We start from the raw sequence: 71,691 nt of genomic DNA, 5'->3' as shown, positions 1-71,691 counted from the left end.
ATGTAGCGTGTGTGTGTGTGTGTGTGTGTGTGTGTGTGTGTGTGTGTGATGTGGCTGACTAGGTCATAGGCCTTAAGTGAGAACCTAGTACTATTATCCTAATAAATGGACACATAGTAATAAACTGTCCCCTGCATTCTTATCCATGTACTCATAAGTTATACCCTCATCAGGGAAGCTTCTTTTTGTAGTAGATGGTAATTATCCCAAAGACCCACAACTATTGAACATTCAGAGTAAGAGACTATGGAATTCCTAACTGTAAAGGAGACATCTATATCATACTCCCTTCCCATAAGGTCCAGGGATTATCTCAGAAGAAGGGGAAAAAAAAAAAAATGTAAGACTCAGAGGAAGTGGGCATCTTCAGAGACAGTCTGTTTGGTGCGTGATGAGGTCATTGCACACATCAATCATAGCAGCTGTGATGAGTTCACAGACCCACACAAGATCAAGACAGCCAGAATCCCAGCATGAGTGGATGGAGGAGCTTATCAAGTCTCATCTCTATCTGAGGAGCTGCTGGAAATTGATGGTTGCTAGGAGAGGCCCAGGTTACTTCAAGGACATGTTCCCTGAAAGACTACCCTGCTCAGCCAGGCGTTGGTGGCATACCCCTTTAATCTCAGTACTGGCAAAGCAGAGGCAGGTGGATCTCTGTGAGTTGGAGGACAACTTGGTCTATAGAGCCAGTTCCAGGACAGGCTCCAAAGCTACAGAGAAGCCCTGTCTCGAAGAAACACAAAACCAAAGACTACCCTTGCTCTGATAGACAGCCCTTTCGGCATATACCTACAGGCAGCATTAAGGGGACTCGGGATTTAAAAACAGAGACCATGAAGTCAGGTGGGGAAAGTGGCAGGGGGGTTAGGGGGAATAGTGAAGGAGAGAGACTAGGGAATGGATTTTATCAAAACCTATTTGCAGATATGAAATTCTCAAACAAAAAAGAATCACAAAAAGGTACCTGCTACTAGATGGCCCAGTCACATCCATGACTCCAGGGGCATATTGCTGGCAAGAACAACCAAAGATGTGAAAACACACACAAGCATGCACGCACGCATGCACGCACACCTTCTAGATACAGAGGTCAACAGGGTATGTGGGAGATAAGGAAGCATAGCTTCCTGGCTTGCTCTCAGCTCTTGATGTAAGGACACTGGCAGGAATTGTGAAGTGCAGGTAGGTAAAGAAACAGCCTCTGTGCTTTCTGTTTCTGCTCTGAGAACAGGTGCACAGTTGGGGGGCACCCAGCCCAGACCTACTCTCCTAAAAACCAGACATTGAGGCACATGCACTTTCGTAAGTCCTGCCAGTCTGAACTGCATGAGACCCTGTCTCAAAGCACCTCAATTGTGACAAGGGCTGTAAGTCAGTTGGTAAAGTGTTCGCCTAGCTTGCTTGTATGAGGTCCTGGGCTTGTATGAGGCCCCAGAACTACCTAAGGCAGGTGTGGGGGGTACATGCCTAGAACCCTAGCACCTGGCAAGTGGATGCAGGCAAATCAGAACTTCAAAGGCATCCCCTGCTAGGCAGCAAGTTAGAGACCAGCTTGAGATATATGAGGCCCTATCTTCATTTTAAATATTAAAAATTAGGTGGGTATGGTGGCACACACCTTTCATCCCCCAACTCAGCAGGCAGAGGCACGCAGATCTCTGAGTTCCAGGGCAGCCTGGTCTATACAGCAAGTTCCAGGACAGCCAGGACTAGCACAGGGAAATCCTGTCTCAAAAACAAATTTAATAAAAAAAAAAAATCAAAGGCCGGATGTGTTGGTGCACTCCTTTAATCCCAGCACTGAGGAGGCAGAGGCAGGAGAATTTCTAAGAGTTTGAGGACAGTCTGGTCTACATAATGAGTTCCTGGATAGGAGTTATACATAGTGAGACCTTATCTAAAAAAAACAAACAAAAAAAAAAAACTAACAACAGAAAGAGGGGGAGGGAGAGAGAGAGAGAGAGAAAGGGAGAGAGATCCAGGGCCAGAGAGGTAAAAGCACTTGCCACCAAGCCCGATAACCTGAGTTTGATCCTATGGATCCGCATAGTAGATGGAGAGGACGAATTCCTGCAAGATGTCCTCTTTTCTCCACATGGGCACTGTCACACACAGGTCTAACACATGCACATAAAATAAGCAAATAGATGTATGCACGTAACTAGGATAAATAGACAGTTTTATTCAACTTTTCTGAAGAGCTCAGCCATGAGCTGGCTTGTCCCCACATGAAAACAACTAAAGTTCCTTTTTCCTCTCCCTACTCATCTACTACTGCCAAACCCACCTGGCCATTCTTTGCTGGTTCCCCTAAGGAAAGCTTAAAGAGTTCTGCTAAGCACCAAATATCCAGTCAACACAGACCAAACCCTAACCCTAACCCTTGGTAGGGGAGGCAGAGGGGTGCCCAAGGAGACAGAGATGATTCAAGAAAGCTCTGGAAAGGAGAGAAGTAAATGAACAAAACAAGTTGTTAAGACAGCGAATTCCTCAATCTAGCCAGCCTTCAAGGTTACCTGGGAGTCCCATCTGCCAAATCTTGCTTCTGGGGGTCAAATCTGAGATTGGCTCTTAAGGACAAGGGGCAGTGCTGTTAGATAAGAATTGGGGCTCCAGGGATCCTTGGCAGGTGTTTTCCAACACTGGGGGCCACTTTTCTCCCAGGATCAAAGGGCAGAGGCTGGGCTGGCTCTGATAGCAGACTGTGAGGAAAGAAAGCCAAGCCTCCCTCCTGGACAGAAAGCATACTCTGCTGCAAGCTTGGACCTGTAGGACCTATCGGAGGAGCAGACAAGGCAGAATAGGGTCCTGAGTCCTCCACCTGGCCTGGAACCTTGTTTTGACACCTGCTGAGACTCCGTGTTTCTGAGATGAAGCACCCAGTGGCAAAACTGGGTGGGGATGCTCCGTTCTTCGAACTGGTCTTACATGACTGAATCCTCCACTACAAACTTTCCAGTAGGGTAAGGAAGATGCCAGAAATGGTTCCCTGACCACCGGCTGGGAGTTTTTTCACTGGATCCTTGCATTTTTCATTCGTACTTGGCAGAGGAGGAAACAAAGAACCACCTTGGGCTCTCAGTTAGACTACATAGGGAGGGAAGGCAAGGAATCCACTTGCAAAGATCGCCAGGGTTCCCAGCTCAACCTCACATCCCTAGCTCAGCAGAGCATGGACATCAAAATGCATTCCTGCCTGTAAGTACATTTTTCCCCAATTGGAAGCCACCCTCTTCTTCCTGCAGCCCCCAAGCCCCTTGAGTCTTGCAAAGGAAGCACTCCAGAGTGGAGGGGAGAGGTCCTGGAATAAGCATCTGGGGACCCTTCATCTCTATCCATCCAGCCCCAGTAGTGCCAGGAATTCTTGCTACACCCAACTTCTCAAGACCAGCTGAAGAATTCAAAGGATATAATCAATCAGTGGAGATTTTGACAAGTGAGAAGAGAAAGCAACATCTAGAAAACTGAACCAAGGGAAATATAGCTAAGGACAGTACCTTGGACATGGACAACAGGCACCCAGGCCCCAAGGAAGCAGGCGACCAGGCAGGCAAAGAGCCACGGTTTCATGGTGCAGGCTAGATCTCCTGTCCAGGTGCCTGGAGGTTTAATGGGGCCACCTATGGAAGTGAAGGGAAGGACAAAGGACATTGGTGTCTCAAGCCAGCCTGGAACCTCTGAGAGAGGGGCAGGTGACAAGGGATTTGCTCCAGGTAGAGGAGGACTCACCAGTGCCGTTGTGATCCTGAGGGCTGGTGCCTGCTTGCAGGGTGTACAGCCTGTGGGATCAGTGGGCTGCCTTCACCCTTATAGCCAGAGCCCCACCCTGCAGTGACCTGCCCTCTCTCTCCTCTCCCTCCCTCCCTTCTTCTGCTCCTCCCTCTCCTGCTCTCTGAGACTTCTCTCGGGCTTCTACCTCCCACAGATAGACCAAGCCCTAGCTTGCATCTGTCTCTCCAGGTTACCTGCCTCATGAGCCTTGAGGTTGCCGCCACTTTATGCAGGCCTCCTCCCACCATTCATTATATGGGGTCCAGCACTGTCCCTATCCCTCTCCCCTAGCAGCTTTTCAGTCCCATCCTCTCATGGATCCCTTTAGAACTAACTGGCTTTAAAATTGTTTTATTAGCTTTAAATGTTTTACTACTTTGTACATGGGGGGGGGGGGAGGCATACACATGTACCATGGCAAACCTGTGGGGTCAGAAGTCAACAATCTGTTCTTTCCTTCCACCATGTAGGTGCTGGGGATGGAACTCGGATCGTCTGATTTGGCAGCAGGTGCCTTCCTCCACTGAACCAAGGAATCCTCTTGCCTTTGCTTTGCTCTGTTCTAGCTCCCACATAAATGCAAACATTGGAGCAAAGCCGAGGCCCTGTGGGAAAGGGAGCTGCAGTGTTAGTCCCTCTAACCCTGGTCACCTAATGATGCATTTTCCAGGTCATCCATTTTTCTGAAATTTCATAATTTCATTTTTTTAATGGCTGAATAAAATTATAGTTGATGATGCACTTTTTAAAATGTATTTATTTGGGTTTTGAGAGCACAAAAAGCACTGTGAGGATGTGGAGATCTGGGGACAACTTTGGAGGATCAGTGGGACCCAGGAATCAAGTTAAGGTCATCAGGCTTAGTGGCAGGCACCTTAGGCCATCTCATTGTCTGGAAACGTACACTTCCGACAGGGCAGTAAGAGACACGTGAATTTTCCCCAATATTATATTGTGAATCGTCCTAACAAAACTGTTTGTTTTTTTGTTTTTTTTTGGTTTTTTTTTTGTTTTGTTTTGTTTTGGTTTGGTTTGGTTTTTTTGTTTTGTTTTGTTGTTTCTGTTGTTTCTGTTTTTACAACCGGAGCTCTGAAAAGAAAGAAGCACTCTATTGGAAATGTTAAGTCAGGATCCAGGTACCAGCATCTGCTGTCTGCAGTAAGCAAAACACCATTCACTTGGAAAGCATTAACTTGAACCCTTGGGGGGATAGGGGAGAAGAGTTTCAGGAAATCAGTCCGGGCAGGGAAGTGGGGGTGGGACCTGCCACAGAACCTCACAACTGACTGCTTTTAACTTTTTATCTCCCGCATCTGAGGCTGGCTACCCCAGTCCTCTCTGGTTATTTCTCACACTCTGAACTTCTTATTTCCCCGACTCTATTTAGTCCTACTCAGTCGGGGCAACCCCTCCCACACCCCCTCACCCACCCCATAACCTCAGGTTAAGTGAGGCTTAAGGCCTGGCTGAATGAATGGAGCTCAGAGCATCCAGGGCAAGATGGAAATCTGCAGTCTAGGTTTGGAGAATGGCACCGGCGGGGGGGGGGGAGTGTTAGGGTGGGAGGCGAGTTTTGAGGAATAGTACTTGAGGGTGGAACTTGATGGTGGACATTTGAATGGGTTTGATGTATAGAATTTAATGCTGGTGTATAATAGGGGAAGTACTGAATAGAAGAGCCTGTGGCATAAGGCGGGGCTTCTGGATGGAGCTTACACCTGGATGGAGGCTGCAAGTTCAGCCACCCACCTGTTGGGGAGGAAACTTGCAGTCTTAAGGCAGAGGGGGTGCAAGCCCTCAGACTCGTGAGCTTCTCAGGTTCCTAGGCCTCTGGATCCGGGTGGGAGAGGCTGGGTTGGGACGCTGCTCCGCGTGGCTGCTGGCTTGGAGACGCAGCGTGGCAAACCAGCAGGCTGGCTATGGCCCATTTCTTCCCAATACCTGCTGAGGTCAAGTCTCAGCGGGAGTTCCTTAAAATGTATATCACCTTTCCCAACTTGAAGACCAGGGCTTAGCCTGCCAGCAGCCTTCCTGGGGAAGAGGAGAAGGAGTCTAAGCCAGTAGCTTTGGACAAGAGGCAGGTGCAGGTGTGTGGGCAGAAGACAAAATGTTCATCGGCCCGCCACAAGGCTGGGAATTAAAGACAAAGTTCTAGGCTGGGGACATAGAGTTTCATAGTGCTAGCCGAAGATGCATGGGAATCGAGGTTCTAATAGCTACCACTAAATAAAACTGGAGGCGTGCATTTGGCGATACAGGTGCAAAAAAACTAGAAGTTCAAGGCCAGCCTGAGATTTATAAGTCTTCCCCCACAATCCAAGAGCACATACACACTGCATGGGTTTGGTACCTGGGAGGCTGAGACGTCCAAATTTAGGGTTTGCCTGGACTGCAGAGTTCAGAGAGTTTAAGAGCAACTTAGTGAAGATCTGCCTTAGTAGAAAGAGGACTGTGGTAAAGTGTTTGCCTAATATGTAATGCTGTACCAATTGGGGAGGGGTCAGAAATGCTACAAATCTTAGCACTGGAGAGGCCAAGGGAGAACAATCTTAGCTGCATAATGAGATTCTCCTCTCAACAGCAAGAACAACAAAACCACTGCTCATGAAGTGAGCAGTCCTCCCATGGTGGAGGGCCAGAAAACAGAGACCTAGAGGCCATCAGCAAAGATGCAAGTATGGGCACTACCTGAGCATCCTAGATTGAAGTGAGGGTTCTCCTGGAGTCACTTTTGCATGTCAGACTCCTGAAGTTCTAGTGATGAGAGCCTGGCAGCCCTGGCTGTCTGGGAGAAGCAGCTGAGAACCCCCTTTCACACCTGTTCAGCTCACAAGGATACTCCAGGTACCCATGAGCCAGCCCTGACCTGCCTTGTGCCAAGCTGCCTCTTGTGGTTTATTTTCTTTTATTCATTGAGGCAGGATCTGGCCCAGCAAGCCCCACAGCATGCTGATGTGGCTGGTCTCACTAGAAGCTGCTCCCTAGCCATTTCATTGTATTCTTTGAGACAGGATCTCTCCAGGCCTTTAATACCTGATTCTTCTGCCTCTACTTTTAAAGTTCTGGGATTGCAGGCACCCACCTCCATGCTTAGTTTATATGGTGCTGGGGCTAGAACCCTGAATTTTGTGCACAGCAAGCCCCATTCTTTATATGTTTGGGTTTTTTACTTATTTTTAAATTGGTGTGCAGAGTTTTTGGGTATTGTTACCATGTTTTCAAGCTTTAAAATATTTTATTACACTATTTTATTGTTTATATGTATGGACACATGTAAGACAGAGGACACCCGATGGGAGTTGATTCTCTCATACCATCATATGAGTCTTAGGGACTGAACTCAGGTCATCGGTCTTGGTAGCAACCCATATCACCACCTCACCACCCCTCATTGCTTTATTTGTAAACTTATTTTATGTGTGGGTGTTTTGCCTGCAAATATCTGTGCACTGTGTGTGTGCCTGGTACCCAAGAAGGTCAGAAGAGGTTGTCAGATTGCCTGGGACTGGAGTTCCAGGCGCCATGTGGGAGCTGGAAATCATATCTAACTCCTCTAGAAGAGCAGCAAGGGCTCTTAACCATTGACCGTCCCTCAAATCTCTTGGGGTGGTATCTTAGAGATTGTTTTTATTTTAAATTATGTAGAGGGGTGTGTGTGTGTGTGTGTGTGTGTGTGTGTGTGTGTCTGAGATTTTTGCATGCCAGTGCAGGTGCTCATGGAGGCTAGAGGCATCTCATTCCTAGCACTGATCAGGAATTCAAGATCATCCTCAACTACATAGTGTTTAAGGCCAGCCTAGCTACATGAGACCCTCTCTCTAAATAAATAAAACAATAAGTAAGTAGATGAACAGAAAAATAAAACATTCTCTCTGCTGAACAGGCTGCCCTTTAACAATCTTCCTGCCCCAGCCTGTGGGTAGCTGGGCTCTAACCAGCATGCACAGCATTGTCCAGCTTCCAAGTCATCTTTTTTATGCTTTATTTTTGTTTGCAGTGTTGGGAACAGTATACAGAGCCTCAAGTATGCTAGGTTAACACTCACCACTGAGCAACACTCCCATCTCCTCTCCAATTATCTCAATCTCTCCAGACCATTTTCTAGGCAACTTGGGGCATACATTATGCCCCACCACCCTCCAAAACTATTTGAATTAGGCAAGCCCAAGCCCATGGACTTTAGCCTGCTCCTCTGTGTGTAATCTACCACAAGGCTCTTGCCCTTGTCTCCCTCTCCCTGCCTCCCTCTACCCCTGGAGGGATCCTGAGTGGCGTATGACTTGTCCTCTCAGGAACATAGAATAGCAAATCATCTTTTCAATGTCAATCACAAGACCTGTTGGGTTCCTCATACCTGGAATAATCAGAAAGTCCAAAATTAAAATCAGGTGCCAATAGCTATAACTCTAGCACTCAAGAGGGGGGAAGGCAGGAAAGGAGGGAAGGAGGAAAGGAGAGCCAAAAGTTCAAATTCACCCTCAGCTACACAGTGAGTAGCTGGGCTACTTGAGTCCCTGTCGTAAAACAAAACAAAACAAAACAAAAAACAGGGGCTGAGAGATGGCTCTGTGGATAAAGGTGTTGGCCAACAAGTCCAACAACCTGACTTCAGTCCCCAGAGCCCACATGGTAGAAGGAAGGACTGATTTCCACAGGTATGCTATGCTTGTATATGTTTGTCACACACACACCTAAAAAACAAACAAACATATTTTAAACAAACAAATATACTTTTTTAAGAGGAGGGGAGCTGGAGCGGTGGCCCAGTAGTTAAAAGCACTTATTGCTCTTGGAGAGCACCTATGTTCAGTTCCCAGCACCAGTATGGTGGCTCACAAGCATCCATAACTCCAGTTTTAGGGATCCAACACCCTCTTCTGATCTTCTTGGCACCAGGCACAAAGGAGGTACACATACATACATGAAGGCAGAACACTCATATAAATAAAATAAATCTTAGCAATAACAAGAAGATTGGCTGGATAGTTGTATTCCGAGAAAAACTACAAAACAACAAGAAGGAGGGTGGGGTAGAAGTGGGCAGGAACATATACTACTTTTCCAGAGGACCCAGAGCTTTCCAGCACCCATGGTGGCTGACAGTTCACAACAGCCTGTAATACCAGCTCCAGGAAATTTGATCCTCTCTTTTGGCCTTTATGGTGATTGTACTCACCTGCACACACACAGACACACACACACACTAAAACAGAAGCTGGAGAGAAGGCTTAGCAGTTATACACTGCTCTTACAGAAGATCAGAGTTCAAGTTCCCAGCACCCAAGTTGGGCATCTTGCAACCATTCATTGCTACAGCTCTGGCCTCTAAGGACACCTTGCAGATGCACAAACTTACATACACCAACACATAATTAACAGCAAAAGAAAAATAGATGCCAGAAGTTGTTCTGGGGGCTGAGGAGAGATGAATGCCACTCTTTAGATGGGGTTGGACTCATATCTACTGGGGGATGGAGATTCATGGGGCACATGCTAGAAGATTTTTTTCATGTTTCTTGGCTCTACTTCATTTTTAAATATATTTTAATATAGGACTTTGTTAATTCATTTGGGAATTTCAAACCAAGGTATCCTGATCATCTCTCATTTTCTCAGCCTGGGAATCCCAACCCACAGTGATAATGCTCTTTACATTCAGGGTCTTTCCTCTTCAGTTAAGCTTTCCTGGAAACAATGACACAAAGTCAGACACATGTTTCCAGGGTGAGTTTAAATCCAATCAGGTGACCATCACCAGATTTTTAAGAGAGGCAAGATGAGTAGTATCTTAGAAGAAGTTGCCAAATGCAGAACAGCTGGAGTAGGAAGCAGGGCAGGGGTGGACCAAGGCTACTGAGGCAGGAGGGGGATAGTGTCATGTAGAGGGGTCCCGAGGAGCTACTGAAGGGACTTATTGAGCCAGAGTACAACTGTAGTCAAGCCTGTGTCTCTCTGCTGAGGTCACATGGAAGATGTAGTGTGCTAGGGCATGGGAGTGCAGCTCAGTCAGTAGAGTGCTTGCCTAGCATATATGACATCCTGGATCTGACCCCTGCACTGTATAAATCTAGGTGAGGTCACACTCACACACACACACACACACACACACACACACACACACACACACACACACACACACACCTGTCATCCCAGCACTGAGGAGGTAAAGGCAGGAGGACCAGAAGTTCAAAGTCATCATCCCCTGCTACATAGTATGTTTAAGGCTAGCCTATTGCAGTAAATAAGGATCAGGATAAACAAGTAACCAGGCCAACAGTATTGTATCAAATACAGAGTCTCTATGTATTATTTGGGACTGGCGGCGTGATGGCGGGACAAGACCAGCGGCGGCAGGCGGAAAAACAGTACACCTTACACTAGCCTGGTCTACAAAAGTCTCACCTGTCATCCCTGATGTATTAGGGGGGCAAGCCTAGAATGAAGAAACTCAATACTCAGGTGAAAAAGGTGGCAGACTTGACTCTTAGCATGGAAATGGGAAAAACCCAGTGTAAGGATTAGGTTTTTCCTCCCGCCACTGGACTTGTCCTGCCACCACGCCAGCCCCAAATAATGCACAGAGACTCTGTATATGATATAATTCTGTTGGCCAGTTACTAGTTTCTTATTGGCTAGCTCTGTCTTAATTATTAACCCATTTCTATGTATTTCCATGTGGTCTTACCAGCGAGAGGCGGCTGGCGGTTCTATTCTCTCCAGACTCTCCATCTTCACTTCTCCCCACTACTTCCTCTTTCCTCCTTGTCTCCTAGTCCCTCCTATCTTGCTTTCCTATTGGCCAACAGTGCTTTATTCATTAACCAGTATGAGAAACATATATACATAATGGCACCTCCCATCATCTCCTCTTTTCTGTCTAAATAAAAAGAAGGGTTTTAACCTTAACATAGCAAAATATATAACACAATAGTTATCCAATAAGAATCACAGTTAACAATATTTAGTCCATTAGCATTTAGTAAAATTTAAGAAAATATTCCATCATCTATTTTATCTTTGTGAGTCTAAAGTCCTATATGTAACTTATCTTTAAGCCTAACTATGGAAAACTATAACCATAACTATCTGTCTTCAACTCCTTCAAAGACCACAGAAGGATAATATATAAACTCTAGAAATGACTGAGACAACTCATTGCCTGGTAAGTCAACAGAAGTTCTTCTGTAATCTTCCATCTTCAGCCCATAGGCCATAGTATGTCTGGCAAACTCTTCAGCAAAGCAGGAAACTTTAAACTGTCTTCTTGTATTGGCAGTTTGTCAGTCATTTTTCTCTGTGTCCTACAGACTGTCTGGCAGACTCTTCCATGAAGCAGGAACTCTGTAGCAATGTCCATCTTGAATCAGCAGTCACTTTTCTGTGGGTTCTGCATGTCCAGTTTATACAGCATAAAGTCAAACAGTCCAGACAAGAGCAGTATCTTGTCCAAATGGCTAGTCTTGCCATATTAGAAGTAAACTCCATAACGAGTTTCTTCAGTGTTCATCTTCATCTTCCTTTCTGACTCAGGTGGTGTTGCCAAGAGCATTTATGTCTCACTGTCAAGAAAAACCCTAAACCATTTTAAATGCCATATTCTGTAGGTCTTTGAAAGGTTTGAAGAATACCTATCTATCTCAAATACATCTCTGTGTATCTTGAAAACCTAACTAACTTAACTCTAAGCTTTGACTATCATAGGTAATTATCTATAATCTGTACTACATTATACATTACATTTTTAAATGAGCTATATAAACACAATACCTAAACAAAAGGAGAAATATACATATCACAAAATTGACCTTAAATTGTATCAATAAATGAAAATCCATTCCAAAGCAAAGTATTCATATCTATACCATAATTCCCTTTTTACCTTTAAAAAGGTATTGGTTGTGATCATTAACCATTTATAACCAACGCCATTCAAATGAAAACAAATATTTATAAACAATATTAGGGAATTTGGGCGTCGTTCTCTCCAAACTACTTCCTGCTGATAGGGGGCGCTGTCATGGGAGATCCTGAGAAGCCGCAGAAATCTTGGCTGTAGTCTGCAGGGCTGCTTTGTTCAGCTGTTTTGAATGTAGGATCACCTGGTACTCTGTTTCAGGGGGTCTGGCTTGCTCAAACCACATTAGTCTGGAAGGAATCCACAGCCTTTTATTTTCTATGGAAACAAAAATAGAAAACCTTTTCTCCAGTAACTTGTCCTTAGACTTAAATTTTGAAGTCAAAGCATTTTTAAAATATATAAATTGAATTAATGCAGCAGCAATTGTTTTAACAGTTATTTCCTCGGCAGTCAAAAGATACAAAGACAATATAATCCCATACAGTATCCAGATTCTCTCTGAGCTTTCCATCTTTAAGTGGCTTTATTATTACTCTCTTTCTTCTATTTTTTCATTTTTTGAGACAGGGTTTCACTGTGTAACTCTTATCTGTCCTGGAATTCACTCTGCATACCAGGTTTACTTGCAATCACAGAGATCTGCTTGCCTCTGTCTCCTGAGTGCTGGGATTAAAGGCGTGTGCTACCACACCCAGCTCCTTTCTGTGTTTTTAAAACCATTTTATTCTTTTTCTCTCCCAAGCCTTCGTATATTTTAAAACACACTGTAAACTTTTAGTGCTTTTTCTTAATGTGAATCTGTCTTTACTGTAAATCTTTATCTTTTTCTGGCCATGAGTCTTTATCTGTTAAACAACAACATTGTTAAAATGAAAGTCTTTGTTGTTTCTGCCCAAGTTATCAAAGATGGCGGTGGGTACCTTTACTGCCAGCAATGAAAGCTGTGGTCACTGCCCTGGTCAACGCTGCCATCCAGCAGACATGCTGCCGGCTTGGAGATGTGGTCACTGCCCTCGCCATCTCTCATGCACACCAATAAATTGTTAGCAGAGTTATTTAAAAGCCGTACAGTTTTTTGCCGCTTATGCTGAGTCAGGAAAATTCCCTTAAAGGAGCCACGCAAATATCTCCTTGTTTCTTGCAAAGCAGAGTCCAACTGAGAAAAATGCTGTTAGTAAGAAGCCTTGCTTCTCTCTGTTTTCTTTCTAAAACCCCTTTTTTAAGCTTTTGTTAAATTTTAAGTGGAAGTTCTTACTAGCCACGTGGGTGCCATATGTAAGGGGTATGGTTTTTCCGCCCACCGCCTGGTCTGGTCCCGCCACCGCTCCAGCCTCAAATAATGCACAGAGACTCTGTATATGATATAATTCTGTTAGCCAGTTACTAGTTTCTTATCGGCTAGCTCTGTCTTAATTATTAACCCATTTCTATGTATTTCCACGTGGTCTTACCAGCGAGAGGCGGCTGGCGGTTCTATTCTCTCCAGACTCTCCATCTTCACTTCTCCCCACTACTTCCTCTTTCCTCCTTGTCTCCTAGTCCCTCCTATCTTGCTTTCCTATTGGCCAACAGTGCTTTATTCATTAACCAGTATGAGAAACATATATACATAATGGCATCTCCCATTAACCCAGAGTGTCCCCTACTGCCACCTACTTTTCAAAAGTGGGAATCCAAACAATCTGCGCATGCCAGACACGCACAAGAAGGGACCCTTCAAAGCCATTGATGCTTACAGGTTTAGGGACAGCAGAAATTGACTTGCCCATAGCCTGCTGTACCAGTTGTGTTTGTTAGTTTTGTCAACTTGACACAAACTAGAATCCCCTGGTTGTCGGATCAGGTTGGCCTGTGGGAAGGTCTGTCTAGGATCACCCTCACTGACTTAATTGATGTGGGAAGGTCTAGCCTGAAAGTGGACATCAACATTCTGTAGCTTGGGGTCCTGGACTGTAGTGAGATGAGCACTGCTCTTGACTGTGGATATGACTGGTTACCTCAAATTCCTGCTGCCTTGACCTCTCTGAAGGGGTCTAGCATGGCAAGCATGGCTCTGGCAGGCCTTGCCCTTCCCCCATCCCCTCTCAGACTCTGAGGATAAGGATAAGGTATGCCCAGCTATTTATATAAAAATATATGTATGGGAAGTATTAGAGCGTGATCTGGGTTTGGGTAGTCTAACAAGGAAAGCCAAGACTCTGCTAGTTGTGCAATTCACAAGGCTCAGCAGTGGCAATCTGGTGCTGGAGTCCTGGAGGGTTCCTAGAGAGCTGCTGGGCTTCTGTCTTTGTTGGAAGTCCATTCTAATACCGGGAAAGCAATGTCTCAGCAACGGGATAGTGAGAGCAAGCAAACAAAAAGCAAAAGCTTGCTTCTTCCATTTCCTTTTATATGGGCTGCCACCAGAATATGTGGCTCAGACTTAGGGTCTTCCCATCTCAAATGACTCAAGCAACAACAACAACAAAATCTCTCATAGGCATTCCCAGCTGCTTGGGTTTTAGTTGGTTCCGGGTATAGTTAGTAGCCAATATTAGTTACTATACACTTCAAGCTGGCCTTAACTCTTTACATAGCTAAAGGTGGCTTTGAACTTTGAACTCACTATGTACCTGAGAATAGCCTTGAACTTCTGATCCTCTTGCCTCCCAAGTGCTGGGAATTGCACACATTCACCACCAAGCTTGCTTGATTACAGTGTTGCAGTTGAAATCCAGCACTGTATGCATGTTTGAAAGCATTCCATTTATCTAGAGAATCTGTTCTTTTCTCCACCACCCTGTGTAATGAAGCCTCAAGGGACCCTGCTCAAGTTCTGTGATGTACTGATCCAGGTCTTTGCCCCTACCCCTTCCAAACACCACATTAGTCATCTTCATGTTGCTGTGACGAAATACTTAAGAGAATAAACTTAAGGGAGTAAAGAAGTATTGTGATTCCATTTCAGAGGTTCGTCCCTCTGAAGGGATGAAGAAGTCACTTTGTTTTGTTTCTTGGAGCTGTGGTGAGGTGGGGAGAGCATGATGAAGAGCAAAGCTGTTCAGTTCAGGGTCGTCAGGGAGGGAGAAGTTGTTAAAAAAAAAAAAAAAAAAGAGCCTTCAAATAAGGTATAATCTCCAAGAACCAGCTATTGGCCAGAGGTGAGTCTGGGCCCAATCTGGGCTGCCTGTCCCCTACAATCTCTTTCCCCCCCCTCCCCCGCCCGAACTCCCTGGGTTGGCCCCTGATCCTGCTGCTCCTGTCTCCAGCCCCCATCAAGAGCACCCTTGGAGCTCTGATACACCCCCCACCCATCCCCACCGCCAGCCTACCCTCCCCTACCCTGTGCCCTACCCTACCCATGGTCCTGCCGCTCTGGTTGAGCACTGGGACAGAGGGTGGAGCCAACAATCCACCCTACTTCGGAGACTTCTCGGAGCAACTCTGAACAAAGGAGACCTGACTATCCACGTGGGACCACCCGTAATTTCCACCTGCTTGGTCTCTGACCCCACCTCCAGTCTTCTGCTGGAGTCCCGGGCCCCTCTCAGAGATCCGCCTATCTCTGCGGGACCACTGTGAGTACCTGCTGGCATCTTCTACTGGATCCTCATCCTTGACCCCATCCCTGGATCCCTGTCTGCGGAGAAACCTCCTAGAGAGCTTGGACCACACAGAGCTACAGATATTGAATCTCAGACCCACATAAGCCCATCGGGGAAGTACCATAGAGAGAGAGGGAGACCCCACCAACACCTACTGGAAGAAGCTATGGGAAGAAGGCAATTCAAGAGAACACCTAACAACAGAAAGACAAGCATGACACCACCAGAATCTAGGGAATCTACACCAACTAGAATGGAACACAACAACAAAGAAGAGGAAGCAGAAGGGTACGACTTAAAAATTACCATCATAAAAATGATAGAGGCCCTCAAAGAAGATGTGAGAAAATCCCTTAAAGAAATGGAGGAAAAAACAAACAAAAAAGTGGAAGAAATGAACAAATTCCTTAAAGAAAGTACAGAAAGCCAAGAAAAAACAATTAAGCAGGTGAAGGAAACGGTTCAAGACTTGAAAACTGAAATATAGAAAATAAAGGCAACACAAACTGAAGGAATGCTGGAAATAGAAAAGCTTGGCAATAAATCGGCAACTACGGACACAAGCATAACCAACAGAAATCAAGAGATGGAATAGAGAATCTCAGGCGCAGAAGATAAACTAGAAGAAATAGATTCATCGACCAAAGAAAATCATAAATCCAACAAATCCTTAACACAAAACATCCAGGAAATGTGGGACACCATGAAAAGGCCAAACCTAAGAATAATAGGCATAGAGGAAGGTGAGGAAAGCCAGCTCAAAGGTGCCGAAAACATATTCAACAAAATCATCGAGGAAAACTTTCCAAATCTGAAGAAGGACATGCCCATGAAAGTACAAGAAGCATACCAAACCCCAAATAGGCTGGACCAAAGAAAAAAAGACCCCTCGACATATAATAATCAAAACACCTAGCATACAGAATAAAGAAAGAATATTAAGAGCAGCAAAGGAAAAAGGACAGGTAACATATAAAGGCAGACCTATCAAAATTACACCTGACTTCTCCATGGAAACCCTCAAGGCCAGAAGGTCCTGGATAGATGTTCTAAAAGTATTAAGAGAACACGGATGCCAGCCTAGGCTACTATATCCAGCAAAACTCTCAATCACTATAGATGGAGAGAACAAGATATTTAATGACAAAATCAGATTTTCCCAATACGTATCTACAAATCCAGCCCTACAGAAAGTATTGGAAGGAAAACTCCAACCCAAGGAAGAAAATGAAAAGATGTGGATTCCTTCCAGACTAATGTGGTTTGATCACGCCAGACTGCCTGAAACAGAGTGTGAGGTGATCCTACATTCAAAACAGCTGGACAAAGCAGCCTTACAGACTACAGCCAGGATTTCTGAATCTTCTTCGAATCCCCCATGACAGCGCCCCTTATCAGCAGGAAGTAGTTTAGAAAGAACGACGCCCAAATTCCCAAATATTGTGTATAAATGTTTGTTTTCATTTAATTGGACTTTGTTATATAAATTTTAAAAATTAAAAAATGAAATAAAAATAAAAATAAAATGAAACAATAAAACCACAAAAAAAAATCCCCAAGAACTAGTGCTAGTGACACTTGATGCCTATAATCCCAGTACTTGGAAAAGGAAAGCAGGAATATGAGTTTAAGAGCAACAGGGCAGCCTCAGCTACATAGTAAGTTTTTGGGGCTTATTTAAAAGACATGAGTGAGGAGTTATGAGCAGGAACATGAGTGACTCCAAAGCAGACACCACACTGGAAAACCTTCAGCCAACAGGAATGATGGCTTCCCCATAGCTAAACTACATGAATAGGCCATCCTCAATTATTCTACCCCAGCCCATATACTCTAGCACCTCCTGGGACATAATGTCATTTGTCACTAGGGCTGAACTGCACGTAGATAGCTGAAAGAAGCAGCTGGAATCTCTTGCAAGCCAGCACAGCAAATCCAATGGCAACGGTGGCTGTTTTGCTTGAATACTGAATGGGGACAAGATGGATGAATTGAGCACGAGTGTATGCATGTAATTCCAGGTCTTGGGAAGCAGAAGAGGGAACATGGCTAATTAGAGGCTAGCCTAGGCTATCTGACAAGCTCTAAGCCAACCTCATTTATATAGTGAGATGTCTCCAAATATCACAAGGAAAAATTTTAAAATTTCCTTGTGCAGTTAAATACCTTGGCAGTTAAAAGCTCACACTGCTCTTACAGATTTGATTTCCAGCTTCCAAACCAGGCCACTCATAATCACCTGTAACACCTGTAACTCCAGCTTCAGGGGGATCCAACACTCATGTGCACATATCCTATCTCCATGCATACACATAATTATAATTAATAAAAATAAAAATTTAAAAGGGAAGCAATAACTCTGTTGGCAAAATGCTTGCCATACAAGCACATGGGTCTATGTTCTCTCTGTAGAATCCATGTAAAAAGCCTAGTCATGGAGGTGAATACTGGAGAGACAGTAATAGGCAGATCCTTGGGACTTAGTTGCAAGTCACCTACCCTAACCTCTTCAGTGAACCTCGGGGCCCAGTAAGAAAGTATATCTCAATAAATAAGGTGCATGGCAACTTTTGATGTCTGGTCTCCATGTGTACACATATACAAGGTCACCTTCATATATACAAGAACAGAAAAAGAAGAGCCGGGTACAAAATAAAACAGAAATATGAAATAGAAAGTGGTAGTGAGGTCCTATCGTATAATAGTTGGCTGGACTCTGAAAAGTGGCGGTGGCCAGTGTGAGTCTGCATAGATGTGGGGAGGATGAAAGTGTGGTTTATTGATTTATGGTCTACTTGGGAGTAGCCAAGAATAAATGAGGTCATTGTCCTTAAGGTCCAGAGCAACACAGGTCACTTTGTGACCCAGGAAACAAAAGTTGTGGGGCTTTACCAATCTTGACCTCAAAGAGATAAAATTTCCATGATTGTGCTTGATGGAGAAACACTGTAATGGGTATTAGGGGTTGGGTCCAAACAGAACTCTGTAGTGAGATAGTTCTGTGGCACTGACCACGCCCATTGGGGGTGGAGCCATGGGCGGAGTGACCTGTGGAAGGAGGTCGGAGGGGGCCAGGAAAGGCGCTCTCTTTCTGGCATGACTTGGACGGGAGAGGATCGGGTTGAATTTCCTGGTGTTCATCTGTCTAGGTTGTAAGTTATTTCTACCTGAATAAACATCTATTCGGCCTATTTGTTTATCCAGATCCTTATTTACTGCGATAGAACTCTGTAGAATTAAGCTCTCCAAGCTGGCTCGGCTTGGTGACCTAGGTTTCCCTTCAAGTTGAAATAATATTTTTCTATCATATTTATTTATTGTGTGTCCACATAAGGAGATCTGAGGACAACTTGACCAACCCAGTCTTTCCTTCCACCATGCAGGTTTAGGGGATAGAACTTGGTGCTCGGGCTTGGCAGCAAGTACCTTTATCTGCCATCTCAGTAACTCTCCATACCCACACTTTTAAAAATCTTTATGTGTGCACAAATGTTTAAGTGTGGAAGTCAAATGACTACCTTGGATGTTGGTGCTCCCTTCCCACTTTGTTTGAGACAGGATCCCTTGGTCATTGCTGCATATAGCAAGTATAACAGTTACTTTTCTGTTGCTGTGCTAAAAATACCATGAGCAAAAGCAATGTATAGAAGATAGCTTACTCCGGCTTATAGTTTGAGAGGGCTAAGTGTCCATAAAGATGGGGAAGGCATAGCCACAAGAACAGGAAGCTGAGAGTTCATGTTTCAATTGTAAATGGGACATAGTATGGAAACTCCAATGTGGCAAGTCTGTAATCCCTCAAATCCACCCTCAGTGATGTACATCTTGCAACATGGTTTTACTTCCCAAGGATTCTAGAACCACCAACTGGGGATCAAGTGTTCAAATACATTACGGGGACACTTCTCATGTAAAACCCTACACCAGGCTAGCTGGCCCAAGAGCTTCTGGAGTTGTTGTCTGCCTGCCATCTCAGTGTGGAAGTGCTGGTATTACAGATACGCACTGTTGCACCCAGCTTTGTACAGGTTCTGGGGCTCTAAACTCTGGTTCTCATACTGCCACTTTACTAAATGAGTCATTGCCCCAGGCTTCTTGAAGATTCAAATTAGCCTGTTCACATATGGAGTTACACAAATAGTTCCAATGGAATGGCATCTCCCTATAGACTGGTCAGTCACCAAGTCCCATGGATCCTGCTATGTGAATGCATGCAACTGACCTCCTCTCCACACACATCACCTGCTTGCCTCCCATCTTTGAAAAGGGATACATACTTCTGTTTAATGTACAAATGTGGAGTTGGTGGATACAGACCACTACTTACAACTGTATTTTAAGTCATATAGCTTTAGTGTGCTTGTTTTTGTTTTTTTAACATAATTTTTTATTGATTCTTTGGGAATCACACACCCATATCCCACTCATTTCCCAGTCTCTCCACATATGCCCCTCACTCACTTCTGTAATGTCCTCCACAAAAGAAACATTTATAAATATCAATTAAAAATAAATATCAATTAAAAAACAAAACAAAACAAAAAAACAGCTTTTCTCCTCTGTCTTTTCTGCCTCTTCAACCTCTTCATTCATCTTATTGGCATTGGGAGTTGCAGTGTGTCGTTCAACATACCCTTTTGTCCTTTCTGCTTTACTAGGAAATGTTCATTATGTAATGTGTTGTTCTGATTCAAGGCTTCTGGGCCCTGGTACACCATCAATACTGGACCCTCACTGAAATTCTTCTCAGATCTCCTGCTGTTGCCCTGTCAAGGAGATCCTGCAGCTAGGTTCTGCAAGACCAGTCCCTTCATGTACTCCAGCAGGTCATAGATGGGGTGGATGTGCGAAGGGCCAACTCAAAGTCTTAAAATGTGGGCCTGGGTGGTAGCTGGTTTGGTCAGCTACCCTTGGACCCCTCCCACCAGGCAAGGAACAGAGTCAGCTCTTCTAGGCCCCCACCCTCAGGCCAGTATCCCACAGCTGTGGTGAGTTGTGAGCCATCTGTCTTGAATGTGGGGCTAGCTCTCCCATGAGGTGCAGAGACAGCTCTTCTCCTGCAGTGGCCAGCAAGGGACAAGACCAGCTCTCCCGGGGCCATTGAAGGGCAATGCTGGCTCAGCACAGCCCTCAGAATTCAACATTCATGGTTCATATGGACCCCTGTGATAACATGGGCCATGGAGAGCAACACAGACCCCAGCTACAGTAAGATCATGGACCCAGACATGGCCCTAAGCAGCCCCAGCTCAGGTCTAGATATCACCATGGCCCGGGGGCAGCACAGGCAATCTTGATCAGTATGGTCCTGATGGCAGTATGACCCTAAGACAACAACATGGTCTCAGGTGGCTGACCAGACCCCAGGTATCCATATGGCCCTTGGTGATAACAGGAGCCATGGACAACAACTCAGACCCTGGCTGCTATAGTGGCAAGGACCCAGACATGGCCCTTGGCAGCAGCTCAGGCCCAGAAGTCGCCATGACCCCAGGTGGCAGCCCAGGCCACTCAGATAGGCATGACCCTCAGGCACCAACCTGGCCTCAGGTAGCACTTGAGACCCAGAGCATTGGCACAGACTTCGTTGGTAACTGAAGCCACAGAGATTAACACAGACCCCGCCTCCCCTCATTTTTAAAGCTGTGTCTGTTTGTAGGCACACATAGTGAAGTCATAGAAAAATTCCCTTGCTCCCACTATACACCACTCCAGAGATCAAACTTGAGCTGCCAGGCACCTTTGTATGCTAAGACATCTTACTTAACCACCACTAGCCCTATTTGACATCTATGCCTGGTTTGCATAGTCCCTGTTCCAACCTTCCCTCCTCTTTAGGTTCTCTGGTTGACTCACATTTTAGTTTACTTTCTCTGTTGCTTTGATAAAATGCTCCAACCAAAAACAATTGGGAGAAGAAAGGATTTATTTCCCTTACATTTCTAGACAGAAGCTAAGGCAGAAACTGAAGCAGAAACCATGGGGGATCAGATTTCTGGCTTGCTTTCTGCTGGTTTTTGTTTGTTAATACAACCCATGGCTACTTACTTAGGGATGTGCTACCTGAAGTCAGCAGGGCCTTCCCACATCAATCATCAGTTACGAAAATCTCTCAACGGGTGTTGGTGGCACATGACTTTAGTCCCAGAACTCAGGAGGCAGAGGCATACATACCTCTGTGAGTTTGAGGCCAGACTGGTTTACAGAGTGAGCTCCAGGACAACCAGGGCTACTCAGAGAAACCCTGTTTGGAAGAGAAAGAAAGAAAAAAAGGAAGAAAAAAGGAAGGAAAGAAGGAAAGAAGGAAGGAAGGAAATTGGGCACGGTAATACTTGCTTATGATCTCAGCTCTGAGAAGGGAGTAGGATCAGGGTTCAAAGTCATCCTTATTACGGAGACTTTAATAAAGCCTGGGATACAGGAAACCCTGTCTCCAAACAACAAATTGACTTCATTTTTTTTAATGTGTGCATGTATATACATGATATAGGTGCCCCTGGAGACCAGAAGAGCGTGTCAGATACCCGGGTGCTAGGACGTGAACTCTGATGACTGAGCAGTACTTGCTCTTAACTGCTCAGCAATCTCTCCAAAGCTGCCCCTCCAGTTACTTTTGTGTCAAGTGTATGTCACATGCCTTAATTTACCTTCACCTTCTTTTCCGATGCAGGGTCTCTCACTGAACCCAAAGCTTACTAAATAGGCTAGACTAGTGGGCCATTGAATTTCAGGTTACTCTCTGAATCAGCCTCCCTATGTACTACAGTATCTAGATTTTTGGTTTTTTTTTTTTGGGGGGGGGGTAGCATTGCATAGGTGCTTGAAGATCTGAGCTCTAGTCCTCATATTTTTGTGACAAATTAATTACCAACTGAACCATTTCCCTAGTCCAATTCTCCTATTTTAGAATATTTTTCTCAGCCAAAAGGCAATTTTTAAGTTTTAATCTTCTTCTTTTTTTTTTTTTTTTTTTTTTTTTTTTTTTTTTAATTCTTGGGCATTTCATGTAATCCAGGCTGGCTTCAAACTGGCTACATAGCCCAGAATAACCTTAAATTCCTGATCCTCCCACCTTTACCTCCCAAGCACCAGGATTATAGGTTTACACCATCATTTCTGGCTTGACAAAGATTTCTTTAGTCACTATTTATAGACACTGAAATTTGCATTTCATGTAATTTTCATGTGTTAAAATAAACTACAACCATGGAGGATTTCAATTGGTCTTTATTATCTTACAAAACAAAACAAAAACAAAAAAAAAAAACCCAGAAATGTCAAAAAATGAATTATCAGACTGTTTATAGCAGTTTCCTCTCAGATTAACTTTCCATTTTGGAGGGCAACAAGACATTGGGCATGCTATGGAGAAGTGAAACATTCCATCCTGCAGGGAAGCTCCTTAAGCTCAGGAAGTAAACAACTCAAGGGCTTCAGGAAGTCCTTGAAACTGACAAGATTTACTAAACCCTACCTTCTCCAAGCACATGCTATAAGGACTGTTGAGAGACACACCAGACCAACCCAAGCTGATTAGAAGAGGGGCAGTCTCCAGTCTATTGAACTGCTTGCAGGCTGTATAGCCTACTCCAGGTTTTCATCTTGTTTTGTGTTGTCACCCATGGTCTTTGTTGTGATCCAGATGACTGATCATTCCTGCTCCTGAAAGTAACCACAATAAAACTTACTGGTTTACCAAGTTAGACTTCGGCAATATCTTCATTCTGGTCTGTTTTCGGTTCCCTATTTAGGATAAGTACAAAGTTGTTAACAGCTGACCCAGAACTAGTGTCATACAACAGGCTAAAATCAAGGTGCTGCCAAGGCTGATCCTTCTGCAGGCTTTAGACAGTATTGGTGTCTGCCTTTTCTGCTTATAGAATCTCTCACCCTTGGTCCAAAGGCTCAGTCCACCTCTTCAGGAGTGGCAGTAGAGCTCCCAGTCTTTCAGATCCCTCATCTCTATTAGCTGGGTGCTGTGGTGACTGTCACAGATGGGATCATGCCTCCTCTCACATTCTCTCAGATTCCAACTATGGCAGCAAAGTTCTAGTGTCCCTGAAGAACTCAGCCAGGCATGGGTAGAGCAAGCCTCATTGTCAAAGTTTAAAGAAGCAGATGCAGAGTTAAGGTGCTTACTGTCAAATCTGATGATTCTAGTTTGATCCCAAGGACACATATTAGGAGAGAACTGACTACCCTGAGTTGTCCTCTGACTTCAACACATGCACTATGGCACACATACATATGAATAAATTTAAATTTTTAAAAAGCAGGAGCAAAATAATCTCCTCTGAATGGAGGGTAGACCAAGCCAAGCAATAGCAACAGAAGGCACATAGCATCTGACTGGCAGGTCTGCAAGGAGCATTCCTCCTCCCCTGGTCCACTACTGGGGCAATCTAATGTCTTTCAGGACAGGAAGATTTCTTAGAAGCTGCACATACCTACAATTCAGTCTGCAACAACTAGATGCACAAATATGTTGAAGGTGTAACTTCTCACAGCCACTGAGCTCACTAGGAGAAAGAACATACTGTACCTTCAGTGTGCTCATAGGGGGTACAGCTGGGGGCCAGCTGGAAGTCAGAAAGCAAGAGTGGCTTGTTCCTTATGGATGGCTACTTATACCCTGCTACAAACTTTCTTATTCCCCAGTATTCCAGCACCATGTATGTGTGCACATGTATGTGGAGGCCACATGTCAACATTGGGCATCTCCCTCAACCACTCTCAACCTTGTTTTTTTGGTTTATGAGACAGAGTCTCGTGTATAAACCTGGCTAACATGTGCAAACCAGGCTAACACTGAACTTAAGAGATCTGTTTGCTTCTTTCTCCCAAGTGTTTGTGTTAAAAGTATGAGCCATTATGCTCAGCCACTTGGTTTTTTAGAGAAAGGGTTTTTCAGTTTGGCTAACCTGCTTGGACATAGAGTCACTGGGACCTTCCTGTCTTTCCTGTATTGACTTCTGGTTGCTGTTCCTGTTGGTTTTTTGTTTGGTTTTATTCTTCTTACCCTCTGAATATAGGGTCTCACTATGTACCCATGAATGGCAAGAATTTATGTAGCCCAGACTAGTTAGTCCTAAACTTTGAACATTTCTCATGCCTCTTTCTACCTTTTGAATGCTAACATAACAGACATAAACCAACATGCCTGGCTTGTTTGTTTTTTAGTGGACACTGGGGATCCAACTCTAATCCTCATGCCTACAAATTGAGCACTTTCCAAACTAAGCCATCTCCACAATTCTTTATGGTGTGAATACTAAATGTCCCCCCCCCCAAAATTCCTATCTTCAGAGTTTGGTCTCTATGATTGCAGAGTGTTCAGAGATGGGACTTTGAATAACAAAATGGACCAGCATCTACTGAAGACCAACTGAAACATTCAGCCTCATGGACTGAGCAACTTCAGGATTCTTGAACTTTCCATTCATGGCCTGTCATTGTAGGATTAGTTGAATTTGCAAGTGACTGTAATAAATTCCTTTTTTGTTGTAGTTTTTGTTTTTTGAGAAAGGGTTTTTCTGTAGCTTTGGAGCCTAACCTGGAACTTGCTCTGTAGACCAGGCTGGCTTCAAACTCACAGAGATCTATCTGCCTGCTTCTGCATCCCGAGTGCTGGGATTAAAGGCATGTACTACCATTGCCCAACTTCTAATAAATCATATATATGGATACACACAAATACTGCGGTTAAATACGGGTCAGGATAAACAAACAGGCTGAATAGATGTTTATTCAGGGAGAAATAACTTACAACCTAGACAGATGAACACCAGCAAGTTCCACCGAATGCTCTCCTCTCCGTGACCCGCCAGCAAAAGAGCACCAGCAAGAGAGCACCAGCAAGAGAGCGTTCCCCAGCTCCTCCTCAGACCTCCTTCCACAGGTCACTTCTGCCCTGGCTCCACCCCCCCAATGGGCGTGGTCAGTGCCACAGAAGGAGACAAAGTGAATATCCCACTACAATTCCCCTTTTAGTCTAAAGAAAAGGTTTAGGCTCGATACAAAACTATATACAAAACAGTGAATAACAAGTGTGCTCTAAGAAAAGGAAAATCGAGAACAAAATGACCTACATATCTAGTCCTAGGGTGAAGGCATAACGGAGTTTACAACAGAGTTGTCCTAAGCTGGAAAACTTAAGTTTAGTACCTAATATATCTAACTAGGAAGAGAGAATAATAGTTGTGATAGTTTAATCTTCAACCTCATCAAGACCTGAGAAGGAAAATAATGATACTAGGGTGGACAGGAAGTGCGGATGGGCAACTTCCAAAAGGTGCAGCGAGGACAGAAACAGAGGCTACCTGGAGAGTCACCCAAGGTCTCACAGCAACGTTGGTACACCCAGTTTTGGTTAAGGCCGAGAGAACTTGACAGACCACAACAACAGCAGGGAGGTAGAAAGGCTGTCTTACCCTGACTTGGCAAGGTCCAGCAGTCTTCTATATTTGTCTCTTGCAAGCACATAGGACTGCATGTCCAAATCAGTGATCAAGGTGGGGGCAGTTCTTTGCCCAAGAGGCCATTAGCTGAGGTGAGAATGGACTCCAGCAGGAGCAACAACAGTGTCCAACATATTTTCGGGAAAGTGCACGGTGCTGTCAGGAGCAAGTGTCTCATGTCAACGGAGTACTAATATTAAAACATTTAAATGCCATTTTCTGCATGTCTATGAAGTGATTGAAGATTAAGCATCTATGTCTGACTAATCTCATAGGTAAAGGAAACATGAGTGAAGATAATCTGTAATACTCAGGAACTTAGCTAAAAAACTGATTGAAACTCCCCTGAGTAAAGCAGGAACAAATACCTAAACAAACAAAAATCAGACCTTCAGTGAACTAGCCACTGTTAAGTGCCCCACATCATGTTTCAATAGGAAAGTGTTGACAGGAGACGCATTAATTTTTGTGTGCAAGTATAGTGTATGTCCATATCTGTCCACATAGGTAGAGGTCAGAGGAGGGCAATGGGTACTTTGGTCTCTATCTTTAGCTTCCTTATTTATGCCTTTGAGGCAGAGTCTTCCCTGAACCTTTAGCTATATTGGCAGCCAACAAACCCCATCAACCTTCCCATCTCTGCCCCTTACAACACTGTGGTTTTTATGTGTACACCAGGTTCTGGACTCAGGTCCTCATGCTTGCACAGCAAACCTCTTACCTGCTAAGCTGTATCTCCCAGGCTCCATTCTCATAATTTCTGCATGGTCTACAGGACAATACTAAACAATTAAGAATGTAATCTTAACTCCTCTGGGTCTTCTTCACAGTCCATCTCCCTGTACCCTTTTTACTACAACCCCTACCTGCCCCATATCCTTTACCCAGTTTACTTTTCTTCTTACCCTTTTAAAAGCTACTTCAGATGGAACTCACGTGCTTTCTCGTCTGTCTCCTCCTGTAGACCAGGCTGGCCTGGAACTCAGAGATCCTCCTGCCTCTGCCTCCTGAATGCTGGGATTAAAGGTGTGCCCAGCAGATCTCATAACTTTTTGATTATATGTTGAACTATTCTGGATATAGTTGTTTAAATAAAATTAATAAAACAACTGTTTTTTACAATAAAAAAGATACTGTGTGTGCTCATACGTGAATATGGAGGTCAGAGGACAACTTGTGGGAGTCAGTTCTCTCCTTCCACCATGCGGGTCCTGGAGACTGAACTCAGGTTCAGTAGAGCCATTTTGCAGACCCCTGATTTTCACCTTTTTAATGCAACCAATAACTTACTTTTTCTGAAACTGAGTCATCAAGAATGAACTTTATGGAAAGATTTTATTTTTATTTTTGAGTTATATATGTGAGTCTGTGTGTGGATTTGTGTACATGAGTGCAGTGCCCCTGGAGGACAGAAGAGAGTGTTGTATCCCTTGAAAGTGAAATTGCAGGGAGTTGTGAGTCAATAGGTGTGGTTGCTGGGATTGAACCCCTGTCCTCTGCAAGAGCAGTAACTGTTCTTAGAGCTGTGCACCTTTCCATCCTGCCCATGAACGTTTGATCCTCCACTTTCTCACCAGAGTTCTTAGGTTATGGGATGCAGTGCCAGGCACTGAACCCTCTTTAGTACTGGAGATCAAACATAGGACTTTGTGTCTGCTAGGCAAACACTCAATCACAGAGCTTTTCTTTTGTGAACTTCCTTGGATGTGCTCGGAAAGAACAGGATCTTTCCCTGGTGTATGAGCTGGCTTGTTGGAGCCCGTTCCCTATGGTAGGATGCCATAATCAGCCTTAATGTCAGGGGGAAGAGGCTTGAACCTGCCCTGCCTTAATGTGCCAGGCTTTATCAGCTCCTCAGGGGAGCCAGTACTGGTGAGGAGGAGTGGATAAGGAAGGGAGTCCATTGGAAAAACAGGGAGGGTGGGAGGAGGGGGTGGGAGAACTGAGGTTGGAATGTAAAATGAAACTTAAAAAATGAATAAATAGAGTTGGTTGAGAAAGTCACAGAGCTGTAGAGATGGCTCAGCTGATAGGCACTGGCTATTGGGTGTGACAACATGAATTCAACCCCCAGACCCGACATGATAGAAGGGGAGAACTGACTCCTGGAAGCTATCCTTTGATTTCTGTATACATGTTCATGCAAAACATACATACAAAATATGTTAAAATTAACAGTTTTCAAATTCCATAAAATTACCTTTAAAAGGTCACACAGCAGCTGTGGTGTTGCAGGCCTGTAATTCTAGCATTTGAGAGATGGAAGCAGAAGGACCATTTCACCAACATCCTTAGCTACATACAAAGTTTACGGCCAACCTGGGCCACATGAGACCCTGTCTCAAAAACATACACATCACCTCTAAATCTAGCACTCAGAAAGCAGAAGCAGGTAGATCTCTGTGAGGCAAAATCAGTCTGATTTACAGTTCCAAGCCAGGGCTATTAAGGAAGATCCTGACTAAAACAAACACGCAAAGTAAATAAATAAATAAATAAATAGAGAAAGAGAGAGCGAGCGATCGAGAATTTTTAAAATCATGCAATTTGCATATATTTTTCTGACAGCACTAGCGCAGAACAGAAGCCCCCCAAAGAGACAGGCAGTTGTTTTCTAACCACTACCTGACTGGCTGGCACATAGTATATTCTTAAAATTTCAAAGAGGAGGGGCTGGAAAAATAGGTCAGTAATTAAGAGCACTGCCTGTTCTTCCAGAGGACCCTAGTTCGGTCCCCAACATCCACATAGCAGCTAACAACAGTCTATAACTCCAGTTCCAGAGGATCCGACACTCTCTTTGATCTCCATAAGCACTGCACGCATGCGATGCACAGACATACATGCAGGCAGAAACCCATCCATATACTTAAAAAAAAATTAAAACCAATAAATTTCAACGAGCCTTTGGGAATGCCATGCTGACCACATCCCTTAAATCACTAGTAAGAAAACCGAGGCCAGGCAGTGACGTCAACCAGTGCTCAACCGCAAGCTGAACGGAAACGTCGGTGGAAACCGGGATTCGAACCAGGGATTCTCCCTCCTAGCCTGGGCTCTCGCTGACCATATTTCTTACTGTGGGCACAGCCCGTCAGGTGAGGACCACACGGTGTGCGTTCCACAAAGAGAGCCACTCCTCGTCCTCCGCTCCAATCGGCTTCTGCTGCGGGCCAGGCCCCAGCTAGTGCCCTCCACGGCCATCGCTGGCCACTCCGTGTCTCCACCGGCCGCTTTAGCTCTTCGCAGGCGGCGCCGACAGGAAGTCCTGCCTCCGCCGCACGCACCAGAATACCTCGACAGCCGTACCAGCCAATGAGTGCAGTCTCTTCGAAGATGCCGACCAATAGGCGAGCGCGCTGGGAAGGGGGCGTGTCTGGCCGCGGGGCCGGGGAAGCGGGTCGTGCGCGCTGAGGAGGAGCCGCCGCCGTCGCCGCCGTCGCCGCCGCCGCCGTCGCCTTCGCCGCTCTGCCGCCGCCACCACCGCTACCGAGGCCGTGCGGAGCCGTTATCGCCGCGCCGCCCGTCCCGGAGCAGAGCCCCGGGCCTTCCCGCCCGTGTTCAGGTGAGGCTGGGTGGCTTCGGCGACTTCCGAAAGAGTAGGCCGCGCTAGGGCCTGAGCTCGCCTAGCCCCGCGGGCGCCCGCCGGGCCTGCACCGGCCGAAGGCCCCAGGCCGCGCCAGGCCTCGGTACGGAGACGCGCGTGTGGGCCGTGGCTAGGCGAAGGGAAACCGACTCGGTTTGATCCAGGTCGGCGACAAGCCTCCCCCGGGCCAGATTCCTCTGTGGGCTCCCGCGAGAGGCGGGAGAAGGACACGGCGTGGGCACGCGCTTTGGGGGGCCGGGCTCCGAGGCTTTGGGGGGCCCTGCATAGTCAGTCTCGGAAGCCCGGTGATCCGGGGGCGGAAGAGAGGAGCGAGGGCCTTGGGCGCCCAGAGGTCACGGCCCACGGACTCGCTCCCTCGGGAAACCCCACAGATTTCTTTTGTGGCCGATTTTCAGGATACACCGCGACGGATCGTGAGGTCCTTTTAGAAGTGTGCAAATCTTTTTCCGTATGTATGGAAGTCCTAGAAAATAAAAGGAAAAAAATTTTGATCGCCATCTCTAACAAAGCTGTTCTCGGGACGCTTGCATTTGTAAAATAATGTATAAATATTGAAAATATAACTGCACGCATTTGAACAATGGGTAGTGAAGGAGGGTCTTAACTTTTGTCTTATGCTGCTAAAGCATGTCAAATGGGTTTTGACACCTACTATGTGCAGGGCAGGCGGAGAACTTTTTTGCGCTGGACAGAGCTTTGATTATCGAAAGTGTTCCTGTAGGATACCTATAGCCAGTGCTCTGAAAGGGGCAAGATCGGATGATAGAGAAAGCTCTTCTAACCTCCCTGCTATAGGCAGTTAAGGTCAGATAATGGTTGGTTGTGGGGCCCTGGCTGCCCTGTGCATTGTAGGAAGTTGGATGGCTTGACTGGCTTCTCTGCCGGCTAAGTATTGGCATCTCTGCCTCCCACTTTCCCCAGTTGTGAATACCAAAAATAAATCCAAGCGTTGCTAGGGGTCTTTCTTGCTCTCCCCACTACCAAACAGATACACACACAGAGGTGAGAAATCCTTAAATAATCTTTCTAGAACAGTCCTTCCAGCCCTGTCGCTGATGATCTGTGGGAAGCTCCTAAAATTTTGAGTAAGCTATGTTGAATTGCCTGTGAAATAGCAGGGTAAAAGTATTGGGCATGTAAAGATGTGAGGAGAACCCCAGGATTGTGCATGTCACACATGGAATACATAATGTTACAAATAATCACCAGAATTTATTAACATTGTCTCCAGCCCCTGAGATAGATGTTATAATATCCATTTTAGAGAAGAAAGTGAAGCTTAGCTTAGGACAGTCTCTTGCACTAAAGTGGCCAGTGCAGGATTTGAATGCAGGTCCAAGATACCCAATGTATTGCCACTGAACATGTATGCAAAACTGCTGAGATGTGTTTTTTGAAACCCTGTGGAGCTGGAGAGATGGGTCAGCAGACAGGAGCACTTGTTGCTCTTGCAGAGGACCTGTTCAGTTCCTATCACCTGAATGATGGCTCACAACCATCATTAACTCCAGTTCCAAGGGATCCCATGTCTTCTCACCTTGCAGGCACCAAGCACCAATGTGGTTCTCATATATACGTACAAACAAAACACACATAAATATAAAATTATTTTTTAGTGCTGTGACTTCGAGGTTTGTGAAGAAGCTGAGAGAAATGGGAAATGTTTCTGTTAGTATTGGTTTGGGGGAAACAAATAGGATGTGCCCAGGAATAATAGGTCATGGGGCCACAGTAGAAAGGGAGAGATTGAAGAACATACTTTTTCCTGTGCTTGCTCAGTTGCTTCCCACACTTAACTATGCTTCTCTTCTGTCTGTCTTTGAACACAGCAGGAGTTGGCTTTTGAAGGTGCAGATCTGATCATATTTCTCCTGATTAGAAGTCTTGAGGTGGGGTAGGGAAGCTGTGTTGTGCTGTTTAAGTTAGAAGCCCTTAGCTTGGGGTGATCCTCTACTCCCTCTGACCCTGTCTACTCTTTCCTTGGAAGATCTCTTCTCATGCAGTGTGGCCTGGCTCAAAGCACAAATACCACTTGAAGCTGCCTCCAACTGCCAAGGCTCCTCCACCTCCCAGAATCAACTGTTCTTGGTTTGTGTTTCCCATCCCATTCAGTGTGTTCAATCTAGTTAAATGCTGAAGTGAGATGTAGTGCCGGCCTTTTGCCTCTAGGTGGCAGTAGTTCAACAGTGGCCATAGTTCTAAGGAAATTGGCCAACAAGAGGGAAGTGAGCCTTTGTGTCTCCCTCCCCCAAGCTGTGTTCTAGCTCAGAGGCTAGCCTCTGCATAGGCCATGGTGTATGTGACCTGTGTGTAGATGATTTCAGCCTGGCTGGTGAACAGTAGCAATGTACCAACCGCAGTGGAAGCTCAAGTAAAGGAACTCTTACTCAAGCCCAGGAGACCTCGGGATGTTCCCTGGAGTTGTTGAGGCAGGAGGATTAGTAGGAAATAGCTAGGTAAAAGACCAGTTGGAAAGGCTCTATAAGAACTTGATGGTGGGGCAGGGGGATGGCATCCGTTTGTTCAGGAAACTATGGGAGTGTGGAACTTTTGGGAAAGTACAATGAAGTGAGCAGCAGGTCTGTTGGAAAGAGAGCTCAGATATTATGAGAGCCCTCTCCAGATCCATGTTAATGGACAGAGGAGGGTCACATTTGCACAGGAGGAGCTGACTGGCAGCCAGAAAACCAGTAAGGTGCTTTCTTCCACATTAGAAAGACACGGAGCTCCCTGTAGAGACAGGGAGTATTGAGACAGACACAATTAGAGGGTCAGAAGTCCCGTGACTTGGAATTTGGACATGAGAAAGAGCAATGGTAGCCAACCCTGCCCAACACTTGTGCTATAAAGATGAGTGGCCACAGAGAATTTGAGAAGGAAGAGAAAACAGTGTAATGAATGACTGAAGATGAGCAAGCACATGGCTGAAGCAGAATGGTGACAGAATATCCATGTCTACACATGTGTTCAGTGCTCTGTGGATTATCCCCACCTTTCTGTCCTTAGGAAAGTTGGTGTGAATTGCCAGGACCTATTCTCTGTCACCGGGAAGAAATGCGCTCTTCAAATCAGTTGTAGAGTGTTTGTCTTGCATGCATGAAACCCTAGTTTTAATACCCAGCACCACATAAACCAGGAATAGTGTCTTATGCCTGTAATCCCAATGCTCAGGTGTTAGGGGCAGATATTAACTATCTATGGGGGTTGAGGTTAGCCTGAACTACACTGAGATGCTCTCAAAAAAAAGTCAACCTGATTTAAGAAGAGGCCTCAATGTATGAGACGTAGTATAAAAAAGAGGGTTCATCTTTACAAACAGTATATTGAGTGGAATGATTATTGGTTATTAGTTTGGTTTTGTTCAAGCAGATTGCAATAAAAGAGGAACAGGGAGGCTGTCCAGGATCGGCAGATGACCAACAGCCAAAGAAAAGAAAGGTACCAAGAAGCTGCCAGGCCTGAGTGTACCAGTTAAACCAGACCAGGAGGGTCAGTTGGGAGTGTAAACGTGGAGACAATACTTATGCTAGGTTCAGGTGGTATCAGGTTTCTGGTCCTTGTCAAGGGCATGCCAGAAGATTGCTTATCTGTTGAGGTTGGGATTGCTCCTTTTTTGTGGTCCCTGTGCCTGGCACATGGTTGGCATTCCACCCATGCCGGGGAAGAAAGAGTTAGTGAAGATCTCAGAAGTGACTAGATCTAGCCACCCATCAAAGAAACCTTTATGTCAGAGGAAGGGTTGACAGGAGAGAATAGTGCACAGCAACTCAATGGCAGGGCTGATGTCACCATGGACAGAGGCCTGAAGACATTGGAAGTGGAGTCATTTAGCAGGAAAGTTAAATTGGATTTAGAGACACATTTAGGCTAGACAAGAGGAGACAGGGATCTGATTGAGAAAGAAAGCAGAGAGGAAGGAGTTAGAGATGTTGTCAGGTATAACTTGGGCAGCTACATTTGGTAGAGGGACTAGAAGAAGGTGACTTGGAGGTGTGCTAGTTCTACTGCAGAAGTGAGTCAAGGTAGGGGAAAGGTTTGGAAATTACTGACATAGGAGATGGGTGGGGAACCACACACCTTAGTTTCCCACATCTATCAGCTTGCAGGTGTTGTATAGCAGTTGGTGACATCCACAGTGAGAAAATGAAGTGACTAACCCCCACTATCTTTTGTTTGTTGCTGACAGTGTGATTCATTTTGGAAGTGGGGTAGAGCCATGGGCTTCCGTGCCTTACTGTGTTGCTGTGCATGTCTCTGGTTCTGGCCAAGTCCCTAGGGCCTATAGAGCACTTGGACTAGGCAGCCTGCTCTGTGCTGACCTACTGTGAACTACTTGGCTTGAGCTGTCCCAGTCAAGTGGGCCTTAGCCTTCTTGACTATGGACAAGGTCCATTAAGAATCTGTATGTGCCCCCATCTACCTGAACTCTGGTTGGCTGACAATAATAATTGAGTCAAGTGGTACCTTCAGTTTTTTTCTGGCACCCGGGTATTTCCTGGGTGACTTGTTCCCCCACCCACCCCCACCTCTCATCTTGAAGACTCAAGAGTTTTATATCTAGAAAGAACCTCAGGAATAATTGAGGGTCTGGAGAGATGGCTCAGCAGTTAAGAACACTTGCTGCTCTTGCAAAGGGCTTGGGTTCTATTCCCAGTACCCACATGGTGATTCACAAACAACTATAACTCTAGCTCCAGGGGATCTGACACCTTGTATTGACCTCCATGGGCACCAATGCACAGATACATGCTTGCAGAACATTCACATACATAAAGTAAAATTAAAAAAAAAAAATACTTGAGTCTAAGCCTCTTAAGTGGGTAGTAGTGCTGCTAGTCAGGCCTGATAAAAGAGTTTGGCTTCAATCTAGTACTCATCCTTTACAAAGTCCTGCCCCACCTTTGAAAACTTTGGCTCTCATGTATGCCTCATGGATACTAACCCTACTGATAACACTACCCATGTATGTTTTTATGTCATATATAAAGACACCTGCATTGTTCTACAGTGCTGCCAATGGGAACACCAGGATGGATGTCACATGGCACAACTATAAGATAGTTTAAAATGTGTAGTAGGATCAAAATCCCAAGACCCTTCTAAACAAAACTTCTCCTTGGTATATCCAGTTACTTGAAATGGTTCTTAATAACAGGAGAATCATTTTGTCATACTTGACGTTTCCAGTTTTTGCTCCTTGCAGTTGCCCTTGTTCTTTGGGGTGGTGCTTATTACTCATGATCTTGGGAAAGTAAGATAATGTGTTGTATGTGGCTGAATAATAGAATTGTTGCCTAGCATGTTCAAGACCACAGGTTCTATCTTTACCATCTCAGAGAAGAGGGAGGGAACATGGAAATGTCATAGTATTCTACATCAAACAACTTACAACCGCTAATGCTAGTTTCAGGGGATCCAACACCTCTGGCCTCAGGCATCCATACTCTTACATGTATATGCATACACATAAACTTAATTAAAAATAAATCTTGTTATTTTTAAAAGGAAGAAGCTGATGGATTTTTAAAAATGCCAGGACAGCTGGTCAGTAGTGGCCCATTCCTTTAGTCCCAGCACTATGAAGGCAGAGGCAGGCAGCTCTCTGTGACTTTGAGGCTAGCCTGGTCTACAAAGCTACACAGAGAAACCCTGACTCAAAAAAATAAAAACTTTGCCAGGTGGTGGCACAAGCCTTTAATCCCAGTACTTGGGAGGCAGAGGCAGGCAGATCCCTGGGTTTGTGATCAGCCTGGTCTATAAGAGCTAGTTCGAGGACAGGCTCCAAAGCTACACAGGAAAACCTGTCTTGAAAAGCAAAAAAAAAAAAAAAAAAAAAAAAAAAAGTCAGGACAACTTGTGAGTGCTGTTATTTAACATTAAAGAAATATTCCAAACATGGAATATCCCAGGTGGAATCTGGAACCTTTAATTTGAGGGCCCTTAGATAGCAATGGTCTATCCTTACCTGGTAGGGGAAATGTCATGATTACAGGTCATTTCCCAGGATGAGGGTCATATATATTGCTCTTGGGATGTGTTAGCCCCTGTGAATTTCCCCCAAAATCTAGAAACATGACTGCATAATTTGTGGTAGTTGGGACATTGGCCATGTATGTAAAGTCCTTGCTGTGTTTGTTATTTATTTTGGTGTGGGACACATGCGGAGTTCAGTGCCACAACTTTGTGAAGTTGATTCTTTCTACTTTTACATGCATTCAGGCCATCAAACTCAGATTATCAGACTCGCATAGTAACCTCTTCACCCATTGAGCCATCTTCCCAGCCAATACCTCACTTGTGATATTGGTGAAAAATAATTATTGAGGGGGTAATAAAGGCTTATGCCAACGGTGGAAAGGATTTGAAAAATGAAGCAGCCTGTTATCCTGCCTAGGACTAAGCCAGGCCAGGGACACAGGCTGGAAAATTCAGTGGGTCGCCATTACAAAGGCATTATAATTTATGCTGGAGCACCACTATGTAGTGACAACTCAAGGCCAAACCCTGCCACTTATTAACAGTCTGACTGACCATGAGCAAAATAGAGTGACCTCTGAGCTTTAGTGGGTAATGACAGAAAAGCATGGAAGTGAGCAGAGTTGACTTACAGGGAGCAGGAGGTGCCAGAGGCTTGATAGTGATCATTGATAATTGGATAATCACAGATCTATTACGGATAGAGCTTGTGGGCACAGGATAGTTGGACCCAGGTTGGGCCACACAGGTTTGGAAAGGATCAAGGGCGGCCTACTGGAAGATTGAGTGGAGTAGCCTCTGAAGTACCATGAAACTGGCTCTATTGTTCCTAGTTGGCTACAGACTTGAACTGTAAGGAGTGTTCAGCCCTGAATGCCGTGACCATGCTGTGGAGCAGTGTGACAAGTTCTTTGTTTAAATCTTAATTTTAGTTTTTCATTTGCATTATAGAAAATTGTACTCATCTTCTTTGTGTAGGATTGTTTGAAGGTTTTTTTGTTGTTGTTGTTGTTTTTGTTTGTTTGTTTGTTTGTTCTGAGAAAGAGTCTGAGTAGCCAGGTTGACTTTCATACTTGCTATATATCTGAGGATGGCTGGATTTCTGAACTCCTGCCTGCACCTTCCAAGTCCTAGGATTATAGTTGTCCACCATTACTCCCATGTGTTGCTGGAGAGTGGGACCTGGGGACTCATGAATGCTAGACAATAATCATACCAACTGAGCCCTGTTATTTGAGGCTTGTTTTTGTTTGGTTTAAAGGGTGTCAATATGTAACCCTGGCTGGCCTAGAACTCTATGGATCAGGTTGACCCTAAGCTCACATAGTTCTGCCTGCCTGTGCCTCTTGAATGCTAGGATTAAAGGCATGTGCTACCACATCCCTCAATGTTGCCATCAGAGGACTACTTTGAAGAGTTGGTCCTTCCCTGCCCACTTTTCCCCATGAATGACTTATTTCAGTTGTTCAGACTTACAGTGATTGTGAATAAAGTATGCTATATGCATTTGTATATAGGTTTTTATGTGAACATAGATGTTCATTTCTCTTACATTAATGTGGCTTATACCTATAATCTCAGCATTTCAGAGACTGAGGAGGGGGTTGCCATAAATTTGAGGCTAGTTTGGGCTACATGGTGAATTTTGGGGTTAGACTAACAGGAATCTCCCAGAAAGGAAGGAGGAAATGAAAGAAAACAGAAGTAGGAATGTCATTGCCAGGTCACATACAGTGTGTGTGTGTGTGTGTGTGTGTGTGTGTGTGTGTGTGTGTGTGTGTGTATGTTTTCAACTCAGAGACTGCCAATTTGTTTATCAAAGTAACTGTTACATTTTTAAAAATAATTTACTTTTATTTGCATTCGTGTTTTGCCTGAATGCATGTATATCTATCTGAGGGTGTCTGATCTTGGAGTTACAGACAATTGTTAGTTGCCATATGGGTACTGGGAATTGAACCCAGGTCCTCTGGAAGAGTAGTCAGTGTTCTTAACTGCAGAGCTATCTCTCCAGCCCCCAACAGTTACATTTTTGTATTACTACCATAGATGTATGTAGAAAGCCTAACGTCTCCCCCATCCTCCCCAGCATTTTTAGCCATTCTAGTAGAAATCTTTTGATTGTATTTTAAAAGTCAGTTATTATTTGTATTTTTGTGTTTGAATGGTCAAGCATGCAGCTGTACATGTGTGGATGTCAAAGGACAACAACCCATGAACGTGAGAATGGATTGATCTTTGGCCTCCATGTCTAGGGATCTTTCCACTCCCTAGCCATGACATCTAGCTTCATACTTGGGTTCTGGAGATCAAACTCAAGTTGTCATGGTTGCATGCACAAATAGTTTTAGCTGCTGAGCCATCTCCCCGGTTCCTGTTTGTTTTTTAGATGATGCCATTTTGTCAAGGATGACTTTGAACTCCTGATCTGCATGCCTCTACCTCTCAAATACTTGAATATCAGAAGTATACCACCAAACCCAGATTTGTGTGTGTGTCCAAGTGCACATAACTTATGTTTTAAATCAAGTGTGTTCTATCACTTTCTGCCTTATTCTTTGTGAAGCTAGTTTGGAAAACAGAAAGCCCCATCAATCTTCCTGTCTCCTTTCCAGTGCTGGGGTTATACAGGCAATCTTAGCCATGTCTTTCTACTTAAGCATATGCTTGGGATTTGAACTTAAGTTCTCATTAAGCCATTGCTCCGAAAGCCTTTTGCCTGTCACCTTTTTTTTCTTTTAAGTGAAGATGTGTCTATATGTGTTTGTAATTTTACACATCAAACTGTGAACATATACTTATCAGAAAGAAATCTCTAATAAACACAATTTATGTATACCACCAGTACATTTTTCCATTAGTTAATTAAGAACATTGTTGTGGGGGCGGGGAGCTAAGATGGTAGACCAGCATAGAAGACCCATTTATTTGATACATTGAAGGAGCAGCAGGCAGGCAAGTGATTAATAGAACAGCTTTTCTAGTCTTGAGAGCAAGCTTTTTTTGTTTGTTTGTTTGTTTGTTTTATAAAGTGTCTTCAGGACTAGAGAGATGGCTTGGTGTGGTTAAGAGCACTGGCTGCTCTCCAAAGGACCTGGGTTTGATTCCCAGTGCCCACATGGGAGTTGTCTATAGCTCAAATTCCAAGGGATTTGGCACTCTCTTCTGGCTTCCACAGGCAAGGCACACACACATGAGGCACAGACATCCATGTAGGCAAAATACACATGTACGTTTTTTTAGGAATAATAAAAATATTTTTAAGTGTTTTCAATTCTTTGTAAATACTTTACTTAGTCTTTGGGTATTAGTTTTTCCAACATTGTCTTGCAAAGCAGCAGTTTTACATTTTGGTGACATCTATTCATCTTTTAATTAATGAAAACAGTTTTTGGTGGTATATCTAAGAAATCTTTGCTTAGTCCAATATTAGAAAATGTTTGTATTCCTGAAGAAGACTGGCATGATGGCACATACCATAATCCCAGCTTTTGGGAGGCTAAGACAGAAGGATCTCAGGTTTGAATCCAACTTGGGCTACATGGAGTTTGACTACTAGCAGTGCTAGGAATCAAATCTAGGGCTTTGACCACACATGTGAGGCAAGCACTGTACCCCTGAGCTATGTTTGAGCTACATAGGAAAACCCTGTGGAGGCCCTTTGGAGACATCAGAATGGATAGAGGAGGAAGGGAGGAGATAATGGTAGCAATTCTTTTTTTTTTTTTTTTTTTTTTTTTTTTTTCCCTGTAAAAAGCCAGATGGTGAATCTTTTTGGCTCTCTGGGCCATGTGCTGTTACTCATTTGTTACTATTCAACTCTGTAGTTAAAAAAAAAAAAAAAAAATCAACCTTAGACAGTAAATAGCACAAAGAAAATGATTGTATTTTAGTAAAGCTTTATAAAAGGTGATGGACTGGACTTGTTTTGTAAGAGGGTAATCACTACCAGTTCATTAGCTATAAAAGAATGAACAGAGAATTGTAGGTGCACAGGTCTTAGAGAAGGGGTGGAGAGAAGAAAAGCTCAGAATGTAACTCATTGGTAAAGCACTGGCAATATATATTCAATCCCCAGCACCATGAAAGGACGGAGGGGAGGAAAGAGAAAGAAAAAGGCAAAAGGAAATAAACTGGAAGGAAAGGAGATGTTTCCAATCTCGTCTTCAGCAAACTTGAGCATGCATATTAATTTTTGTTTTGTTTTTTAACATAGGATTTCTCTGTGTAGCTCTGCCTGTCTTGGAACTAGCTCTATAGACCAGGCTGGCCTCGAACTCAGAGATCCACCTGCTTCTGCCTCCCTGGATTAGAGGAATGTGTCACCACTGGGCCAAAACTAATTTTTAACATTAACCTCTGTGCCCTCATCTTCAGCAGATGCTTTTGTTTTTGAGCTAATGATTTATTTAAAACTCTGATGACCAGCTGGGTGGTGGCAGGGCTCACCTTTAATTCTAGTACTTTGGAGGCAGAGGCAGATGGATCTCTGTAAGTTCAAGGTCAGCCTGGTCTACAGATCAAGTTCCAGGGCAGATTCCAAAGCTACAGAGAAACCCTGTTTGGGCGGGACTTTCATGACTATAGACAGTTTAACAGAATGGCCATAGTTTTTCATGGTTAAACTTGAATGCTTTCTACTGAAAATTGATACTGAGCCATCTTCTATTTATATACATGTAAATGTCAGCTTTTTACAATCTGTTTCTTCAGATTACTAACCCCTGTCTGTGTGATTGTTATCATAGAACAGATACCTATGGTCCAAGTCTTGGGGTTGGTAGGGGTTCCAAACTCCTCCAAAAAAGTGTTGCTGTCTTGTGTACATGTCAGTCTCTTCTCCCTATGTACAGAATTTTAATCTATCCTATATGACCAGTAAAAATAGTCTATCATTTCCTCTTGCTTTGGGGGCTAGATCTCATATACCTAGATCAGTGGTTCTCAACCTTTGGGGAACAAATGACACTTTAACAGGGATTGCATATCAGATATTTATAATTTATAATAGTAGCAATGAAAATAATTTTATGGTTGGTGGTCACCACATGAGGAACTATTATAAGATCACAGCATTAGGAACGTTGCAGACCACTGCCATATATGATTCCAAACTGAGCATGGTTATGCTTCTATCTCCCAAGTGCTAGGACAATAGCAGTGTGCCACTGTACCTGCTTGCATGATGTCAGAGTTTGTCATCTTTGAATGGCTGTCATCATGAAGTTGTAGTTTAAATCATTGTCTGCCTTTCTGTTGCTAATATGTTAGATTTTAATTATTAATTTGTAGATGGCATTGAATCAACTTACTCAACCTTGGAAATGTTGGCATTTTAGGCAAGGTGCTTCTTGATTGTTGGCATCATCCTATGCCTTACAGAATATTGAATTAACAGCATCCTGGAATCTGCTCAGTAGACACTGATAGTGTGTGGGCACATACAATGCCTCCACACATCATCACATCCTGTCCCCTGATGGGTGAATTTCCCAGTATGACAACCACTGATCAAAATGATACAGAACAGCTGTTTTTCTCCCAGTCTCTTGCTGCTTGTCTTTGTTTCTGGTTGCCATAAAGCTTTTTAACTTTATGATAGCTGGTTTGCTAGGATTCTCTCTTTTGCTGTTAACACACTTTATAGAGAGGAAGGAACCTGCACAGCTTTACGTAAGTGACAAACACTGGGAAATTTTATTGTTTACATGTTTGAGAGTTAGTAGAGTAGGAACCTGAACACTTCTAGAAAACAGGCCTAATTAATTCCCCTTCTCTCAGTGTTAACAAGAGTAAGAGAAAAATGTCAGTACCAGAGTTGTGTTCAGTTTTATGTAGTCTCTGGCAAAGCCCCCAGCCCTCCTTTTTTAAGGTGTTAGACATAGAACCTAGTGTCTTCTTCCTTCATACTAGGCAAGTTCTCTGCTACTTAGCACTGAAAAGTTTTCTTTGTTTTTGTTTTCTTTTGAAATAGAGTTAAATATAACCCAGACTGGCCTTGAACTTGCTACATAGCCAAGAGTAGCTAGCCTTAAACTCATCCTCTTGCCTCCATTGCTTGAGTACTAGAATTACAGGTGTGTGCCCACACCCACCTCTGCAGAGCTGTTTTTAAAGATAATCAAAGGCTTATTATACCTTGGATTTTCAAACTAATGTAGAGCTGTACATCTGGAGGAAGGGGTGGACTGCCCACCACTGAGACCTCCAGACAGGTGAATATATGTAAAGTGATGGCTGTGAATTTAGAAGCAGGTTGAAGGGCCTCCTATATTAGGCCACTGCACCACAATGTCTGTGAGCAAACCATGTGTGAGCTGTGTTTTCAAAGAAGTGATCTTGGTACTCTCCGCTGCTTCTATACAGATGTTGCTCCCAAGCTATCCTGGGTTGTTTACTTCTGAAAATAAATTTTCTAGACACTGCAACTGTGCATGCACACACGCACACATATTCTCTCTCTCTCTCTCTCTCTCTCTCTCTCTCTCTCTCTCTCTCTCTCTCTCTCAGAAATCCTAATCTCTGGCTCCAATGCTGTGTTGTTCAAGATAGAAGGGGCACATGTAACAGGCAGATGTCAAAGTTGCATGAGGGGACACATCATAGGCTCCTTGGTATCCAGCTGTAGTCCACAGTGGGGACAGAAAAAACCAGGAGTTGGAAAGCTCTTGATACACACAAACTTTTTTCTCTTGGGAGCTTGAACTGTTGTACTGGGATGACATCTAGGGTTGGTTTTGGGGGAGGTTGTTTTTGTTTTGTTTTGTTTTTTAAGGGGGAGGTGTGGAGAGACAGGGTTTCTCTGTGTAACAGCTCTAGCTGTTCCTGGAACTCACTCTGTAGACAAGGCTGGCCTCTACCCCACAGATATTCGCTTGCCAACATTTGGGTCTCTTTATAGGGTTCTTTAAAGCCATGTTGGTGGATAGGCATGGTCACTCACTGGGGATAGAACCCAAGATTTTGTGCATATTCTGTTAATGAGCTGCATCCCCAGGCCTCCTCAAAGGTCCTCTTACTGAGCCAGACCAGGTGGCACATACCTGTAATCATGGCACTTGGAAAAGAGGAGGGAGGATCAGTAGTCTAGTATCTACTACATAGTGAGCTGCAGGCTGTCTTCAGCTATGTGAGACCACACACACACACACACACACACACACACACACACACACACACACACACACACACACACAATCCTCTTATCCAAATGTGACAGCTCACACCTGTAATTCAAGTACCTGGGAAGCTAAAGCAGGAGTATCATGTTTGAGGCCACCCTGAACTGCATAGTGTATTCATTCCAGGCCAGCCTGGCTTAAAAGTGAGACTGCATTTAAAAAAAAGAAAAGGCACTGTTGGTGAACACAATTGGAATTGGTGTTTTGTGTTAGTGTAATTATTTTATAGAGTAGTTGTGGTTTTACAAAAAGGTTATAAAGCTAATGAGAAGCTGTTTAGATGGCATGGTAGTTAAGTCTGATGGATGACCTGAGTTCAAAGGAAGGGGAAAACTGACTTCTACTGATTGTCTTCTGACCTCTATGCTCTTGCACTCATATGCATACATGCACACACAAAATAAAAGAAGTGAATGGCTAGAGAGATAGCTCAGCAGTTCTAGAGAACCCAGGTTTTGATTCCCAGCACCCATGTGGTAGTTTACAACCATCAATAACTCCAGTTTCAGAGGTCCTAACGCCCTCTCCTGACTTCCACAGACACCAGGTACCCCAAGTGCACTTATTTATAAGCAGACAAAACACACACATAATATAAAGGTAAATTTTCAAAAAATAATAGGCTTGTTCTTTTATATCCTTCCCCAACAACCTTTTCCATGTCATCCACATCTGGCAGTTGGATACATTTGTTGCAGTTGATGTATGTATGTATGTATATGTGAGAATGTTTGTTCATGGAAGTACTTAACACGTATAGGGTTACAAATTATGTGGGGGCCAGAGGTCATTATTAAGTGACTTCTTCTATCACATTGTATTAAATGTATTAAATGACCAGAGACAGCTTACAGAAGGAGATTTATATGAGCTTACAGTTCCAGAGGGAGAGTGTAATGGTGAAGGAGATGTGGCAGCAGGCAGCCAGGGAAGTAAGGTGTGAAATCACATCTCCATCCACACTAAGGAAGCACAGAAAGCAAAGTGGATGTGGGGTAAAACTAAACTCAAAGCCCACCCCCAGTGGCTTCTTCCAGCAAAGCTTCACCTCCTAAAGGTTCCACAACCTCCCCCAAACAGTGCCACCATCTGGGAACCAAGTATTCAAAATACTTGAGCCTGTGAAAAATATTCCTTGTCCTCATTCTCTGAGACCTGGGTGTTACTAAGTAGTAGAGCTACTCTGTAAATGGCAATGCTGTAAGACACAGAACAAGGTCAGTGTGGGATATACTGGCTGTGGTGAGATGTATGTCCACCATACACTGTTCACCTTATCTTTTGAGACAGGGTCTCTCACTGAACCTGAAGCTCATTGATTTGGCTAGACTGGCCAGAGAGTTCCAAAGGTCCCTCTGTCATGTCCCTAGCTCCCTGAAATGAGGCTAAAGGCATGTTCCAACTCATCCAACTTTTTTGTTTGTTTTGTTTTTGTTTTTCAAGACAGGATTTTTCTGTGTAGCTTTGGAGCCTGTCCTGGAACTCACTCTGTAGACCAGGCTGGCCTCAAACTCATAGAGATCTGCCTGCCTCTGCCTCCCTAGTGCTGGGATTAAAGGCGAGCGCCACCAATGCTCGGCCTCATCCAACTTTTACATGGGTGCTGGGGATAGGAACTCAAATCTCAGTTTTTGTGCCAGTGGGCTCTTTACAAATTGAACCATCTCCCCAGCAGTTGATCTTTTAGTGCAGAAAAGAAAATCCCTTAAGTGCAAATGTAGTCATTTATCTTTGCCTTCACATTTAGAATTTATCTGCTCTTGTTTTTCTTTGCAGATTTTTAAATAATACAATGTCTAATGGTTATGAAGACCACATGGCCGAAGACTGCAGGGATGACATTGGGAGAACGAATTTAATTGTCAACTACCTCCCTCAGAATATGACCCAAGAGGAACTACGAAGTCTGTTCAGCAGCATTGGCGAGGTTGAATCTGCAAAACTTATTCGGGATAAAGTAGCAGGTAAAGAGCCTATGAGGTTTCTGGGAGGGTTCATGATTGCTATCCTGTTAAGTACTGTCTGCCCTGCTGGTGACTTCCTTAGTACAGAATAGCTGCAGGAGCTGCAGGCTAGAAACCATAGCTGTGAAGTTTTGTTCTTTTACTTCAGACTGCTTTTCTACAGCCCCAGTATAAGATTGGACAGGAGTGGGAGGGAGTGGGGGTATCCTAGAGAGATGGTTCAGCAGATAAGAGCTACTGACACTCTTGCAGAGAAGCAGAATCTAGTTCCTACACCCCCATCAGGTGGCTCACTGTGTAAGTAACTCCAGCTCTAAGGAGGTTGATGCTCTCTGCTGACCTCCACAGGCACATACTCAAGTGCACATAACACCTCCACCGCCCCCCACACACAAATTCCATAATTGAAAATGAAATACATCAGCCAGGCAGTGGTGGCGCCACATGCCCTTAATCCCATCACTCCAGAGGCAGAGGCAGGGGGATCTCTAGAGTTGGAGGCCAGCCTGTTCTACAAAGCTGCACAGAGAAACACTGTGGTGGTGGTGGTGGGGGGTGATACATCTTGAAAAAAATCTGAAGGTAAGGTTCCCAAGAAAGAGCTTGGGGTTTTTTTTGTAAGATAGAGTACATGCCAGTGTGGTGGTGCATGCCTTTAATTCCAGAACTCACGAGACAGGCAGGTGGATCTCTTTGAGTTCCTGGACAAACAGTACCAGGTAGAGAGACCCTCACTCAATACAACAACAAAAACCACAGGTACAAAATAAGACATGAAAGGAGAAAAATGGGGTAACAGCAGAAATTGAATGCTCTGAAAATGTATGGAGCCAAGTAATTATGCACAAGTTGATCAAGTTCTCTCATGAAGAAGGGACACTGCTAGGCGCAGCACTGACAAGTCTGTCTCTGTGGATGTAGACCTTCATGCGCAAGTGAATTCTGGAATCAGGAGCAAGGTGCCTGAAAGCCTCGTGCTCTCTCACTAAGTTATTCAGTGGGCAGTTGCCTTAAGTCCTCACTCTACCTACCTCATAGGTGTTGGTAAAAGGCTGGGTTCCTGTTAAGGCCGCTTAAGTTTGGCCTCCATCAGTAGGGGTGAAGGTTCCATGTAGGCAGTAGCTCAATTTCATGTTGGATGAGATTTGTAAGGATTGTCTTAAGCAAGAGGGAACAGTTAAAAAACTCCCCTGAGGTCTAGGACATAGCCACATGGGTTCACAAAGATGTGTAAATCCAAACAGAAAGTGGTCTGTTACTCATACTGTGTTTGTGCTGCTGTTGTACAGTTAACTCAAAATGGCTATGGCTGAGTGCACAAGACATGCACAAGATCAAAGCAGTCTGGATCCCAGCATGGATGGGGTATATCAGGAGGGGCTCATAAAGCCCTACCCCTAGCTAAGAAATTAGTAGCAGTTGGTTATTGCTAGGGGAAGGAAAGTAAATTTCCTTTGGGGTGCAACTCCTGATGACGGGCTACCCTGCTCCAACAGATGTACCTTCACTCATGCAGCATTAAGTGGACTTAGTGGTTTTGTTTATTTTTAATTGAGCATGTATAGATAGGTGGGAAAGGGGAAAGGGGTGGAGATGGAGGCGATTTGGCAAAACACATTTTTAGTTTGGTTTGTTTGTTTTTTTGCCTGCTTCTATGTCTGTGTGAAGGTGTCAGATGCCCTGGAACTGGAGTTACATTGCAGACTGTTGTGAGCTGCCATGTGGGTGCTGGGGATTGAGCTCAGGTTCTCTAGATAAGCAACCAGTGTGCTTAACCACTGAGCCATTTCCAGCTCCATATATGAGTTAATTCTTAACTTAAAAAAGGGGAGTGAGGGGGCTCATTGAAAACTGAGGGCATGGGAATCAAGTATGATTATTTATTTAACATTGAACAAGTATTGGTTCACTTACTATACAAAATATGCCATAGTAATGGAAGGTAGTTCTGATGGAGGCTAAGCGTGAACTGGGAACTCTTATTAATTTGTGTAGCTTTTCTATAAATTTTAAATTAGCATTAAAAAGTTCAGGATCTGAGGAGGGTGGGTTGGTAGGCTCAGCAGGTAAAAATACTTGCCATCACCCATGACAAACTAAATTCTGTGCCTAGGACCAACATTGTGGAAGAAAAGAACTGATTCTTGAAATGTGGTTGTTTTCCAAATATTTGATTGATATGGGTGCACATGAATATGGTAAAATAATTTCTAAAATTGAGTATTGGAAAGTGCCAATAAAAATAAAAACAGTAAGCGTACATTAGGTTGTCTGTTTAGTTCATGTCTTATTATTAGCAAAGGGGATGGCTTCCTGAGTTCTAATTGCAGCAGATTCACAACACAGAGGTCTCTGCATCCAATGGGCTTGTCTTAACAGCTTTCTCAAGTACCCAGAACAGAATGAAGTTAAGTACCTGCTTAAGTTGGCAGGATATGAGTCAAGTTCCGATCTCCATCAGTAAGAGGTCATGGCTAGACATCCTCTAAGGCTCTTTCCTGACTAGTGCTACAGTTGCTTCATCAGCCTGGGCCTCTCCCTATGTGCCACGTCCCTCCCCAGTAGACAGGTAGGTACTCCTGCCTGTCCTAAATATTTCACAAAGAGGACATTGGGATCCTTTGATGTTACTTTAGCTTCCTTGCTTACCACTCATCTCTGAATTTGTGTTGATGGCATTGTTGTAGTGGATTCTTTTGCCAGGAGAACCTGGGGGAGTTTGACCAGGGCTGTGTGCCTGTGGTCAGGGCCCTTTGGTAGGCTTAGGATTCTCTCAGTTTAGTTTGTCAACTGGGTCCAGTTTCCCCAGACTCAGAAAAGAAAGGAAACCAGTACTAGATGGTGCCAGAGCCTAGTAGGCCTTTCCACTCTGGCAATTCAGGTTTCAGAAAATCAATAGGCTCTGGCCACTGGCTGTCACCTGTTCATCTGTCAGGCCCATAATGCAGCCAGTGTCTTTGGGTCTGCTGGGCAACAACAGTTCACAGGATGCAATTGCTAACACATTATTCTTTTTTTTTTTTTTTTTTTTTTTTTTTGTAAGAAACAGTTTATCTGTATATGCTCATGCACTGTAGCTCACATTTGGAGGTCAGGATATTTTAATTCAGTTCTACCGTATAAGTTTCAGGGATTGAACCCAGGTCATCTGGCTTGGCAGCAAACCCTTTACTGGCTGAGCCTTCTCACCAGCTCAGTTTTTAAGTAAGTTTTAATTACAGGTTACCTTTGTTAGTTGCAAAGATGGAAAAGTTTGCCATCATCTCAACAGTAGTTCCCCAGAGTACCTACCTTGGAATTTTGCTCTGTTACATTGTCTTCTCTTTTTCTGACCTTGCTCTTGTACCTCCCTTTCACTGCTCATTGGCACTTAGTTTACCAATGTCATGTTCTCTCCACAGGACACAGCTTGGGTTACGGTTTTGTGAACTATGTGACTGCAAAGGATGCAGAGAGAGCAATCAGCACGCTGAACGGCTTGAGACTCCAGTCCAAAACCATTAAGGTAAAGAGATAGGATCCTACCTCATCCATTTCTGTGCTAAACAGGAGTCATTCTGAAGTCTAGTGCTTCTAGAGCATCTTGGGGAGTTCATGTATACTTTAGTAAACTATCCCAGAGTGGCTGGTAGCCTTTTCAGCCTGACTATAAAAAGCTGTAGGAAGGGAGTATATACTGAGTCAGTTCTCACTCTCCCCCCCCCCCCCCGCCCATGGCATCCCTTGTCCCCTTGTAGACAGACATGATGGCCCTCAGCCTTCATTTCTCCTTTGTCTCCCTTGAGACTGTACTGCCAGACTCCTTCAGAGGATACTGCTTCACCAACCAAACCTCTTCTGAACCCCTAGGCAGGACTAGCTGCCAGGGACCAAGATCTGGGTGACTTCTATTTCCTGCCCTGCTGCCCTTATGAGTTCAGGATGATAGTTCATGCAGTATGACAAAGGTCATTACAGTTGTGGGTTCATCTCACACACAGCATGATACCAGCTGATGTCTCACAATTCTGACAACAGCCATCCAGGTTCAGCACACCCACCCATACAAATTTAAGAGCACTGTTCCCAATTAGGCTGTCCTTCCTTCATGCCAGAAGCAATTCTTTGTTTCCAGCCACACCTGCAGTACTAACCCAGCTAGCTAAAATTTTGGGGCCCCCTTCAGATTAGCCACTAAAATAGTCCCCCGGAATTTATGGTTCCTGTTATGTTATTCCTAAAGTCAGGACCCACTGAGTAGAGAAACGTAGTACATAGAGCATTCATGTTCCTACCCCAGAGTCAAGGTGAATTTTTTTTTCCCACAGCAATGTGTTGACCATGAAAGCTATTCCATTGTTCAACAATGTCTTGAGTTCCTATGGAAGTTTTATTCTATATGTGTAGCTGGCTTAGTTATTATTATATAACATTATAAGCATCATTTATTCCCCCTCCACCTATCCCAGCACACAGGGATGTCGCAGTACTTCATGACTCAAGGCCCCAACTTTGTAGCCACTAACATGATCTTTCCATGCCTTGACCTTCATCCTGACCCATCTTTTAGCATAAATCTAGATGTAAGCCATAGGCTTCTGAAAAACCACTTAGTTTTAGAGGTTTCCCACAAACCCAGGATAAAGGCCAGACAAATTATTATAGAAGTATATTGAAGAATCAGAACTGTTGTGCCAATGCTTGGACTTCTGTGGCCTGTCCCAAATGCTATGATGTATTCTAACATCAACCTAAAATCCCATATGACATCCCATTTTGGACTGAAGGAGCCTGTATTAGCAGACTCCTACTATAAGAGTGTTGATCTGGAGGAAAAGCCTTAACCAGGCCAGAATGGGGTACAAAGATATTCGGACTCAGGACCTACAGGTGCAAGGTGTGTCATTCATGGATGGGACACCAAGCAAGAGCAGATGTACTGTAAAAGACCCAGAAGCCAGGCATATTCTGTCCCTAAAGTTAAAACCTTACTTCTGCCCCTTCAGGCAGGTCTTTTTTGAAGGCTTTAAATGCTTGCACATCTGACCAGCCTCAGATCACAGCTCTTCATGGCTAAATTGTCCCTTGTGTCCTCATTGGTCCTGATGTTGTATTCTGGTTGCAGGGGTCAGAGTGAAGGGTTCTGCTCCTCTGTTCCTGACCATCTTTTCTCTATGACAGCCTGGCAACAGCCATTTCCTATATTGAGGAGATGTATTGATCTGGTTCAGATGCAGCTCTACAGCCTGCCAGGGCTTTGCATGACATTGTACCTCTATGTACCTGAGTCTAGATTTTCACTTTTATTATATCAGACTAAGGGCCCAGCCTCCCATGTGTGACCTTGTCTTAACTAAGTCTGTATGCAAATCAGATCACATTCTGTGATCCTGAGGGTTAGTGCTTAACCGTGTGACTCTTAATTTGGCAAAGGGATATATGTATTTCAGGACTCAGAGATAGGAAAGCACTGGATTGGTACTAAAGGAAAGGTGTTGATGAGAACTTTGAGAACTTAGAGGGTCCATGCACACCTAGCAGTGCCAGATGCCATAGTGCAACTCCATTGGACTCAGTATTGACTTTGAACTTGGCAGTGCCTAAAGAGAAAGGGCAGAGTTCCTGTGATCCTGTCCAACATTAGCATTGGAATTTTCCTTAGCTACAGACAGTGCTAATCCTGAGCTCTACCCTACTGATGCCACTTAGTCACAGTTTAGGAATGCCTGTGTCCCTGAGAAAATGACTATATATGCAACCTAAGCAAGGTAGGCTGGTCCTGGATGGCAGCTCCCCACTGATCCAGCCTAATCCTGGGAAAGACTAGAAGAGCTGGCAGTCCTGGTGGTGGGGAGGCTATCTTCTTTTTTGAACTATCCTGCCCAAAATACAGTGTTTTTCACTGAGGCCTTTTGTAATTTTGGAGGCCCTTAGTTGTGGGTACTTACCCTTAGGCATAAGTGAATGAATATTCTTCAGGGTGTTGATGCTAGACATGAACACTTTGGGCTTCTGTGAATAGAGAAGCTAAGGAGGCTGTGAACCAAGGCAGAACAGTCACGTGTGTGTTAACCCTTGATTTTAGGTTATGATTTAGATTATGGAGTATCCACAGAGCTCTTGTTCTACATGTTGAACCTTGGTACCCAAGGCCTAAGAACAGATAGGGAAGAATTCACTCTATACAGCTCCATTACCTCAGACTGTGCTCTCCAGATCCCTAGTAGTTCTGGTATTACCCATGAGGTGGGTAGCTCCTTGCCGTGTTTAAGCAGTTTTGTGCCTTCAGTACACAGATCTCAGTTCTTCTCCCACCCACCACACACCCACCCCATTTCTGGAGCACTTGATTCACGCATACACACACCCAACTTTGTACCCAGCTTTCTGACTCAGCTTTGGGTTCCCTCTTGCTAGTTCACCTCTCTACGGGCAGAAAGGCCTCCTGCTAACTATACTGTTTCACCAGTATGCCTTGGCTGCCCCTGATCTTTGAGGTCTCTACTACCTCTGGTGCCTGTACTAGGGAAAGCACCCAAAACCTTTCCTTGCTGTTGCCTTTGGGGCTTCCCTTCTTTCTTTCTCCTACCACAGATGTTAACACCAAGCATTTGAATGCTGATCACAGGCCCCTCTGTGCAGCATTCTTATTTGGGCTTTTATAGTGCCTTACATGCTGGCAAGGGTTGTTACTCTCAGTTTTTTCTGCCATACCACAAGGTCCTTGCAGTTGGGGATCTAGGCCCTATTTTCAGCAGGCAGCATGAACTTGAATCCCAACCGTGGTAGACCTACTGTTTCTTTGCCTTCATGTAATAGGAATAATTTTCTGCTTGTTAGAGATGCTGAGGACCAACTGAGAAAAGGCTACAAGGAGTTTGAGTTCCCTGCTGGCCTGTAGTGAGCTTCCAGCACAATACCATTGCAAGAGATTGTCTTGTGTGCAATTACTTGCCACAACATTGGCTTTATAACACCAAATTTTGGTCTCCTTCTGTGATGCTTTGGCCACATGTCAGTCCTAATTCTGACTTGTTTTATTTTTAAGGTATCATATGCGCGCCCAAGCTCAGAGGTCATCAAAGATGCCAACTTGTACATCAGCGGGCTCCCGAGGACCATGACTCAGAAGGATGTGGAGGACATGTTCTCTCGGTTTGGGCGAATCATCAACTCCAGGGTCCTTGTGGATCAGACCACAGGTATAGACAGGAGCTAAGATAGGCAACAAAGGCTTCTCTGAGCCCAGAACCAGGTGTTGTAGGGAAGATAGGGAGATGTCGATAATTAGCCTCCAAAGGGGGACAGATTGGACATGAGAAGACCTCAGTTTTCATTTGGTTGGACTAGGGGAGTAAGATGGCATTAAAAGAATCATGGGTGATGGGGAAATGGTACACACCTTTAATCCCAGAACTTAGGAAACAAAAGTGAGTGGATCAGAGTTCATGATCTGCCTGGCTTATTTGGCAAATGCCAGACCAGCCAGGATGACATAGTGAGACCCTCTCTCAATAAAAAAGAAAGGAAGGAAGGAAAGATGAAAGAAAGGAAGGAGAGAAAGAAACGAAGCCACCCAGCATTAGACTAGCATTTTGTAGGAAAAACATCAAAATTCTCGTACCTTCTCTATACACCCAAATAGCTTTTGCTGGCCTGGGAATAGTTGGAAAGATTGCTGTTCTCCTGTCGCTTGTAGTTTTTACCCCAGGTACATGGTGTCAATGTGTCTCCTCTTAAGAGTCCCAAGATCCCTCTGTTACAAGTAGGTTTTCCACCAGCCTGGTCTCACTGCAGGGCCAGCCTCAAATAACACACACAGACTCTGTATTTGATATAATTCTGTTGGCCAGTTACTAGTTTCTTATCAGCTAGCTCTGTCTTAATTATTAACCCATTTCTATTACTCTTAAGTATTTCCACATGGTCTCATCTTACCGGAGAGAGGACCTGGCTCCATCCTCCATCTTGGAACTCCCCCCTACTACTTCCACTTTCCTCCTTTTCTTCTAGTCCTGCCTATCTTGCTTTCCTATTGGCCAACAGTGCTTTATTCATTAACCAATAAGAGAAACATATTTACAGAATGACATCTCCCATCATCTCCTCTTTTCTGTCTAAAATAAAAAGAAGGGTTTTAACCTTAACATCGTAAAATATATCACACAACAGTTATCAAATAAGAATCACAATTAGCAATATTTAGTCCATTAACATTTAGCAAGATGTAAAGAAAATATTCCATCATCTATCCTATCTTTGTGAGTCTAAAGTCTTATATGTAATTTATCTTTAATCCTAACTAAGGAAAACTATAACCATAACTATTTGTCTTCACCTCCCTCAAAGACCACAGAAGGATAATATATAAACTCTAGAAATGACAGAGACAACTACCCTGGTCAGGCACTCAACCTTCTTCTGTAATGTTCCATCTTCAGCCCATAGACCATAGTGTATCTGGCAGACTCTTCAGCAAATTAGGAAACTTTAAACTGTCTGCCTGTGTTGGCAGTTTGTCAGTCACTTTTCTCTGTGTCCTGCAGACTGTTTGGCAAACTCTTCCATGAAGCAGGAACCCTGCATCACTGTTTATCTTTTATCAGCAGTCACTTTCCTGTGGGTCCTGCATGTTCAGTTAATACAGCATAAAGTCAAACAGTCCAGACAAGAGCAGTATCTTGTTTAAGTGGCTAATCTTGCTATATTGAAAGTAAACTTCATAACGAGGTTCTTCAAGATCCATCTTCCTTTCTGATGCAGGTAGTGTTGCCAGGAGCAGTTGTGCCTCACTGTTAAGAAAAACCCTAAACCATCTTAAATGCCATATTCTGTAGGTCTTTGAAACATCTTGAAATACATCTTGAAAACCTAACTAACTTAACTCTAAGTTTTGACTATCATAGGTAACTATAATCTGTACTAAATTATACATTGCATTTGTAAATGAGGTATATAAACACAATACCTAAACAATACATATCACAAAATTCACCTTAAATTGTATCAATAAATGAAAATCCATTCCAAAACAAAGTATTCATATCTATACCATAATTCCCTTTTTACCTTTAGAAGAATTGGTTGTGATCATTAACCATGTATAATCAAGTCCATTTAAATGAAAACAAACATTTATAGACAATATTTGGGAATTTGGGTGTAGTTCTTTCCAAACTGCTTCCTGCTGGTAGGGGGCGCTGTCATTGGGTATCCTAAGAAGATGCAGAAATCCTGGCTGTAGACTGCAAGGCTGCCTTGTTCAAGCTGTTTTGAATGTTGGATCACCTCGTACTCTGTTTCAGGGTTTCTGGCTTGATCAAACCACATTAGTCTGGAAGGAATCCCCAGCTGTTCGTTTTCTATGGAAACAAAAATAGAAATCCTTTTCCCCAGTAACTTGTCCTTAAACTTAAATTTTGGAGTCAAAGCATTTTTAAAATATATAAATTGAATTGTTCCAGCAGCATTTGTTTTAACAGTTGTTGTTTCCTCAGCAGTCAAATGATACAAAGACAATATAATACCGTACAGTATCCAGATTTTCTCCATCTTTACATGGCTTTTTTATTACTCTGTTTCTTTTACTTTTATTTTTTTCATTTTTTGAGACAGGGTTTCTCTGTGTAACTCTTATCTGTCCTGGAATTCACTCTGCATACCAGGTTTACTTTAAAATCACAGAGATCTGCTTGCCTCTCTGTCTCTCTGAGTGCTGGAATTAAAGGCATGTGCCACCACACCCAGCTCCTCTCTGTCTTTTTAAAACCATTTTATTCCTTTTTCTTTTTTTTCTCCCAAGCCTACGTATATTTTAAAACACACTGTAAACCTTTAGAGGTTTTTATTAATGTGAATCTGTCTTTACTGTAAATCTTTATCTTTTTCTGGCCATGAGTTTTTTATCTGGTAAACAACAACATTGCTTACACGAAAGCCACAGTTGTATCAGCTGCGGTCTATCCAAGATGGTGGCGGGTACTTTTACTGCCAGGACTGAGAGCTGTGCTCACTGCCTTGGTCTACGCTGCCATCCAACAGCATGTTGCCAGCTTGGAGATGTGGTCACTGTCAGTGCCAGCTCTCATACACACCAATAAATTGTTAGCAGCGCTTCTTAAAAGCCATGCAGTTTTTTGCTGCTTATGCTGAGTCAGGAAACCTCCCTTAAAGGAGCTGCACAAATCTCTGCTTGTCTCTCTAGCAAAACAGAGTTCAACTGAGAAACATGCTGCTATGAAGAAGCCTCGCTTGTTTCTGTTCTTTTGTTTCTAAAACCAATTCTTTAGCTTTTCTTAGTTTTAAGTGGAAGTTCTTATTAGCCATGTTGTGGTGCCAGTATGTACTAGTATGTTTTTCCCCCACCGACCTGGGCCCAGAGCCTTGGCACCAGCCCCAAATAACATACAGAGACGCTGTATTTGATATAATTCTGTTGGCCAGTTACTAGTTTCTTATCAGCTAGCTCTGTCTTAATTATTAACCTATTTCTATTACTCTAAGTATTTCCATGTGGTCTCCTCTTACCGAAGAGAGGAGCTGGCCTTCTTCTTTCTCCATCATCCATCTTGGAACTCTCCCCTACTACTTCCTCTCTCCTCTTTGTCTCCTAGTCCTGCCTATCTTGTTTTCCTATTGGCCAACAGTGCTTTATTCATTAACCAATAAGAGAATGACAGCTCCCATCACCCCTCCTTGTAGTGACCTGAAGCAACACCATTGACTGTTTCAGATGGGCTTCCTCAGTCTTAATGATTGGGATGCTCCACTCCAGAGAAAGCAGTGAATTCCTGTCTCTTCTATTCTCACCACTTGGCAGGTCCCTCCCAGACCATCTCGGTATAGACTTGGACCCCAAGCTGTGTAAATACAAACTCTGAGCAACTTCACCCCACTGTGCTCCTTGTGGATAGGCAACAGACTGAAAAATCATATTTACTTAGCAGGAACTTCCATCACCAGTTTGCCCTGAAAGTTATCAGTAGTTCCTGAAGTACCTGTTGAGAGGCAGTGAGCTGCTGGCCAGTGTGTGATGAAGGCAACACAGATGCTTTCTCCCTGAGCCCCTCTCTAGGTCACATATGGCTCCTTTGTCACTTGTGGCCTAGCAGTGCTGGGTGTGGGAAACTGAAGCAGAGCCCCATCTCCAAGAACATACCATTCCTCCTAGAGGCTCCCCTCTGCTTCATTGACATAGTTAGGCCCATCTTGCAGAAAGTGTTGCTTCTCCAGGCAGCTCCCTCATCTGTTTGTAGAGATATTGTCTCTTTCCCCTGTCTAAGACATATACCACACTATCACTCCCTCTCCCTAATTAGCTGTGAACACAGGATGATATCACTCTTTTCCCTTGGCCTTCACTGCTGTTCTCAGCCAGTTTAGCAAAGGACACTACACTCTAAGCAAGAAGGACATGGTAGGACTGCCCTCTCTTCCCTAGCCCCTCCTCCCACAGAGGAAACCAATTAAAGAGATACTTGCTCTCCCAGTGCTTCTGGAAAGAAAAACTATATATACTCTTGGTAGGACTTTATGAGGCTCAACATTTCCAGGGTAGGAAGGGTATGGAAAGGGAAGACTTGTGTTAAGTTCTGTAGATAAAAAGCATTTGAAGTCCAGAAACCAAGGGTGGGATCATGGCCCTGTGGTAGAGTCTGCATACCATGAGTAAGGTACTAGGTCTTGTCCCTAGTAGTACAGGAAGAAATAAAGTACTTAATGGAGTAGCATTTGGGGCTGGCATGGTATAGTGGCTTGGTATGTAAAGGTAGTTGCCCCCCAAGTCTGATAAACAAATACATTTCATGGGCTCTAATATGGTGGAAGAAGAGAACCCTTACGTTATCCTCTGACGTCTGCACCTTCACTGTGGCAGACACATACAAACACATGGTAAATAAGTGAATTTATTTTTTCACTATTGTCTTAGTTACCTTTCTATTGCTGTGATAAAAACTGAGCAAAGCAAATTGTAAAAGAAAGTACATAATTTGGCTTAATGTCAGCTCGTAGCCATCTATAACTCCAGTTCTAGGCTATCAGATGCTTTTGACCTCCACAGGCACAAACTGGTACACATACATACACACAGGGAAGGCAATCACACATATACAATAAAAATAAATATTTTAAATATTTGGGTTTTTTTGGGGGGGTTTGGTTTGAGGTTTTTTTTTGTTTTTGATTGTTTGTTTGTTTTTGAGGCAGGGTTTCTCTGTATTGCTTTGGAGCCTGTCCTGGAACTAGCTCTGTAGACCAGGCTGGCCCCAAACTCACAGAAATCCTCCTGCCTCTGCCTCTGCCTCTGCCTCTGGAGTGCTGCAATTAAAGACATGTACCACCAACACCCAGCTTTAAATGTTTTTGTTTTTTTTTTTAATATTCACATTGATATCCCTATAACTAATTTTTATTTTTTAATATTTTTGTTTCCTTATTCAAAATTGTGAATTCGATTAGTACACACATCTGGAAATTGTCCCAATTCTTAGTCTCTTTTGTTAGTCCTAGCAAAAATAAAGCCTAATTCAGGAAATTATCTGAAGAGGAGTCACAGTAAGAGCCAGTGGGGATGGAAGACTCCAAGGACACACTGCCTTCCAGACACAGCAGGACTGAGGCACATGGGAACTCAGGGCCTGCACAGGTCCTCCCATCCCTAACTAAGAAGCCATCTCACAGAAGGAAAATTTGTTTTTTCTAATGGAGTCTCATTGGGTATACAAACCACACTTAAGGGCAGGCCCCATGCCCACTGAAGACTAACTCTAGTATTTTTGGAGCTTTTTTTGTCTCATAACACGTTTGTTCTTTTCTGATTTGTTAGTTTTTATTTCCCTGTTTTCTAAAATGAAAGAGAGAAGGCATAGAGTTATAGATGGGAAGGAGGGGAGGATCTGGAAGAACAGGGAGGGAAAATGATGATAAACTATTGTGTGAAAGAAATCCTTTCAATTAAAAATAAAATAAAGCCCAAATGACAGAGCTATCTTCAGAAGTATGAATTCATCAGACATGGATTTTTTTTATCTCCTACATGAATCATCATCCCCTTTTTCTTCCAGGTAGTTTTTATTTGAAAGCAGTTGCATAAAACCTAAGAAACTACACTTGGACATGGGCTTTTCCTCAATTTGGATACAGGTCTAAGAAGTAGAATGATAGTCACTCTAAAGGTGACCTTGTTCCAACTAACCACAACTTTGAACATACTGGCTTAAAGTTAGTTCTGTGTTCAGCTTTCCAGGATCAACCAGGCTGTCAATTTTGTTCTATAAGAGTAAAATGCAGACAGCAGGTGTTCTTAAAGACTTAAGATTTATAAATGAGCTCAAGTGCCAGAATCTTTCTAGTACATGGCATCTTCCTAGGTCTGGAATCACTAAGGCAGTGCATGCTGTGCATTTTAAGTAGGGGTAACTTTTGTTGGACTTTGCAGTGCTGCCTTTGAACTCAGGAGAAAGTATCCATAGTGTCCCTGGCTGCTTTGCTCATATATGAATCATATGGCATTTGGGGATCTTCAAGATGTGATTAGGGAAAGTACTGGTTTGGGGAGGAGACTTGAGAACATTTGATAGCATGCTCACTTAACAGGTCACCCAAAGCTCTAAGCCATCATTGTTACTCTTTAACTGTTGTCTATGGACCTTTGCCTAAACTGGCAATAAAGTGCCATAAGTAGAATGCTTGCATGGCATGCAGAAGGATCTGAGTTCAGTCCCTAGCACATGTAAACTAAGTTTAGTGACACGACACATACCTGGAATTGAAGCACTTAACAGGTAGAAGCAAGATTAGTAGGAGTTCAAGGTCATAGGCAGCATCATGAGTTTGAGGCCAGCCCTGTCTCAAAACTAAAAATGTCTGCCTAGAGAAGGATCATCCCTATCCAGGTTAGCCTTTGCTGGTCTTATGAATGAGAATGTATAGTAAATTTGGGGTAGCCTTTCTTCCATACCACATTCAGAAATCCAATTCAGTGATGTCACTCAGAAAGGCCCCTTAACACCTTTCTGACTCTTAGTGTTGGCAGCCCTCACCCATTTCTAAATGTTCTTCAAAGCACAGTTTACCCCTTTCCTCCTCCCAGGGAGTCATTGCTTCAAATCAAAAGAGTCTGAAATTTTAATCTCATACTATTTAGTCAGTGTTTTCTTTAGTTGTTTGCATATTTGGGTTTGATTTCTATTTATTTCATTTTGTAGGTGCCCAGTTTGAACCACAGCCTACAGAGTTAACTTTTGCTTCTCTATTTTGTTTTATTTTTCTATCCTTACATTTTCCCCCTAACTCCATTTTTGTTGGTTTGTTAAAAAGGTTTGTCCAGAGGGGTTGCGTTTATCCGGTTTGACAAACGGTCGGAAGCAGAAGAGGCAATTACCAGTTTCAATGGTCATAAACCCCCAGGTTCCTCTGAGCCCATCACAGTGAAGTTTGCAGCCAATCCCAACCAGAACAAAAACATGGCTCTCCTCTCGCAGCTGTACCACTCGCCTGCTAGGCGGTTTGGAGGCCCTGTGCACCACCAGGCACAGAGATTCAGGTGGGTCTGTAGGTTGACATTCTAGTGGGCTATTTGTAGCCTGCTATACTCCTTCAAGCTACACATAGCCTTGTGTTGAGGGGGCTGCTCAGAGGAGAAAAATACTGGGGACACTAGGCTGATCATAGCAGAGTTATATCTTCCCTGGCTTTGTCCTCACCTCTCTATTAGAAGTGTGTCTGTGCACTGGGCATGTTGGCTCATACCTGCACTTTCTATCACTGGAGAGACACAAGCAGAAGGATCAAGAATTAAAGGCTACCTTGGGACACAAAGCAAAACTTTCTTGGAAAGCAAAATATATTGCAGTGGACCCTCAATATCAATGGTCAGAGAGTGGCACTGAATGCAAGGTTGCTCTACTCTCCTAGAAGATCTTTGTGCATCACCTACACATATCCTCCTATAGACTGGATGACTCTTAACACCTAATACAGTCTATGTGCAATGAAATAGTTGCTGTGATGTGTTATATGTACACAGACAATATGGATTCTCTTTTCCCAGATATATCCAGACTGTAGTGGGTCTTGTCCAAGAGTAGCCCATGGCTGCAGGGGCCCAACCATACATCCGCTGAGGCTTTGTCTGTCTTCGGAGCTGGAAAGGTGGCACCGACCCCACTGGCTGCTGATAGTCTCCAGTGCTTGGTTCCAATAGTTCAGTAGGAGTTGCAATCCTTCAATCCTTGGTGTGCTGAGTTTTTTGTTTTATTTTAAATCATGGCCCTGGAGAGATGGCTCAACAGTTAGGAGCACTGCCTCTCTTCAGAGGATGTGGGTTCAATTCCCAGCACCCATGTGTTGCATCACAACTGTCTGTAACTCCAGTACTACCAGGAAATCCAATCCCCTCTTTTGGTCCATCAGGGCACCAGGTACACACATTGTGTAGATATACATGCAGGCAAAGCACCCATGCACATAAAAATAGATAAATACATATATTTTAGAATTATGTGCTGGCAGTGGTAGCGCACACCTTTAATCCCAGCACTTGGGAGACAGAGGCATGAGTTTGAGGCCAGCCTGATCTACAAAGTGAGTTCCATGACAGCAAGGGCTGTTACACAGAGAAACCCTATCAATCTAAACAAACAAACAAACAAGAAAAAAAAACTATGTTTAAAAAAAAATCAAACAATCTTATTTATCTGTGAGAGTGAGAAAAGGTGGCAGTCAGCATGTGCATAGGCAAGGCTATATTTGATCAGTGACTTTAAGGCAAGCCTTTATCATACAACTTCCTTATCTATTTTTTTCTTTCCCTTTTAAACAGGGTCTAATCTAGGCCAAGATGGCCTATGTAGCTAATGGGTAAAAGTGGCCTGGAGCTGGGCAATGTTGGTGCTTGCCTTTAATCCCAGCACTCTGGAAGCTAGCCTAATCTACACAGCAAGTTCCAGTATAGCTAGGGCTGTTATACTTCTGTATAACCCTATTTTGAAAACCCAAAAAGAAAAAAAAAATGTCCTAGAGTCAGGATGGGCGGTACACATCTTTAACCCCAGGGAAATTTCTGAGTTCAAGGCCAGCCTGATCTACAGAGTAAATTCGAGGACTGCCAGGGCTACACAGAGAAACTTGAAAAAAAAAAAAAAAGAAAGAATGGCCTCCCAAATGCTGGCAAATGGGTCTGCCACTCCTGCATACACACAGTTTATGCTGTGTTGGAGGTGGAGCTTGGGGTTTGAGTACTCTGCCATATTATATCAAAAGTTGCTTGGTCATATTTATAACTGAATGTTAGGTGTCTGCTGCTCAAAGACCCTAACCCAAAGAAGAGCTTCTTTCCTCAATCCTTTTGTCTTCATACTGAAAATGGTGTCAGTTGCAGACTCCGCTAGAACAAAACCAACTAGGATCACTGACACAGATACTAGGATCAGGGTGTCACTACCTTAGGAGCAATGAAACTCCGAATTTAGGTGCCATTTTCTTCCATTTTTGTCAAGATGGCAAGGGCTTGCCTTAGGTGGATACAGACTTTTTCTGCTCTACTCTGTAGATTTCCCATCTTTGTTTTAAGCAATGGGGCTGAGTAGATGCCTCTCTTTTACACAGGCTGTCTTGGAGGTTATTTTCACAATATAGCCATATAGAATCCTCATCAGACTCTGGTTCCAAAGCTGGCCTGCCTCTAGCTCCTGGTTTAAAGACAAGCTGGGGAGGCATGAAGAAAGAATCAGGCCATTTTAGGTGTCTAAAGATATTGTAGGCCAGAAGGAAATAGTACAGTGGGGGTTAGGCAAGGAATTGGGAATGTGGCAGAGATAAGTAAAGGACAAAGAACAGGCGGTCAGGACAAGATTTTCTCCATCAGAGATTATGAGGGTGATCTCCTAAGAAATGAGAATCAGGGAGATAGATATTTGTGGTTATCTGTATCCAAAAAATCAGCTCTGGAAGTCCAGCCAGCAAGAACAGTTCCTGTAAATGAAACTCTTGTTAGACTAGAGATGCATGCCTGAAATCCTAGCACTGGGAAAGCTAAAGCAGGAAAATCTTTTAAGACAGTAAAATAGTACCCTAGATGTTTTCAGTATATAATCATTCTTTGGTGTTCATTAGAGGATTGGTTCCAATACATCCCCTCATACCCCTATCTTACATTCCAGAATCATCAATGCTGAAGTCCAACATATAAAATATCGTGGTGTTGCATTGATCCCATACACATCCTCTCTTCAGCTCATCTCCAGGTCTGCAGGGAAGAATCTTTCCCCCAAAATATCTTCCTTGATCCAAATTGGTTGAATTGCAGATGTGGTTGCTGAAGACATCATTTGGTTGGAAGTGCTTACCTAGTATGTATGAAGCCCTGGGCTTCATTCCCAGCACCACATAAACTAGGTGTGTTAGTGCAGACCTGTCACTCTAGCACTTGGAAGGTGGAGGCAAGAGGACAAGAAGTCCAGGGTTATCTTTAGTTACATAGAGAGTCAGAGTTCAGCTTGGGCTATCTTAGACCCTTCCTTAAAAAAAGAAAAGAAAACTGGGTGTGTTCATGCACTTAATCCCAACACTTAGAAGACAGAACAGGTGGGTCTCTGTAGTTTAAAGCAGGCCTGATCTATATAATGAGTTCTAGGCCAGCTAAATCTACTTATTGGGAGACCCTGTCCCAAAAACTAACAACAACAAAATGAAATACAGATGGAGAACCTGTAGATATAGTAGTTCTACTGTAGTTGCCCTGTGAAAATCTGTGACTTAGAACTACAGTCAGCGCCTTTCTAATTGTCATTGTAAACTAGCTCAGCTTAGTATCTCACTGGCACCCAAGTACCATCCTACCGTTCACATCAACAGTACCATAATCTTTCTTCCTAAGATTGTCTCTGACCACAGAAGGCCATCAACCACTACAACATCATGTTGTTGCCTGTTGAAACCAATTATACAATTTTTAAAACCAAGCAAATACTGCATCTTGATTCTTTCTCACCACATTGAAACTAGCCCTGAAGCCTTCTTTTACCATATTGATGGTATTGATGGCATGATACCAGAGTCTGTTATCATTTTGGAGCAAGTAATTATATACTGTGCGACTCCACAGATGCTATGTCCTCAAACAGTCTTAAAAATTCTTAAAAATAAGGCCATTATTCTTATCTCGGAGCTTTTGTTGTTATCCTTAATCTTTACTACTACATTCACATTTTTTTATTTATTTATTTATGTATTTATTTCTTTTTATTCATTATGTATACAGTATCTGCCGGCATGCATGCCTGCATGCCAGAAGAAGGTGCCAGGTCTTGTTACAGATGGTTGTGAGCCACCATGTGGTTGCTAGGAATTGATCTCAGGACCTCTGGAAGAGCTGTCAGTGCTCTTAACCTCTGAGCCATCTCTCCAGCCCTACATTCACATTTTTTAACCCACCTTTTCAACAGTTCACTGTGGGCAAGCATTGGTATACACATCTGTTGTCCTAGCACTCAGGGTGAGGCACGGGGACTATGAATACTGAGCCAGAATGAGCTAGAGAGTAAGAAATAGAAAAACAGAGGGCATGATGGAGAGACAAGGAAGGAAAGAATGGTGAGTAGCTATGAGGATAGAGTGGGGATAGTAGTGAATGTGTCACTGTGGAGAAAATTCCCTGTGGTTGTCAAGTTGCTAATATTCCTCTAGCCTTGTTCCTGTCTACTGAGTTTATAGGCCCTTGTGAAGTGGTTTGAGCCAGCTCAGAGCCAGTAGAAAGCAATTATTGTGGCCTGTATTAGCTCTGTGCAGCATTGTACTCTCTCCAGAAAATCCTGGGCTTTGACTTCTCAGACAGAAGTGTCACAGTGAGGAATGACTAAAACCAGAGGTAATGGTGCACACCTTTAATCCCAGCACTCAGGCAGCAGAGGCAGTTCTCTTGAGTTAAGGCCATCCTGGTCTTCGGAGTGAATTCCAGGACAGCCAGGGCTACACAGAGATGCCCTGTCTTGACAGGAAAAACAGTAGAAAAACAAAAGACAAGGAAACGGTGAGAGGGAACTAAACTTGAGGGATTAATGTACATGGATTAATGTATACATACTCACACAGAGAATGTAGAGTTTCCCTCAAAGAAAGTGACGATGAAAGACCCCTGAAGATCTGCCACCTACACTGGGGCATGTGGAGGAAACTCCAGAACTTCAACTGTGGAATATGGGGCTGGGCTTGTGGCTCAGTGCCCACCTTCAGTTCCTTCCCCAGCATCACAAAGCCTAAAGTAGAATGGGGAAAGCCACAGAAACAACTAAGTAGACCCCACATGTGCTACACCCATACAGCAGAAGTAGAAGCACTGCTGCTGTCTGATGGCGCTAGCTGGGTGCCTCAGGCTCAGGTCCTGACCCCAGCCAGTGTCTTACTGGATTCCTTTCAAGGGTGCAGACAGTATATGTATGTTTTCTCTTACATGCAAAAATTCAGATAAAAAATATACATGAAACAAGGAGCTATCTATTTGGAAAGTAGGCAGTCTGAGGGAAGGTGGGACAGGAGGATAATTAATGTGAAGAAATGTCACAGTAAACACTGTGCCCTTTAAGTCATTTGACTCACATGGTAACCCAGCCTTAAGCATCAGTAGCTTAGAGGAGCTGGCTGTGTAGATCAGTAAGAGACCCAGTACCCTTAAACCAATGTGTCATCATCCTGGCCCTGTCCAACCTCCCTCTTACTCCTCCTGTGCAGGTACACTACCGGCCTTAACCTTGACCTGAACATGTGCTCTCTATTTGCTAGGTTCTCCCCTATGGGTGTAGATCACATGAGTGGGATTTCTGGTGTCAATGTCCCCGGCAATGCTTCCTCGGGCTGGTGCATCTTCATCTACAACCTTGGGCAAGACGCTGATGAGGGGATCCTCTGGCAGATGTTTGGCCCCTTTGGTGCAGTCACCAATGTGAAAGTGATTCGTGATTTCAACACCAACAAATGCAAAGGGTTTGGTTTTGTGACCATGACAAACTATGAAGAAGCTGCAATGGCCATAGCAAGTCTGAATGGCTACCGCCTGGGGGACAAAATTTTACAGGTTTCCTTCAAAACCAACAAGTCCCACAAATAACTCGCTCATGCTTTTCTTTTTTTCTTTTCTTTTTTCTTTTTTTTGTACGGAATAGATAATTAAGAGTGAAGAAGTTGAAACTTTTTTGTTAGTGTACAACTCATTTTGCGCCAATTTTCACAAGTGTTTGTCTTAGTCTAAATGAGAAGTGCAAAAGGTTTTTATACTCTGGGATGCAACCAACATGTTCAAATGCTTGAAATCCCACAAATGTTAGACCAATTTTAAGTTTATTAAGTTATTTCCTTTAAAGTATATATTAAACCGAAACCTAAATAGACTGCATTGACTAACCAGTCCCTCTGGATGGTGGTGGAACTGAAGCATGCTTTAACTTCTAAGACTGTCTAACACCTATTTCATTGGATGTCTCCACAGACCAGATTTAAAACAAAACAAAAATCTTTTTTTTTTTTTTTCCTTCTTAGTTTTTAACCTAAAAATGTTAGACAGATGGAGAATGTGTTTTCTCAACTGTTTCACCATTTTAAGCAATTTCTGCTTTAGTTGACAGGAAATCTGCCCTTCCCAGCAGGTCCCACTGCTGCCTCCTTCACACTCAGTCCTGGCTCTGTGGTGTTGGGAGCAGCAGCAGAGTCCGTACTCTGTGGGGCCTTCACCAGGGAGGGGTGGGTTCCACATGTTGGGCTGGACCAGGCCCTCCAGAGGACACAAAGGTGTTTTATAAGCCCAGGCACCAATGAGAACGGACCAAAGAGTTTCAGGGCAGCTCCAGTATATTCCAGAGTCAGACCTGAGCTCCGGGCATGCCTGAAGATGTCCAACTCCTCTGACATCCTGAGTGTCTGTCCACACATTGCATGCATGGTGCCACACATCAGATACTGTTGTTCATGCAACCTCTCGAGTTTCCAAGACCATTTAACCCAGCTTGAATGCACAGTGATAGCTGTTTTTAATGACACAGAAACATTTGAGCATTGTATTTTTCGCATCCCTCCTTGTGAGCACTAGACTTTTTCCAATCTTAGTCAGATTTTTGTTTTGAAACTTTGCTTTTGTATGGACACTCAGCAGAAAAGTACTTCTTGCCAGTTATCTATTAACAAAAACCTTTGATTTGTAGTTTTAAGGATTAACCCTCAAAGTTCTCTTCATAACTGCCTTGACGTTTGGGGTTCTGTTCTGTTAATTTTCTTTTGCTTTTTTGTGTTTTTTGTTTGTTTTTACTTTTGCATTTAAGACCATTAAATTTGATTTTGTTTTGCTCGAGTTTTGTTTTGTTTTTTGTTTTACCTTTTCTTTCTTTTTTGGCTAGGGAAGGCACAGACAGCCCAGCATGCAGGGAGGAGTCTGTCATACCTTAAACACTTGCCTCAAAGTTTAAAAGCGTTTCTGGATCTATGGTGTAGACACACAGTTGTGGATCAATGGTTCTTAACTGGGGAGCTGGTAGAGAAGGTCAGAGGGAAGACCTTGGGAAAAAGTGAGGCCTGGTACCTGCAGCCTCAGGACCATGCTGTGATTTGTATTAGCATGTGGAAAGAATGAGAACAGGCTAGCTCAGCTACTGGCAGCTCTTCACTTTGATGTGAGCCTGGCTGGAGTGTGTAACAGCAGGCTAGCACTTAGTTCTTGATATCATGATATGACAGCATTATTTATATATTTGTTTACTTATTTAGATATTTATTTTGTTTCATTATTTAAGTGGAAAACTGAGCAACAAACACAGCCATCTCTAAAGCAGGTCATTGTGTCAAGAAACCCTTGGACAATTTGAGGTTGCCTGTCCCCTTCCCCTGCCTCTTTTCCCTGACTTCCTTTCAGTGTGCTCCCACCATTGATGAGGTCGCTTCATGTACCAGGGCTTTGGCCCACACTAGGGAAGCTAAGTGCTACTCATTCCTTTCCAGAGTTCCCAGCCTGTAAAACCTGAAACAAAGAACCAAAGGCCCATTTGCCCAGATCTGACCAAAAAAGAAAGGGGTCACTTGCTGTGTTGCTACTTCAGAGTGCTCCTCCCGACAGGACCAGAATGTTCTGGTAAAATAGGTGTTTCCAGTTTGTCAGGCCAACATTCTTCTGAGTGAAGATGGGATTCCCAGTCTGACTCTTCCCTGCTTTCTCCTCACTCTGCGCCTTAGCTAATGTTCCATCCTGAAAGGGACTGTGTCTTTAAAGCACCTGGTGTTCCTCGCCAGCACTTCAGTCACTACCATCGTAGTCTGTCCCCCTCCCCCCATGCCTGATTACTCCATAGTGACCATTCTGATGTGAAGCATGAGAGGAAAGAGGGAAATCTTACCAGCTCCTGGAGGTCACCTCAAGTTGAGTGAAATTCTCTTTCTGTGTGCTCTCCACTGTTTGAACAGCGTCCTAGATTAAAAGTCACAATGTATTTATTTCTTGATGAGCTTTTTTGTCAATGTCTAAAAGGAATTAGCTTTGAAAAGGCATTCCTGAAGCAGTTTTTATTCTATGAGGAACTAAGTAATGGGCCTGCACTCAAAGTTCATAACGTCTTATAGAGGCTTGCTAGAAAGGGGACATCCCAGAATCCAGAGATGTATATGGTTAAAGCACTGGAGAAAAAGTCACAACCCAAGGAACTATTTCTTAATATTGTTTCTTTTCTTTCCTGTTTTTGTTTTTGTTTGTTTGTTTGTTTTTTTCTTTTTTCCTTTTTTAACAGAAATCCATTCTGTTTTTTGAGCAGGATAAGGACATTCCTTTTGTTTGGTAATCTGACAAGGAAAAAAAAAAATACAGAGTAGGTAATGTTCATTCATCAGAAATATGGTTCAGCCAATACCAAAGAGACTTTGAGTTCTCTTGACCTGTATGATCGACCCTGGCAGGGGGTTATCCATTGAGCCACCTCCAGATTCTTCAGCCTACTTCTAGTTGGGTTACCTGTTTTCTTCCTGGAGTGATTCTCTCCCCTGTTGAAACTTTTCTAGGTAATGTGCCAAGCCATCTTGGCTGTGCCTCTGGTTGCAGTACTGTGACTGCCATCTCTCTCCTCTCCATACATAGTTGCTCTGCTCAGCTACCATCTTGCTTGACTGTCAGAACTAGACACCCTGAGGCAGGGGTGAGGGGTGATGCTACTGTACTGAGTGGGTTCAGTCTCCCTCACAGTTGCCTTAACCTTTTGAGAGTCTGCACTTGGCAGTAAGTAGTTCAAGAACCCTACACAACTGGGTACTGAACCTCCTGGCTCTAAGGAGCTAAGACAAGTCTCCTAGCTGGCATTTAAGGGGAATCCTGCTGGGTCAGAGGATAGATGAACCTCCAAGACAGTAGCACTTACCTGTCTGAGTTTGCCGTTTGTGAGTAACATAACGTATTGAGAGGATGTGACCTACTCCATGGAGTTTGGGGTTGCATTTGGAAATAAAAGTTGAAATAACTCAGCTCTTCCAGTTAGTGTGATTCAGCCCCATTTTATCTCTTGATGCTTTGTGAAGTCAGCTTTCCTCTGTTGGATGAAAGAGTAAGCTGAAAGGGGCCTCTGCCTTCTCCATCCCAGCTCCTTACCCCTTCTGCCTACTGGGTTCTGAGGAGCAACCCCTGGGGTTTATCACTCAAGGAGTCAGGAATTCTGTTTCCAAACTTCCCTAGCACACCCCAAAGTCATGAACGCTTACTGTTGAGTGTCATTGATGATTTGACACATTCTTAGGGGAGTAATAGAGCATGCATTTCCATCCCAGATAAGGACTCCCCACCCCCACCCCTGCCTCTGACCTTTAATAATGATTGTATTACATTTTCCCATAACCTTTTGCTGATGTGGTTCAATTTCTTTTTCTCAGTCATGAAAATATTTATTATTTATTTATTTATTACTTGTAAGTCACCAGCTGCCAAGTATCCACATTAGGCTGATGGAGACTTGGAGAGGACTGTGCTTTTCTGTTCCCCTCCCCCAGAAGAGAAGGCTGGTTGTTGGTGGAGACCACCGCTCTTCCCACATGCTGTTTTCTCTCACAGTGGCTTGCTTTGGGGGGTGGGAAGGGCTTCTACCAGCTGATTCCCGTGTTGTACACTAGATGGCTAGACATTTTGTATATTAGTGTGTTTTAAGTTATTGATTTGTTTTCTATGAAATAATTTATTTTTCAGGTACCATTTTTTTTTTCATTTTAACTTTGTTTTTACATGGGTTTGTTTTCAATAAAGTCTGACTCTGCTGTCCAAAGTCAACAATAAAGTGAATCCCATTGTGTTCTTTTGAGGATGTTTATGTAACTAGCCTTTAAAACTTAGTAATTTCCAGAACAAGAAGGTAGGGGACAAAATTCCTCACTGTTTTCCTTCTCCCAGTTTGCCTTTCCCTCACTCCTTCAAATCCTTGTGAATAAATGTTCTTCATTCAGTGTTTTAGGAAGAAGAAGCAAACCTAGATTTTGATAATCCAGAAGATTTCAGATTAATGAAGCTTTGAAAGAACCATTTTTCGAAATTTTAGTGACGTGTGAATATTTTTTGTCAATGGCTTTCTCAAAGAGAATGAAACTTTTGCACCATTTTCAGAGTTTTTATAGAGATGCCAAATTGATATATTTACATGTAATGGAAACATGAAAAAAAGTTTTATTAAACAATTGTTCATAGCTGTGTAGACATTTTAATTCAGTTTCCAAAGCTCTTCAAAAGCGTATTTTGGAGGTATGGGGCGTTAACTGGTGATTCCAAATGAGTCAGTTTGTCCAAATACTCAGTTCCTTTACAGGTGTCAGGTTTGTGTTAAACACTGTATGTTACCAGTGACTGGAATTCTGTGATATTTTGGTAATAAATGAAGTGGGATTGTTGAGATGTGACGGTTGTAGGGGTGATCGTGTGTGATTCTCAGAATCCCAAAGCTGGATAAAGTGCCAGGTTTCTTCCCTCCATGAGCCAGGACCAGGCCACAGCCTTGACCTAGCAAAGAGGGAGCCCATGGACAGCCCAGGTATGATGTGTATCTATCTCCCTCATGACTCTCCTATTTCTGCCCCGTGTTTCTTCCTCATGGAGGAACCCCCAGAGCCCTGATGGGTAGATACCTCTTCCCTTACCCTTGGGTTGGACATGGCCACATTTGAGCCATGGGATGGAATGGGACTCACTTTCCTTTGGGCACAGGAAAGCAAGTATAACTTTCCATCTTACACAGAATTTCATGTGGGCTGGGGATGTGTCTCTTTGGATAGAGTGTCTAGCATGCAATAATCTCTGACCTCCATCCCTTCGTGCCACAAAAAACAAGCCTGGTAGAGTATGCCTGTAATCCAAATAATTGAAAGGTGGGAGAGGAGGACTGATAGCTCAAGATCAGCCTTGACCACATAGCAGATTTGAGGCCAGCCTGGGATATGAGAGACCTTATCATATCCCTCCAAAGTTGTGGAGGGTGTTCTCCCTGGAGTTAAAGATCTGGGTCTGGAAAAGAAATTGTATCTTGGAAAACTGGGAACATGATTCAGGAAAGCCTGTTGAAGATTCTCCCCTGTTGAACAAATTTGGGACAAGTGGAGAGCCAGTGTGGAAGCTGCTTTGGTGGAATACACATGGAGGCCATTTCTTGAAGGCCCTGTGTTAACAGTGTGAACTGCATGGCTCTAGATGGTTGGCTATAGACAAGTGTAGAAAGAAGGGCTGAGGGCTGAGACCCAGAATATACCTGGAGATCCTTAAGGGAAATGCCATGGCCACCCAGGGACTGGGGGGGGGGGGCTTAGGAAACTCAGATACAGATAAATAAAATGGCTACATTCAGGGAGGCTGCAGGTTTGTCACCACATGTACAGGGGACTGTGCTTAGATAAACAGGGTGTATGGGATCAAAGAAAACACCAGGGCACCTAAGAGTACCTCTGCAGCTCAGAATCCCAAAGTCCATCAAAGAGTGACTTTCTGAGCTGTGGAGATGGCTCAGTGTGTACAGGTGCTTGCTAAGACTGATGGATGCCCTGAGCTCAGTCCCCAGGACCCATATGATGGAAGGAAAACCTGCTCCCACAAGTTGTGCTCTGACCCCATGAAAATGCATTTGCGTGTTTATACACAACTGAGTTTAAAAAAAAAAAAAAAAACCTTAAGTGAGTTAGTCAGGCATAGTGACACATGCTAGGGCTACATAGACCCTGTCTCACAATAAGGGTGGGGGAAGAGTCCAGTCTGATCTGCTTAGTACCCTTCAGGCTAGCCAGGGCTACATATTAATACTTTATCTTCAATAAAAAGGCCCATTCTGGGGTACAGATGGTAGATTCTCAACAGCCTCGGTTCTACTCAAGTGGAGAAATAAAGAGGAATTCTACGCACAGCCTTACAAGCAGGAAGGAGCCACAAATTGTCAGTTGAAGAGATCCAGAAATGCAGAATCCCTGACTGGGAACAATGGTCCCAGTGAACGTACTCATTTTATGGCCCTGAAACCAGTTCCAAATTAGGATTCCAGGGTTTGTGTTGTGAAGTCATTTAAAAAGGGGTGGAAGGTACATGCAAGTGTGTGCCAGAGGACAGGTGGAGGTCAAAGGATAGATAATATGTGGGATTAAGTTCTTCCACCATGTGGGTCCCCAGAATTGAGCCCTGGGATTGAACTCTTACATTTTCCTTGCCCCTTCCGTGCTGAGATGAATCCAAGGCTTCCTGCTCTCTACCAGTGAGTCACCACCAAAAAACAAAAACAACAACAACAAAAAAAAAAAAAAAACTGTTTTCTGTTTCTGTGTAACCAGTTACCATGTCTGTAGTGGCTCAAAACAACACCCATTTATCATTGCCTGAATCTGTGGGAAGTCTGTTTGGGTACTAGGTTCAACAGCAACTACACTAAAATTAAAACAAGAATGAGGAGAGGTTAGCAGGCTGCCTGCTCAAGAATCAAGAATGAAATGAGAATTCATGAAGGCTTCTATAATTTAACACAAAGTGTGTGCAGCATTTGACGTAAGTCATTTCAATTTTTTATGTTTATTTTTTTGTGTTATGATGTGTTTTGCATGTATGTATATCTTTGTATCAGATGAATTCACAATGCCCACAAAAGCCAGAAGACGGTGTTAGATCTCTTACAACTGTAGTACAGGTGGATGTAAATCACCATGTGTGCTGGGAAGCAAACCAAAGCCCACGCCAAGACCAACAAGTGCTCCTAACCCTTGATCCATCTCTCCTGCCCAGTAAGCCTACATTTTTGTTCAGGGGGCCTCAAGTGTGGTTTAAGAAATGACAATAGTGCAGGCAA

The 71,691-nt window shown here is 43.7% G+C and overlaps 2 protein-coding genes across 3 annotated transcripts in view; one reads left to right on the top strand and one right to left on the bottom strand.

Moving 5' to 3' along the window:
* Positions 1 to 3,615, bottom strand: part of Ccl25 (C-C motif chemokine ligand 25) — an 8,907-nt gene extending 5,292 nt beyond the window's left edge. The window contains exon 1 of the mRNA XM_051205288.1: positions 3,501 to 3,615. Coding sequence (XP_051061245.1) covers positions 3,501 to 3,573 — 73 coding nt within the window. The 5' untranslated portion in view covers positions 3,574 to 3,615. The remainder of the gene's footprint in view (positions 1 to 3,500) is intronic.
* A 25,476-nt stretch (positions 3,616 to 29,091) lies between these two features.
* On the top strand, positions 29,092 to 65,717 carry Elavl1 (ELAV like RNA binding protein 1). 2 transcript variants are annotated; one of them, XM_051205430.1, is made up of 7 exons: positions 29,092 to 29,238; positions 32,650 to 32,769; positions 44,214 to 44,401; positions 47,803 to 47,906; positions 51,429 to 51,582; positions 58,700 to 58,925; positions 64,160 to 65,717. In XM_051205430.1, the coding sequence occupies exons 3-7, from the start codon at positions 44,230 to 44,232 to the stop codon at positions 64,482 to 64,484; spliced, it is 981 nt and encodes a 326-aa protein (XP_051061387.1). In that variant the 5' UTR covers positions 29,092 to 29,238; positions 32,650 to 32,769; positions 44,214 to 44,229; the 3' UTR covers positions 64,485 to 65,717. The 2 variants fall into 2 exon arrangements, with proteins under 2 accessions (XP_051061387.1, XP_051061385.1); XM_051205428.1 differs by lacking the exon at positions 32,650 to 32,769 and having other exon boundaries at positions 29,096 to 29,238.
* The last annotated feature ends 5,974 nt before the right edge of the window (positions 65,718 to 71,691 follow it).

Source organism: Phodopus roborovskii, unplaced genomic scaffold, assembly GCF_943737965.1.
Source record: "Phodopus roborovskii unplaced genomic scaffold, PHOROB, whole genome shotgun sequence".
In the NCBI taxonomy this organism is placed as follows: Eukaryota; Metazoa; Chordata; class Mammalia; order Rodentia; family Cricetidae; genus Phodopus; species Phodopus roborovskii.
The sequence above is the reverse complement of the archived record's forward strand: the minus strand, read 5'-3'. Positions and strand labels throughout refer to the sequence as shown.

What these genes read in the sequence shown, in the direction of transcription:
- Elavl1 (XM_051205430.1), top strand. Translation starts at nt 44,230, where the DNA reads ATGTCTAATGGTTATGAAGACCACATGGCCGAAGACTGCAGGGATGAC. An exon ending in TCCAGTCCAAAACCATTAAG is followed by an intron (nt 47,907 to 51,428) that starts GTAAAGAGATAG and finishes TTTATTTTTAAG; the next exon opens with GTATCATATGCGCGCCCAAG. An exon ending in CCTTGTGGATCAGACCACAG is followed by an intron (nt 51,583 to 58,699) that starts GTATAGACAGGA and finishes TTTGTTAAAAAG; the next exon opens with GTTTGTCCAGAGGGGTTGCG.